The sequence below is a fragment of the Sorex araneus genome, chromosome 3 (genome assembly GCF_027595985.1).
Source record: "Sorex araneus isolate mSorAra2 chromosome 3, mSorAra2.pri, whole genome shotgun sequence".
In the NCBI taxonomy this organism is placed as follows: Eukaryota; Metazoa; Chordata; class Mammalia; order Eulipotyphla; family Soricidae; genus Sorex; species Sorex araneus.
Genome location: NC_073304.1, coordinates 202605452 through 202668469, shown reverse-complemented (window position 1 = coordinate 202668469; position 63018 = coordinate 202605452). Strand labels below are relative to the sequence as shown.

Sequence of the window (63018 nt, the reverse complement as noted above, 5' to 3'; positions counted from 1 at the left end):
TGAAAAGTCTAGGAAGATAACAGATGGACAAAAATGGCACTTTTCCTTTAAATTTAGGTGATCTGGAGGAACAGTCATATCTCATTCATTGCTGGGTTTTGCTATCTAGGAAAAAAAAGAATGATATTTTGCTGATAATCACATCTCCATCACTCCATTTTTTATTTCTCCACCTCTTCCCCACAAGATTCCATCACTCCATTTCTTATTAGATGCCAGCAAAATATCTTCTGATTTTGACTGTTTTGTCTTCTGGTCTTTTAAGTTTCAGGAATTTTTTTTTTTCTTTTTGGGTCACACCCAGCAATGCACAGGGGTCACTCCTGGCTCATGCACTCAGGAATCCCCCTGGCAGTGCTCAGGGGACCATATGGGATGTTGGGATTTGAACTTGTGTTGGCCACGTGCACGGCAAACGCCCTACCCGCTGTGCTATCATTCCAGCCCCTGGTTTTTTAATCTTTTAACCCTGCACTTCTCAATGATAATACATAGGTTTGAAAACAGGCAATGTCTTTTTTATGTTATTATCTAGTCAATTAGAGGTGAGCTTTCTAAAAACTACTCAGCTGGGAAATATTTGCTGCACCTCTAGTTAATTATTATTCTTAATAATCACTAACAATATATTTTTTAAATTTTTGTAGGTCTTTTCAAAAATCTGTCACTGTTGGGGCTGGAGCAATAGCACAGCAGGTAGGGCATTTGCCTTGCACTCAGCCAACCCAGGTTCGATTCCCAGCATCCCATATGGTTCCCTGAGCACTGCCAGGGGTAATTCCTGAGTGCAGAGCCAGGAGTAACCGGTACAAAATTTCTTGCTTTGCTATGATTTTTCAATTTTTTTGGTTTTTCAGCCACTCCCTGGGTTGTTCAAGGCCTACTTTTAGCTCTGCACACCCAGATCACTAATGATAATGCTGGGGACCATAAGGAGTGTGGGGGATCGAACCCAAGTCAGCTGCATGTATGGGAAACACCTTATCTGCTGCACTATTTCTCTGGTGCAAACTGATATTCTAAGTATTTTTCCTCCATTATTGATATTATCATATTTGTCGCACACCAAATGTCTACTTCCCTGGGCAACTTACCTAGCACAATAACTACTATTTTTCTCTTATTGAATACTTGTTGTATGTAAAATATTGTCCAAAGTTACTAAGCAGTGTACTTACCAGACCTAAGACAAATTCAACATTAGGGAAAATATTCTCATATGGTGGTATTACCATGTTTTTTTTTTTAATCTTATTATCTCTTACATGCAGGTCTTGGTGACTTTTCTAAGAGATTTAAACCCCCAGAGTGAATATTCTTTTTGCTAACAGCCAGTATGTACTCAGTAATTAAAGTTATAAAATTAGCACCTATAAATTTAGTTTGTCATTTTCAAGGTGCTTCATCACCAACTATAATCCAAAGCCAGTTTAAAAGGCATAGATAGGTATGTACATTAATTGACGAGCCTTTATGGGAGCACCATTAGATCTTAAAAGCCACAGCAGTCTTTTCTTTCCTTAGGAGTGGTTTTACATTTAAAAAAAAAAAAAGTCTCTAAACATGTCCACACTTGAGCTCTGTAAAATGACCTGTCAGAAGCAGCATGCACATCCTCTACGTGAACTGGATTGAAGCTAAAGATCACAGCATCCTGCTCCAACTGCCTGAAAAACAAATTCTGGATAATCACACCTTTGGGACTGAATAATGGTTCTTTCAGTTTATTATGTCACCTACCTTCACAGTGACCACACAATGTCATAAGTCAACATGGCTAAGGATGCACTATGGGGTCTTTTGTTGTTGTGACTCTAAGACTTCATGTGATGACCAAAATACTTTTTAAAGGTCAGTATCACAGCTCTTAGCCTTGGGAGGAGAGGGGCAGTGAGTTCTAAGGGCAACAAATGGATGGGTTCCTTAAAACCATGAAGCCTAAGTAAAACTTCCCCGCTATTATCTTGGCTTTCTTACAGGCCTGCAGAGCCTTCAGCGCAGGAACTGAGCTCCCGGTGGCACGGAGAGTGTAGAAGGCTTTCCTTTGCAGCAGCTGCTTCTTAGGAGCCACAGAAGGGCAGGGCCTTTGGCCGGTGTCAGTACTTTGCCCAAGGGAACCGGTGTCCAGCCTAAGTCTCGTGGTTAATATTAACCCGGGACAAGAAATTTCTCCGGCCTGTCTCTATAGTCTTCTTTTTTTTTTTTGCCTCCGGTGTAACATCGACACGAGTCCAAACCGGTCAGCACTTTCTGTCGGGTTCCCTGGGCGGGAGCTGCTCGCAGTTTGGGCAGCAGCAAAGCAACTGGTTCCCTCCCGAGAAACCGGGGTGTCGGGGAAGGCAGCGTCAAGGCTCCGGAAACCTCGTCCCGAGTCGGTCTCACCCCGCGGGAGCCTCGCCTTTCCCGTCTTTCCCTCCCACTCGCTCCAAGTCCTCACCCGCGCTCCCGGGGGCCCCGACTCTCAAGCCGGCTCCCACGCCCGCACGGCGGCGCCCCAAGCCCCGGCGCGCCTCGCCCTCGCTAGCGGCCCCATGTGGGCTTTACTCCAGGGGGGCCCCAGACGCGCGGGAAGGAGGGCACCGGGGGCCGGCGCCGGAGCGGGCGGGCCGGCCGGGCCGGGCCGGGCCGCCGGCCCCCGAGCCCCGAGCCCCCGGCGCCGCCAGTCTCGCGAGAGGAGGCGGGCCCCGCCGGGCGCGCTCGGCCCCTCCCTGCCCCACCCTCCCCACGTCCCCCGCCCTCCCTCCCCCACTCCCCGTGGCGCGAGCGGCTGACTTGAGCTGGGCCAGGAAACGGCATTCGGAGCCGCGCTCCCGCTCAGGCCGGCCCTGACGCGGGCCTCGTCAGCCGGTAACGGGGAGCAGAGCTGGGGGTCAGGGAGGCGGACCACGACAAACGGTGAAGGTCAGAACCGGGAGGCCTCCTCCAAGAAGGGTGAGAAGAGGGGTCTGGATCTTGCCCCTACCCCACCCCACCTCGCTTCACCCTGACCCCACCAACACCCCCCGCCCCAGGCGGACTGCAGAACCAAGGCGGGGTCGACCCCTCCCAGGGGCGGGGTCGTGCTGGGCAACTGAGCCCCGGAGACTGATGGGGCGGGGCACGCCCGGGAAGGGGGGGGTTGGAGAGCGGGTCAGCAGCCCGAGGGCCGTGGGGGTAAACCCCCCCGCATCCCCACCACTCCGCTTTGAGGCGGCGAGGAGTGGGCGCTGTGCAACCGAGGGCGGGGCCCCGGGGGGGGGTTCCCGGAGCCGGGACGCCGCGGGGCGGGCTGGGGAAGCCCCCCGGGCCGGCGGGTCCCTTCCGCCTCGCCTTTGGACCCGGAGTGGAGGCCGGAGGCGGTGGGGGTGGGGCGGGAGCGCGGCGCGAGGGGGCGGGTCCCGGCGCCGCCCGGCGCTGATTGGCCGCGCGCGTGTGGAATCGGGTGATGGGAAACGCCGCCCGGCGCAGCCTGCCCCGCCGGCGCGTCTCCCTCCCCCCGTGGCGAATGTGCGGCGCGGCGGCGGGTGCTTACGCTCGCGGGGTTTGGCTGTTGCAGGCAGGAGCAGGGAGGAGGCGGCGGCGGCGGCAGCAGCGGCGGCAGCAGCAGCAGCAGCGGCGGCGGCGGCGGCGGCGGCAGCTGGGAGGAGGTGGTGACGGTGGCAACGGCAGCGTCGGGGACGATGGCGCGACTGGTGGCGGTGTGCAGGGACGGGGAGGAGGAGTTCCCCTTCGAGCGGAGGCAGATCCCCCTCTACATAGACGACACCCTCACGGTGAGCGGGGCCGGGCCGGGCTCGCCGCTCCCCTGGCAGCTGTTTCCCCTCCTCCCCCCGCTCCCCCGGGCCGAGCGCTGCGCACTGGAGACAAGAGTGTGTTGCAACTCCGAGGCGAGGCCTGCTCCCCGGCAGGCCCCACAAACTCGCCTCTGCAGTGGGGCGCCCGGGAAGCTCCGCGGGCCCCGAGCCGGGCGCCTCCGCCCGCGGCTTGCTCCCTTCCCGGGCGCACCTTCCTGCCTCTCCACTCGGCCCTGCCCCGACGCCGCTCGGGCCCCGAGCGTGCGCCGCGGAGAGGGGTTGAAGGGCGCTGGGGCGTGTGGGACCTCTCCCTTCCCGAAACCACCTACCCTCGGGGAGGCTTAATTATCTGGAAATGTCGCAGCTGCACGGCTCCCTCGCTCCCTTTCCTCCCGGCTCGCCCGAGCCCTGGCGCAGCGCACGTAGTTAGCGAGGGCAGAAGGACACGCTCTCGCGCACAGTCAAGATGCCCCTGAAGTGGGTGGCTTTCATTGTAGCCTGTTAGCTGGTGGATGAAAACTCTTGAAAGTGACGTGCTTGCTATAGGCCATGACTCTTCAAAACGGGCTTGCTCGGCCGACTCTTTTATTTCACAGGGAGCCTTTCCGTCAACCCTCACCCCCACCCCCCCCACCCCCTTCCTTTGGAGGGAAGCAGAATTCGTGAATGTCTAAGAGGATCATAAGCGGCAGCTTGCTCCTCTGGAGTGTCAAGACCCAGAGCTGGCTGGCTTTGCATTCTATAGCGGGTGTCAGGTCGTGTGTGCAGGGACCTGGAGGAGTATCGCCGACTCTGCACGGTTTTGCTCTGCGATTTCCTTTAAAAGGAAATGGCAGAAATTTGAATTGAATCTGAACAGGAAATGAGTGCACTACTTGCCACTGTTTATTTAAATGAGTATCTTTTGGAATCTGAATTTTGTGACTGCTGAAGCTTTGGGCTATACGTGTATTTGCCTATTTTGAAAAGATGTATCTGAATCTACTGAATACTTTTTTTTTTTTTTTGGCTTTTCAAAGGCCGTTGAGGTGTTTTTTGTTTCTGAATTTTTATCGCAAATATTTACTTGTTTTTTTTCTCAAATTTTATGTAAAATGCAAGTCATTGTAGAACTGCCACTCTTACATGCCTTTCTGTGTGCCAGGTTTAATTAAGACTTGATTGAGTTGCAGTATTTTTAAAACGATTAGAAGAGCTACTGAATGACTTAATTTGTTGGAACTTTTTAAGTGAATATATCTATAATTACACAGTGTTTTTCTCCCCCCCCTTCCTGGATAAAGGTGGAATAATTTGACCCTAATAAAAGGCAAATAGATTTTCTGTCAGTGCCTTAGCATTAATTTTAAGCTTTTGTTCTGATTTCATTTTTTGCATTTGTGGAAAAACTGTGGACTTCTAAGTAATTTTCAAGAAATTAATGCAGAACAAATTAAATAATGCATTTCTCAGTTTGAAAACTTAGTTCATTTGCTGGTAATTTTTTATTTCCTTCCTCCACAAATGCTTTATGTCCCTTTCTACATAAACAACACTTCCATAGTATGGAGTTATTATCAGCCTTTTTAAGTTTATTGTTCCAGGATGTTTGAAAATAAAATCCTAAAGGGCTGGATATACAATTGCTATTGAGTGTACAATAGCAAAACATAGGAAAATTAACATAAATTTGAGCATTTACAAACTTCTAAAAGGCTGTTGATTCTCCCACATAACCCTTCTCTAATGTAATAGAGCTTTGAAGCATTTTCTCAGCACAGCGTAGTTCTTTTTGGGATGCCAGGGATCAAACCCAGAGCCTCATATATATACAGCAAGTGCTGTTCCCGAGCCACAACCTGGCCCCTCTTACACATAGCATCTTCAGATATCCAACTTGCAGGTGTTCTTATGCTCTGTACAGTAATTTTTTTTTTTTTTTTTTGCTTTTTGGGTCACACCTGGCAATGCACAGGGGTTACTCCTGGCTCTTCACTCAGGAATTACTACTGGTGGTGCTCAGGGGACCATATGGGATGCCGGGATTTGAACCCGGGTCAGCCTCGTGCAAGGCAAATGCCCTACCCGCTGTGCTATCGCTCCAGCCCCTGTACAGTGATCTTACAAAAGTTATATAGAGGGGCTAAAGAGATAGTGCAGTGGGTAAGTTGCTTTCCTTGTACGTTCCCAGTCTGGCTTCTATCCTCAGCATCCCTTACTCTACCCCTCCGTCTCATCCCTTCCCCCCAGCACTGCTGTCAGTAATTCCTGAGTGCAGAGCTTGGAGTCATCCCAGAGTATGGCTGGATGTCACCAAAAAAAGTTAGGTAGAAAAGATGTCATCTTGCATTGTGATTATTGTACTAATTTAATCTTAATTAAATTTAAACTTTTGGGATTTGGCTAAACCTGTTTTGAATTTTGCTTATGTTGATTTATGGATCAGTCAACCAAGTAAATATATCAAAATAGCTTCTTAATTTGGAAAAAGGTGTAATTTTTCTTTGCTCGGTGGATTATTACTTAGGGAATTAGCAGAATTTGGCTTTGTCTTGGAACCACTACAAAGTAATTGCTGGGTATTCAGTCAGATTTTTTTTTTTTTTTTTTTTTGCCACACTGGGCAGGTGCTCAGGGGTTATTCCTGGCTCTGTGCTCAGGGATCATTCCTGGCAGGCTTGGAAAACCATATGTGGTGCCAGGGATTGAACCTGGATAGGCTGTGTACATAGCAAGAGACCTACCCACTGGAGTTAGAATTCTAAGAATGAATCATGTTAAGAGAAATAAGTTTCTTTGAGAGTCTTTTTACCGAATAACTAAAAGGAAGAATACAGAACAAACACCTGTTGGAAGGGAAGATTCCTCTGGCAGAGGGTTTATGCTCTACATTGGTTCCATGATAGTTGAATGGCATCTGGCTGAAGTCAATATTTGATTTATTTCCAAAGTTTGTAGGTAAGGCATTGAGGAAACATAGTGTTAAGTTTGTTTCCAGTTAGCTTAGAAAATTGTTAGGTTCTAAATGGTTACAGTACTTGGAATCAGTTACAAATGTTTATCATTTTGATAACAAGGTGAAATTGTTGGACTTAGTTATAACGGGGATTTTAAATTGGATTTATAAAATGACATTTAGAGGCTTATGTATGAAGAAGTAGATACCTTTTATGTGTTATGTTGTATCCCTGTGTCCCTGTTTAAAACACTATTGGTAATTTAATAACTTTGAGTACTTGAGTCTAGTACTAAGGTAGGTATATTAGAGAAAATCCCCAACCAGTATACTGATGGCATGTTAGAAAGGTCATGTGACAGTCAGAATACTTTTAACTATTAATATAATTGTAAGATACCATATGAATGAAATACAGATTTTATTTTAGGACATTTTTGGAAAAATAATATAAAATAATATTTTTGTGTGCTGCTGGGACTCAAGTTCAAGTCTCATCCATGCAGGGCATGCACTTTATTACCATGTGGATCTGGGAATGAATCTGCTCCTCTCTCATGCTAAGCATTCTAGCCTTTGAGCTCACTAGTCTTTCTGCTTTGGGAGTTACACATCTTGGTGCTGGTAGGGGGCTGAACTTGGAAATCTTTTGTCCGTGGTGCTAGGGGCAACATGTAATGCTGGGTACTAACCTGAGCCTCCTAAAAAGTAATTTTTAAGAGAGTTTATTTGCAGGGCAGAAGGTGGTCTTAGGCCACCCTTGGGAGGGCTGCTTAGAGATCATTCCTGGTGGTTCTCAGGGGACTTTATACTAGGGATTGAATAAACCAGAGTTGGCCTTAAACGAGGCAAGCTCCTTAAAAAATGGCAAAGTGTGTTCTCTCTAAAACAGTCTTGAAAAATAACCCAAACAGTTATTTAATTTTGTTGTCCAGGCATCACAAAATTATTTTAAATATTTTAAAATATTAAAAATTTTAAAATATTAAGAATATAGCAGCATTTGATCTAATGTTGGTCATAGACACATAGATGCAGAATTGAGATATGTTAATACTCTCATATGACATGTCATATTTTCACTTGCTGGATGCAAGAGAATAGTATTGCTATGAAAAGAATAGTAATGTAAAATATATACTTCATGGCATAAATGTTTGCATTAAAAGTTTTTTCTGGGGGCTGGAGCGATAGCACAGCGGGTAGGGTGTTTGCCTTGCACGTAGCCAACCTGGGTTCGATTCCCAACATTCCATATGGTCCCCTGAGCACTGCCAGGGTAACTCCTGAGTGCAGAGCCAGGAGTAACCCCTGTGCATCACTGGGTGTGACCCAAAAAAGAAAAAAAAAAGGTTTTTTTTTGGTCACACCAGTAATGCTCAGGACTTACTCCTGGCTTTGTGCTAAAGAGTTTTTGGCAGTGTTTGGGGGACCGTATGTTGGGCTGGGAGTTGAAATAGGGTTTTCTACATGCTAGACAAGTTCTAACCCCCTATACTCTATCTGACCTTAAAATCAGTCCTTTGGAAATATAGTTAACTAGATTAAAGATAAGAACCCTTTAATAAAATTCCTCTCTCCTTCCTTTCTCTCTTTCTCTCTTTCTCTCTTTCTTTCTCTTTCTTTCTTTCTTTCTTTTTTTTTTTTTTTTTTTTTTGGTTTTTGGGTCACACCCAGCAATGCACAGGGGTTACTCCTGGCTCTGCACTCAGGAATCACTCCTGGCGGTGCTCAGGGGACCATATGGGATGCTGGGATTCAAACCCAGGTCGGCTGCATGCAAGGCAAACGCCCTACCTGTTGTGCTATCACTCCAGCCCCTCTTTCTTTCTTTCTTTCTTTCTTTCTTTCTTTCTTTCTTTCTTTCTTTCTTTCTTTCTTTCTTTCTTTCTTTCTTTCTTTCTTTCTTTCTTTCTTTCTTTCTTTTTCTTTCTTCCCCAGTGGTTCAGTGTTTATTCCTGACTATGCTCAGGGATCACTCCTGCTGGGCTTGGGAGCTATCTGGGGTGCTGAGGATTGAACTTGGGTTGGTCAATGCATAGCAAGTGTCCTGTCCATAGTATTATCTCCTATGCCCCCCCCCCCCAGTTTATTTTTTGTTGTTGTTGTTGTTTTTTTTTTTTTGACCACACACAAGTGATGCTCAGGGTGTACTCCTGGCTCTGTGCTCTTGGATCACTCCTTGCAGTGCTCAGGGAACCTTAATGGAGTGTCAGGGCTGTAACCCAGGTCGACTGAGTGCAAGGCAAAAGCTCTACCTGCTGTGGTGGGTAGGTACTCTATGGAAATTACAAAGTTACTCATTTGGTTTCAAGCATACAATGTTTCAATGTGAATTGCTTCACTAGTATCCACTTCCCTCCACCAGTGCGCCCCTCCCTCTCCCTCCATTTGTTTTCTATCTACCAAGTTTGCTTCTAGAAGAGGCATTTCTATTTTCATTTTTATATGTTTTTACACTGTAGTTTACAGTGCTGTTGCTAATAGGGTTTCCTACATAACACTTTACCACCTTTCAGCACCTCCTCCTCCTGGTTGAACACTTCTGTCTGCCATAGCTTTGCCCTCTCCCTGTCCTATCCCCCAGCCCCTCCAGTGGTATGTTCTCTACTGAATACCAGTTCTTACCTTTGTTTCCATTATCTTTGGGTATTCTTAACCACTTTTCTTTCAACTCTTGACTTAATATTTAGTTTTATCAAATGAGATGTTGCAAATACAAATAGAATAAAAAAGTAACACATTGGGAGTTCAGTGGACTGAGCTTATGCTCTGCATGTGGGCGCCATCACCCCCCCCCCCCCCAACCCCAAGCACAGAGGCAGTCCCCTTGCCCACAACAGCACCACCAGCTGTGCCTCCCCCCCAGGTTGCCAGTGAGTGACAAAAACAAATAGAAAAGTTAACACTGAAGTGTTAGTGTCTTTTTGGGATTTGGGGCCAAGGTGTGGAATAACCTTGACTTGAGAGTTGACTGCTAAGGGGTCCCCTTGGGGGACTGCTGCAGGACTGGGAGTGGAACCCAGGGCTGGAACTCACCTCCTGCATGCAATGTACACATTGCAGCCCTTTTTGGTTATCTCCATGACTTGACATATATGTGTGTGTGTGTGTGTATTTTTTTTAAGGGGAACATTGGGACACACACAGCTGTGTTTACTCTTGGTTCTGTGCTCAGGACTTAATCCTGGCAGGGATCAGGGACCATTATAATGTTGGTTTTCAATCTCTGAGTGGCTGTGTGCATGACACTCACCCTATCCACTATATTATAATCCCACTCCCAGTGATTTTAATTAATGTAAATGATATTGGCTAACTTGTGAAAATGCCCTGAAATGTTATTTGTGGTCAGAGAAACCCAAGACAGTATACTTTTAAGAGTGGAAGTAGACAGTGTATTCAGTAAACTTTATGAAGTGTAAAAACTACAGGACAGTGACTCACTCTATTTTTTAGGTGGTTACAGAAAGGTAGCCTCAACTTCAAGCCAAACACTAATGATTCCTCTTTGAAAATGCTCCTAAAATATTTTACATGACTGTATTCTAGGTAACCTAGACTTGGAGGAGGAAGTCCAGAAAGTGTTTTTAAAGAATGATGGTAAAATGATGCTGCAGTCCTCTTTGCTTTTCCGTTTTCCTTTATCTACCTTTTCTTGTCATCATTCACCATCAAAGAGTATATAATTATTGACCAGAAAATAACAAAGTTAAAAAAATACTGAAGTATTTTAAAGGTAGGGGTTGAGTATTGTAAGTAGATCTTCTAACTAGGTTAGTAGATAGTAAGTGAGAGGTAGTTTGGTTGTTGGTTTTGGTTTTCTTTCTTTCTTTCTTTTTCTTTTTCTTTTTTTTTTTTTTTTGCTTTTTGGCTTTTTGGGTCACACCTGATGACGTTCAGGGGTTATACCTGGCTCTGCACTCCTGGCTGAGCTCGGGAACCATACATGATGCTGGGGATTGAACCCAGGTCAGCCATATGCAAGGCAAATACTCTACTTGCTGTATTATTACTCCGGCCTATAAGTGAGAGAATTATCCAAGCATGGGGTCAGGGATTTGTATAGCATTTACCTACACACGACTGACCCACATTCGATCCGTCTTTACCATACATGGAACCGCTAAAAGTGATTCCCTAAGCATAAAGCCAGGAGTAAGTCCTGAGCACTGCTTCTCTTGCCAAAAATAAACCAAACTGAAACAGCACCCAAAAGACATATTGTAGTAGATCTGATCTTGGCGTATTTATTAGGTAAAATTGAAATCTGTGTCCAGAGAAATAGTAAAGGGGTTATTAAGGTGTTTGCCTTGTATATGGCCAATTCTATTATGATTATTGGCATCATATGGTTCCTGAACACTGCCATGTGTGGCCCTCTTGTCCCCTTGAACATCAAGGGGCCCATGTCATCTGTAGACCGCAGGGCCTGAGAAACACTGCATCTTTGGACCCTTGCACTGAACTATCAGCCTGGTTGGAATCTCTTGGAAGACTCACCGGTCTTCAGAGTAAGGTTTGTGAGATACCCCCTTCCCCCAAAGAAATGATCTGGTAAGAGGGCTGGAGTGCTAGCACAGCGGGTAGGGCATTTGCCTTGCACACAGCTGACCTAGGCCCTGAGCACCGCCAGGAATAATTCCTGAGTGCAGAGTTAGAAGTAACCCCTGTGCATCGCTGGGTGTAATCCAAAAAAGCAAAAAAAAAAAAAAATCTGGTGAGTTTTTAAAAATAGTATCATTATTAAATTTTAAACCCTGTTCCTTAGTGCCTTTTGTGAGGGGAGAGGGTGTGTTTAGGCCACACCTGGTGGTCCTCAGGGCTTACTCTTGATTCTATGCTCGGAGATCACTCCAGGTGGTGCTCAAGGGACCATAAGCAGTGCCAGGGATTGAACCTGGAATGATTGTGTGCAGGCAAGCGTCATAGTCCCTCCTACTTCCTGTATTTAGGACTTAAAAAGGGAATTCTAGGGTCTGGAGAGATAGCAAGATAGCAGAGTAAGGGAACATGCATTATGTGTTCCTGACTCAGTTTCATCTTTGGTACTTCATGGAACCCTGAGCTCACGTGGCCCTGGTTGCTTTCAAGCATGGCCTGGGTTATCCTGGTCTTCCTCGGAACCTCGGGGTCTTAGTAGCACTGCAGCCCTGGTCCCTTGGCCCAGTTGACTGAGTACTGCTACATGTAGGTTCTCTTGTCCCTAACCCTTCCAATGAACAGCATTTCTGAAGCAGGTGTTACTAGATTTTGTACATATATTAAAAGGTCAATTTGTAGACCTCAAGATAAGCATTCTTTGATTTCTACTTTATAAAAACAAAATACTGGATTGGAGCAATAACACAGCGAGTAGGGCGTTTGCCTTGCATGTGGCCGACCCGGGTTTGATTCTTCCATCCCTGTTGGAGAGCCCAGCAAGCTTCTGAGAGTATCCACCCACACGGCAGAGACTGGCAAGCTACCCCTGGCATATTCGATATGCCAAAAACAGTAACAAGTCTCACAATGGAGACGTTACTGGTGCCCGCTCGAGCAAATCGATGAACAATGGGAGGACAGTGTTACAGTGCATAATAGCTTAATATTTGTATACCGTCAGAACTTGTGATTTTTGCCTATTAGCCACGCTAGTTTAAACTTTTTTTAAATTTTATTTTGATGTTTGGGACATACCTGGCAGTACTCAGGATTTGTTCCTTGCTCGCAGGGATCATTCCTGGCAGTGCTTGGGGACTAAGTATTGTGCTGGGAGGCAAACCCTGCTCAGATGTATGCACCTTACCTACTGTACTTTATCTTTAGCCCCTTGGAATGTTTTTTTTTTTAATTGATTGCTTCTGGGACTGGAGACATAGTACAGAGGTTAAGGTGCTTGCCTTGTATCCTGCTGACCCAAGTTTGAATCCTCAGTAGCACATATGGTCTTCAGAGCACTGTCAGGAGTGATCCTGAGTGCAGAACCCAGGAGTAATCTCTGAGCATTACAAGGGTGACACCTCCTATCCCCCCGACCCCAAACAGATGCAAAATGTGGCCAGAGTGCAGTAAGATACAGTGCAGTAAGAATACTTGCCTTTCATGCTGCCAACTCATGTTCCGTCCTTGGCACCACATACGGTCCCCCAAGCCTGCCAGGAGTAATTCCTGAGCAGTCAGGAGTAAGCCCCTAGCACTGCTGGGTGTGTCCCCAAGCTCAAAATAGATAAAAATTAAACTCCAAAGAAATTTAACTATTAAGTCATTAATTAGGAAGGTACAGGACAAGGAACCGAAAAGATAGTACAGGGGTTAAAACGTTCGCCTTGCACGTGGCCAAGTACCACATATGGTCCCTCCCACCCCCAGCACTGCTCAGGAGTCATCCAAGAGTACAGATCCAGAAGAGTAAGCCCAGAGTACCCCGAGGTGTTACTAATACAGCCGCTCTCTAAGATACCTAGAGAATTTGAACATCAAAGCTATCAATTTTGGGGGGTCGGAAAGATAGTCCAGTGGGTAGGGCATTTGTCTTGTACTTGGCTGAACCTGGGTTCAATCCCTGGCAGCCTGGTCCCCCATCAATGCATGGTCCCCCAGCACCTACCCAGGAGTAATTTACCCAGGAGTAATCCCTGAGAACAGAGCTAGGAGTAATCCCTGAGCAGTGCTGGGTGGGAGTTACTAAAGTGGCCTTGTAGGTGGTAACTCAGGTTCAATCCACAGTACCCAGATGGTCCTTTGAGCTCCGCTGGGAGTAATCCTTGGGCACAAAGCCAGGTGACCTTAAAACCAAAAAGTAATATATATATGGAGGGTCTAAATAATTGTATTTTTTATTTCTTTCTGTCATCTTTACCATTTCTTTTACGTTATTAAAGGAGGTTAAAGGCCAGTTAAAACTTGTTAATTTGGAGGGGGGATGTTTAGTGGTTATTTCTGGTCAATTTTAATTGGTATTGGTAAAATTAGTATGCTGTAGTACTGATAGAAGTACCTATCATAGTGAAACAAAGATAAGATTTTTTTGTTTGTTTGGGAGGGTCTTAACTCCTGTTTGGTTCTATCTAGTGACGTCAGGGTCACTCCTGGCAGACTTTGTGTCATGGAACCAGGTCCCCTTGCCTGCGAAGCATGTGCTCAGCCCCTTGAGCTATCTTTTCAGCGTTCCACTGTCATTATTATTGCTGTTAACCACTAAAAGGAAGATGGAATATGAAATTCAAAAAAACTAGAGGGAAAATAAATGTGAAAATTAGATAATGGATCTTTGAAACTGTGGAAGCATGTCTCTAAACTTGGTATCATGAATGCATATAGTATTAAAAACAAGGATTGTGAACTGTTCCCCATACTAAATTGTGTATGTTCAATATAATACATTTGGAATGATATAATAGATAAAGAAAAACTGGGCCAGAGTGATAGTATACTGTGGATAGGGTGCTTGCTTGCATGTGACCAACCTGACTTCGATCCCTAGCACATCATATGGTCCCCCAAGCCTCATCAGGAGAGCAGGAGTAATACCTGAGTGTAGAACCGGGAGTAAGCCCTGAACACTGTTGGGTGTAGCCCCAAAACCAAAGAAAAGAAAAAACTAATCCTCTATCACCTAGAGATAATAACATCTAATTTATGGGGAGGGGTTTGTTTATTTTTTTGGTCACACCCAGCTGTGCTCAGGGCTTACTCCTGGTTCTGCATTCAGGAACCACTCATGACTATCTGGGGTGCAAGGAACTCGGGTTGACTGCATGTAAGTCAAGTGCCCTGTCAGCTGTACTATCTTTCCAGCCCCTAGTAAACTTGTGTTTTAAGCTGCTCAATTCTAAGATGAAGGTAATGAACGGTCACCTTCATTAAAGAAGCAGTTTACTGGATGAAGGTTGATTTCTTTTTATGATACATTAATCTGACTGGAGTATTTTGTTTATTGTTTGCCTCATGTAGGTCTCTTTATGCTGTGTTCACTCTGTGTAGGAGTGTAGGGTCCTTGTAATCTGGAAATAGAAGTTTGTCCTAGCACAGTGTGTTTGAAACCTGTTAACAGTGTTCTAATTAAGATACAAATGTGTTACATTTTATATATACATAAGATAAAGCTGCATTTCACTGTTTTGGAAACATACTCTCTTTTTACATTTGATCATTTCTGAAATTGGGATTCTTCCACTTGGTGACTTTTTTGAGGTGCAGGGGCATTTTGAGTTTTGGGGCCACACCCAGTGATGCTTAGTGCTACTCCTGGCTGTGCACTTAGAACTTACAGCTGGCAGTGCTCGGGGGACCATATGGAATGGCCAGCTGCATGCAAGGCAAAAGCTCCCCCACCCCTCCCAGCACGCTGGGTGACCAAATGAGGTCCTGCCCTCATCTGGTGACTTTTTGCAGTTGTAGCTCTTCCCTGGTTATACATATTTTGCAATCAGTAGTGTCACAGATTAGTGAAATGTGTTATTATACCCTCTTATTTCACACTTGAAACGTCCTTAAGCCCTTAAGCTTCATATTCCTTTTCCTCTCACGATGAATTTTGGTAATTTAATAAATATTTTCGTTTATCCAGTTTGTTAATAATTAGGGCAAGTAATTACTGTCTGAGTACCTCACATAGTGCAGTGCTGAGTACCTTACATAAGTGCAGTGCTGAGATTTGAACTAATGTGTGCTTAACTTCTGCCTTCAGTTCTTTTTCATCTTTTTAAAAACTTGTATAACTTGGATTAAAAAAAAAAAAATGGGGGCATCCAGAACGGATGACTGGTTGAGGAAACTTTGGTACATCTATACAATGGAATACTATGCAGCTGTTAGAAAAAAGGAGGTCAAGAATTTTGTAGTTAAGTGGATGGGCATGAAAAGTTTCATGCTGAGTGAAATGAGTCAGAAAGAGAGAGACAGACATAGAAAGATTGCACTCATCTATGGTATTTAGAATAACAGAGTGGGAGACTAACACCCAAGAACTGTAGAAATAAGTACCAGGAGGTTGACTCCATGGCTTCGAGGCTGCCCTCACGTTCCGGGGAAAGGTCAACACAGAGAATCGATCACCAACTACATTGTAGTCGAAGGCCATGTGGGGGAAGGGAGTTGCGGGCTGAATGAGGGCTAGAGACTGAGCACAGCGGCCACTCAACACCTTTATTGCAAACCACAACAGCTAATTAGAGAGAGAAAACAGAAGGGAATGCCTTGCCACAGTGGCAGGGTGGGGTGGGGGGGAGATGGGATTGGGGAGGGTGGGAGGGACACTGGGTTTACAGGTGGTGGAGAATGGGCACTGGTGAAGGGAGGGGTTCCCAAACTTTGTATGAGGGAAGTATAAGCACAAAAGTGTATAAATCTGTAACTGTACCCTCACGGTGATTCTCTAATTAAAAATAAATAAAAAAAAAAAAAAAAAAATGGGGGCATGCAGAGAATGGGGTGAAGTAGGGGGGCAAATCTGGCTTTTTTTGTAATCTATTTCTGTTGTAGGAGTTTATAAAATAGGCTGTTTTGTGTGTTCAAATAAGATAAAATAATTGACTTTTTGAGTATTCTTTTGCATATTTAGATGGTGATGGAATTTCCTGACAATGTGTTAAATCTCGATGGGCATCAAAATAATGGTTCACAGCTAAAGCAGTTCATTCAGGTAATAGTCTTAGAAATTAATGTTTTAAATGGTGTCTGTGTCTGTGTGTCTATGTTTTAAACAATAATGGAAAATTTAACATATTACTCATGCAATGAATAATGGATTTATTTTTGTTTTGTTTTGTTTTTATGCTTTTGGGTCACACCCGGCAATGCTCAGGGGTTACTCCTGGCTCGTGCACTCAGGAATTACCTCTGGTGGTGCTCGGGGGGACCATATGGGATGCTGGGAATCAAACCTGGGTCGGCTGCGTGCAAGGCAAACGCACTACCCGCTGTGCTATCGCTCCAGCCCCTTGATTTATTTTTGTTTTACATAAAGCTCTCAAGGTCTTTTCATTGAAATTGCTTCCTTTTACTTTTGCTGGAGTGAATATATTTTCTGTACCTGTCAGATTAAAAGGTGATAGCATTGTGTTTTTGCATGTCCATAAACTTCACTCCATCAGGCCATCTTTTCATCTTTTTGGAGAGAGAGGTCATATGTACAATTTTGTTTTGCTTTATTTTTGTCACAGCCAACAGTGCTCAGGGAGCACACCAGGGGACCATATGGTATGCCAGGGATGGAATCCGGGTTTGCCGTGTACAAAGCAAGCAGCTTACCTGCTGTACTATCTCGCCAACCCCTATATGTACAGTGTTTCATTCAAAACTTGTTGGTTTTCTGTAGTAGTTTTTCAAGTAAAATTAGATACTGTGAACTTTTATTCCTAAGTAATACAATACTTTAGTAGTCAGGTGATGGATGATAAATTGAAGGTAATGGATGATAAATTGTTACTTAGATCCTGCATCTACTTTTGAAGAAAAGTTAAAAGGTTACTATTAGGAGTGATAGTACAGCAGGTAGGTCATACGTGGCCAACTCTTTCAGTCCCCAGCATCCCATTTGGTCCCCTAGCACTGCCAGGAGTAATCTTTGAGCATTGCTGGATGTGATTTCCCGCCCCCTCCCCAAGAAAAACAAAAGGAAAAAGGAAGAGAGAGACAGAGACAGAGAGAGAGAGAAAATCCTTCTTGGGAAGTAAATTTTTCATCTTTTTATTTTCAAGTTGGAACTCTTACTTTGTAGTGTTATCTATGTCAAGTCTACGTAGAAGTTTCTTGTTAGAGTTTTGCCCATTTCTCTTCAGTTGTTTCTAAGTTATTTTTCTGCCTGTCATCACAGATAATATTATTACCAGCGTTAGTTACTACAGGTTCCTTCATAGGTAAGATAGGCCTTGTTGTCTCCCACTAATTCATAATACACCTGTCCATACCTCTAGGTTGAGAATTGCAGCTTTACATGATCACCATCCTAACTTCTGTAACTAAACATATATTGTGTTGTTTAAAAGTTGAGAAAAAACACGGTAAAGCTGCATTGTGTCTTCCTCTTTTGTCTATTTTTAATAATTTCTATTTTAAGTGAGAATACTAAGTTTAATACCACTGACCAGGCACTAAATATCTGGGTTCAGGGTTTTTTAATATGCTGGGCACATATAAAGCCCTGACATCCTAAGCAGAGTTTTTTATATCCTAGATTTTGGAACATGGAGTTTTGGGAGCGAAATCAGTACACCATGGACAAGGCTGCCTCAGTTGCAGATAGAGCTGTTATGCCCGACCCAGATTGTACTTAATGTGCAAGGATAGGAACAGGAGAAATGCCGAGAATGAATTTATGTCTTTTGTAAGGACTTGTTATTTTCCTTTTTCTCTCAGAGACACAGTATGCTTAAACAGCAAGATCTAAGTATCGCCATGGTGGTGACATCACGTGAAGTCTTGAGTGCACTTTCTCAGCTCGTCCCATGCGTTGGTTGTCGTCGCAGTGTAGAACGCCTCTTTTCCCAGCTTGTAGAGTCTGGAAATCCAGCCCTTGAACCCCTGACAGTAGGGCCCAAGGGAGTCCTATCTGTAACTCGAAGCTGCATGACTGATGCAAAGAAACTTTATACGCTATTTTATGTACATGGGTAAGTATAATAACTTTTTAGGGGGGAAATGGGTCTTGAGTTCACTTTTGAGGTTTGTTTTGGACCTCACCTGGCACTGCTTGGGCTGCTACTCCCCGACTATGTGCTGGAGGTAGGTTGAACCTAGCAGCATTCATGAACTTAGAACCTGGAACATGTGTGTGAGCTCTGAGCTATCTCCCTGCCTTGGTAATTGTCATTTTAAATATTTGTTTTCATTTTGGGGTCACACCCAGTGGCATTTAGGATTAGCCTGCTAGAGCTCTGGGCTCACTCTTGGCAGGCCTGTGTGGGCAGGGACCTTGTGGTCTAGGGATTGAACCAGGCCTCTCAGATGCAAGCCATGTGCTCCAGCCCATTGAGCTTGCTCTCTGGTTCTCTGTTAAATTTTTTTCTTGGTGACAGTAGCAGTGTTGTGCTCCCCCACCCCTACCCCCGTTCCATATTTGGCCACTTTGAATCTGGAATGAGTCTAATTCAAACTTACTGAGTAATTGTTATGTGCTGTTGACTTACAGTTTCTGCTCTTCTAGAGAGGCAGGCACTAAGCAAATAAGATTTTTCAGGTATGGTAAGTTAGAGGAAAAACTAGTAATGAGTATGGTTAGGTAGAACTTGTATGGAGGGTAGTCTAGGGATGGGGTGGAGTAGGGACTGGGGATTCGGGCCATACTTGGCTGTGTTCTGCTTACTCCTGGCTCTCTGCTTAGCATATATGGTCCCCATTCACTCCTGGTGCTGCTGGGGGACCATATGTGGTGCCGGGGGTTAAACCCAGGTAAGGGTGCATGCAGGGCAAGCTCTGTCTCACTGTACTATCTCTCCAGCCACTTTTCTATGACAGGGTTGGGTGGGAGGGGGTGATTTGGGTGGCCAGTGCCCAGGATTTGAACCTATGCAGCTTACTCTCAAATTTCTACATCTCTGACTGGCCAAGGTAGGTTTTTTATTTGTTTATTTTGATTTGGGGCTGAGAGGCCACTCCCATCTCGACCCTCAGTAAACACTCCTGGTAGTGTTAGGTGCTGGGGACCATGTGGGATGCTGGGGATCAAACTTGGGCTTGCAAGGCAGGTGTCCTACCCACTGTACTATTTCTCCAGCCCCTACGTGGGTTTGTTTATTTACTTTGTTAGTTGGGAAGATTCCATCGTGTATTATTTGATAGCGGTATCCTTTATTTGTCTTGAAGTTTGGCTTTGACAAGCTAGTTAGTAATCCTTGTCAGTGATGATGGTGACCAGTTTGGTGACCACAAAAATAATGAAAAATGATTGGGTCCTGGATATATTTTGAGGATCAGGGATGTACTCATCAATAGAGCACAATACCTCAAATGTATGAGGCACCTCTGGGTTTGATTTCTAGAAATCAAATCAACTACAAATAAATTTTATAACCTGGATGTATTTGAGGAATGAACCAATAGCAATTTTAGGTCAGTCGCAAATAGAGGGATGGATTTCAGGTCTAATGAATTAGAAAGGGGATTGGAGAGATGTGAGCCACCCCTGGTCTGTCGCTGGCACCATATATGGGTCCCGTCTTCCCCAGCTTTGCCAGGAGTGATCGGAGAGCCAGGAGTAAGGTCAGCACTGGGTGTGGCCCAAGCCTTCCCGCCCACCTACCACTGTCCTCCCCTCCACCAAAAAAGACAGGTGGTTTACTTTGGGTTTTGGTGGGGGTGTAGGGAATACCACCTTATCAGTAGGGACTATTCTTTGCTCAGTAGTGACCCCTGATGGTGGTCAGGGCACCATAGCTGCTGCCAGGGCTTGAACCCAGGTTGGCCACATGCAAGATAAACACTTTACCCTCTGTACCTGAGACTCAGTGTGTATATGAACCAAGGGAGTTTTTTATTAAAACTTAGAAAGATGTGAGGAGAGACAAAACAGAAATACATGTTTGAGAGAGAACACAGGCTTCTCCAGAACGGAAGTAAGTAAGCAAGCAAGCGAGGTTCATGTTCAAGGGAGAACATGGGCTTGAAGTGCAGGCTGAGAAAGAAATGATTTGATCCATTAAAAGTTAGATGGACACTTTACTGATTGGATTATAGTTACATACAGAGTGGTGATACATATTTGTGCAAAAGTTGTATTGGTGGCTTCTGATTAAGGAGTATTTAATATTTGGATAAGGGAAGGTACTGCGGGATTAGGCATTAGTTATAAAATACTTGAATATTATTATTATTATTATTATTATTATTTTTGCTTTTTGGGTCACACCCAGCGATGCACTGGGGTTAGTCCTGGCTCTGCACTCAGGAATTACTCCTCGCGGTGCTCAGGGGACCATATGGGATGCTGGGAATCGAACTCGGTTCGGCCACATGCAAGGCAAATGCCCTACCCGATGTGCTATCGCTCCAGCCCTTTGAATATTATTATTATTATTATTATTATTATTATTATTATTATTTTCTTTTTGCTTTTTGGGTCACACCCGCGATACTCAGGGCTGACTCCTGGCTTTGCACTCAGGAATCACTCCTGGCATTGCTCTGGGAACCATATGGGGTGCTGGGAATTGAACCTGGGTCGGTCGCGTGCAAGGCAAACGTCCTACCCGCTGTGCTATCACTCCAGCCCCGAATATTATTTTCAAGGAGCATGGAGGCATAGAGTGATCCTTGAGATCTGAGTGAAAGAATACATTTAAGAAAGTTGCTTTCTTTCAGTTTTTTTTTCCCCTTGTATTGGGATTGAAGTTGGGTGTCAAATTTGCAAGTTTTTCAACATTTTGGCAATTAGAAATGAAATGGGAAGACAAATAGATTTTGGGATTAGAATTTGATGAGAGAACTAAAGAGATAGGACAGGGGTAGAAGCCTCCTTGCATGGGCCAACCCCCAGTTACATTCTTGCACGACAGATGGTCCCCTGAGCATCCTGGATATGTACGGGAAAAGAATTTGACAAAAAATACTCGAAGGGTTGCATTTGTAACTGAGTTAGGTATTTACTGTCTAACTAAACAAGTAGTAAATAGACATTTAAAAAAAATCAATGGCTTATTTTTACTTATTTTTTAGGTCCAAACTAAATGATATGATAGATGCTATTCCAAAAAGTAAAAAGAACAAGAGATGTCAGTTGCACTCCTTAGATACACACAAACCAAAACCTCTGGGGTAAGTATAATTGAATACTGAGACCCTTTGTCATTGTTAAGGTTGTAAGAGTTGATCATATTTAGTAAAAAGAAAAAATAGATTGCTAGTTTTGTTGCATCAATAGGCTATACTGTAACATAGGTCAAAATAAATGTTTCTGGTTTAATAGGCCTTTTTGCATTGAAACTAGAGTCTGTAGGTTTGATTTTTAAAGAAAATTTTTTTTTCTTTCCCTCATATATGTTTAAGAGGAAGGAACTTTATATCTTTGGAGATTTATGTAGCCAGTATTGTTTTTAGAATACTATGTCATGCAGTAATCATAAAGACTTTTTTTCTGTCTTTCCCTTGATTTTTCCCTAATAATTTATCAAAGAACTAAACAAAAAGATCCATGCATTAGTTATAGCAATGTGTATTTCTACAGCCAGCATTCAGTTTTCTTTTTAAGTCGGTTCAATAATACCTACAGTATCTTTTTGCCCCCTTAAGGCACAGTGTCACAGTTCCTTACTACAAAATTGCTAGGGTTGGGGCCATAAACTAAATGATAGAATTTGAGGGAGTTTCAAATATGTGACTTGTTTTGCTGAGAATGACATGTAAAATTGTACTTCTGAATTATTTTAAAAAAAAAGTATACCTTATTAGAAGTCTGACACTATTTCCTGAAAAAAAAAACAAAAACTTGTATGATCAGGTGGTGGTATATTAATAATAGCTGGGTTTCTTCACCCAAACTCAGGAACAATTAAAATTTATTATCAAAATTGTCAAAAACATTGAAAAGTAGGTTGAACTCTATGTGCTGTGAATTTATTATACAAACATGCAAAAAATAGAACTAGATTATATATACTATGAATTTAGTATGCATGAACACACATGCATGCACACCCCCACACACATATATACACACGCATACAGCCTTCATCCAGATTCTGTTGTTGCCATATTTTTGTTTTAAGTGCCATACCTGGTGGTACTCAGTGCTTACTCCTGGCACTGAGCTCAGGATCACTCTTAGGGTGCTTGGGGTCCAGATAGGGGTACTGGGGCCAGAGCGATAGCACAGCGAGTAGGGCGTTTGCCTTGCACTTGGCCAACCTGGGTTCGATCCCCGGCACCCCAAGCACTGCCAGGAGCAATTCCTGAGTGCAAAGTGAGGAGTAACCCCTGAGCATCGCTGGGTGTGAGCCAGAAAGCAAAAAAAAAAAAGGATAGGGGTGCTGGGAATCAAATTGGGGTTGGCTATGTGTAAGGCAAAAGCCCTGCCTGCTGTACTGCCTCTCCAGTCCAGTGGTTTTTTCCTTTCTTCCTTTGCAGAAGTATGTATTTGTTTTTTTGTCCCTATCCAGCCAGCAGTTCTCCTGACTCTGCTCAGGGGAAGGGACCGTATGTGGTGTTTGGGATTGAACCAGGGCCAGCCATATGCAAGGCAGGTGCCAACTCCCTGAACTACATCTCTCTAGCCCTGAAGTATTTTGAAGCAAGTCTCAGACATGTTATTTTATACCCGAGTAGTTTCTTTAACTCTGATTTTTTTTCTTCCCTTTTTGGGTCACACCTGACGATGCACAGGGGTTATTCCTGGCTCTGCACTCAGGAATTACTCCTGGCGGTGCTCAGGGGACAGATGGGGTGCTGGGAATCGAACCTGGGTTGGCTGCATGCAAGGCAAACACCCTACCCGCTGTGCTATCACTCCAACCCCTGATTTTTTTTTTCTGTTTATGTGGTGTCAGCACTTTACTACTGAACTGTACATCCCTGGCCCTACATATTTTCTTACGTGTCTCTAAATATATGAGTATCTTCTTTCATAATATTGTCATTTTGACACTTAACCTTATAATCTAATACCCACTTGAAATTCAGATTTCTCCAAATGCCTCTAAAAATACCTCTTACATTAATTTCTTTGAATCCAAATAAGAACCACACTCTGTGATATCTAAAGTGAGAATTTTGTGAACCCAGTGAAGTGTTCATTATCTGGCCAGGGAAACAACTTAGGGTCAGGGGCACATGACCTGTATGTGTAAGGACCCAAGCTCAATACTTAGCCCTGTATCGCCCTCCAGGCATCTCTAGGTGAGCCCTGAAAGTGCTCTGGCACTACTCGGGTGCCTGTGGTGACCTCCAGTTCTGCTGGGCCCTAGTATTGACCTTCTGATCTGATTGGCCAAGTATATTCTGGAGTACTCTCCTCCCAGCAGTAAAGGGGTTATTATCAAAGTCTAGACTACCTAAAGAGGCTAACAATAATTGCTTCATACATTGTAAATTTAGAGAAATATGGCATTTTGAATGCAAAATTTAGTTTCTCTTCAGACAGAATAATGTCCTTAAATGAATGATTAACTAAAACCACATAGAACACTGCATAATAAAAAGCTTGTCTTCTCTTTTGTTTTTGAATATTCTTCGTTGAGGAACTTAGAAGCAGCACATATACCAGTATTTTGTACATAGGTGCTCATTACCCCCTTCATTCAAATATCAGTCCTGATTAATCTCTTGATTCCATTTCCTCTAATTCTCAGTGATATTTTTTCTTCACTGGTTGCCTGCTTTTATTGACATGAGCTGTGTTTCTTAACTTTTTAACTTAAATTTTTTTTTTGTTTTTTTTTGGGCACACCCAGCGATGCACAGGGGTTACTCCTGGCTCTTCACTCAGGAATTACCCCTGGCGGTGCTCAAGGGACCATATGGGATGCTGGGATTAGAACCCGGGTCGGTCGCGTGCAAGGCAAACGCCCTACCCACTGTGCTATCGCTCCAGCCCCAGCTTTTTAACTTAAAAGCAAAATATAAAGCTTCACAAACTTCCCATTTCAACTTCAGCCCAATCATGGGGGAGCCTAGAGTTTAGGAAGTTGTTTGTTCAATGATGAAGTAAGTATGGAATTAGTAAATAAGCAGTATCTAAGTTAGCTTCATTTATTTACACATGCATATAGATAGTAGTCCAAAGAATCTCCATTGCTGATTCATCTTGACTACAAATGTTCAACATCATTGTGTGCTGTTGTTACTGTCTTTTTCTATTCATACTTTAAACAGGGAGAGACTAAGTTTTAACCTATCAATAGGAACAATGCAGCTCAGCCTTCTTGAGATTGTTCTCTTATCAAGTGATGCCAGGTTACTGTTTCTGGGAGTAAGTTTGAGATCTGAAAGAGAAGTCTAGGCTGGAGTTATAGACCTATAGATGATGATTTCTTAGGAAATGGTACTTAAGATCACTTCGAGGAAGAGAAGAGTGTTGAGGATTGCAGTTTAAAACAGATTTCAGTTTAAAACAAGAACTCAGTAAAGAAAGAAGAAAGTTTGGGGCTGGAGCAATAACACAGCGGGTAGGGTGTTTGCCTTGCATGCAGCCAACTGGGTTCGATTCCCAGCATCCCATGTGGTCCCCCTGAGCACCGCCAGGAGTAATTGCTGAGTGCAAAGACAGGAGTAGCCCCTGTGCATCACCGGGTGTGACCCAAAAAGCAAAAAAAAAAAAAGAAGAAAGTTGACGAGACGTAGGAGGAGGCAAGGAAAAATGTGTTCCCGCCGGAGTGTTGATCAACCATCAGGACTCAAAAGTGTCCCTTGAATACAGCCCTGATGAGGTCATTGGTGATCTTGATGAGCAGATCCATGCTTGGATGAAAGCAGAATTCACGTCAGAATATGTTGGGGGAAAAATAGGCCAATGACATGTAGGGCTATAATAAATTAAGCTTTGAATGGGGTAAGTGTGACATTAGAATAGAGTAAGAAGAAAATCTTTTCCAGAAAATTTGATTTTGAAATAGTAATAATGAAGATGTTTTGTTTAAAAGATTTTGAATAAAATAACTGATTTTGAACTGTAGAATTTTTCTCACTTTTATTTTTTTTTTTATTTTTTTTTTTTTTGCTTTTTGGGTCACACCCGGCGATGCACAGGGGTCACTCCTGGCTCATGCACTCAGGAATCACCCCTGGCGGTGCTCAGGGGACCATATGGGATGCTGGGATTCGAACCGGGGTCGGCCACGTGCAAGGCAAATGCCCTACCCGCTGTGCTATCGCTCCAGCCCCTTTTCTCACTTTTAGAAAACAATTGTTTTTTGGAGGGGGGTGCAAATCTAGCAGTTTAACCCCCTGGCCTCTGAACTCAGGGATCACTCCTGGTGGCCTGGGGACTGCATGTGGTGCCAGGCTGGGCACAAGCAAGGCAAGGATTGAATTGTAGAAAATGTGTACATGTATGCTATATATACACATATGTGTGTAGTATATATGTGTGTATATATTACTTTTTTCTTTCGGGATTCAGAAAAAAAATTTTAAGATAGACGTTTAAAAAATACTGGCTTCCTCTATGGTGTTTAGGGTCTGGGGCCAAGTTGGCAGTAACTCCTAGTGGTGCGAGCCTTCTGACTTGGTTGCAGTACTGGGGACCACCAGAACTACTTTATTAGAGGACATACTTTTTTTTTTTTTTTTTTTGCTTTTTGGGTCACACTCGGCGATGCACAGGGGTTATTCCTGGCTCTTCACTCAGGAATTTCCTCTGTCGGTGCTCAGGGGACAATATGGGATGCTGGGAATCGAACCCAGGTCGGTCCCGTGCAAGGCAGGCGCCCTACCTGCTGTGCTATATTGCTCCAGCCTAAAATATTCTTTTTTTTTCATAAATGTAAAAAATAGTGCTGAAATCCTCAACACTCTTTTGTTGTTCTTTTGGTGTTCGGGCTGCACCCGGCGATGCTCAGGAGTAACTGCTGGCTCTGCGCTCAGGAATTACTCCTGGCACCACATGGGGGACTATATGGGATGCCAAGGATGGAAGCCAGGTTGGCTGCGTGCACGGCAAGCGTCTTTCCTGTCCACTGTACTACTCTCCAGCTCCATATAAAAATAGTTTTACAGAGAGAAATACGAGAGGAGAGAGCTATGAAAACTTGAGTTTGAGAGTTACTAAGTTTTATGAGATTATGGCTTAATTTTAAAAAGGAAATAAAGGAGAATAGAAGGATGATACAAAATGAAAAGTAGAAAGCAAGTGTTAACCTTTTTTTGTTGATGTTGCTTTTCTTCAAGACCACTGACTGAATTTCGGCTATGTAGCCTTGAAGGAGGGGAGTAAGGAAATATTATCTTGTATGGTGGGCAGGAGGATGAGAATACATTTCTGGCTATATCAACTAGGTTAAGTTGACTCAGAGGTTTTTCTGTCTCAAGCATCCAAGGTATTGAATTTCTAGGACTATAGTGAGACCTACAGAAGATCAGGCAGGAGCCAATAGTTCAGAATCATGAAAAATCAAGATGTTGAATGGAATACAGGTACACATTTCTCTTGGAAAACACATCTACAGCAAAGCAGAATGCATGGCTAGCACCACATAGAAACCTGTCGGGGAGGGATAGCCTAGGAGGTTTGTTAAAGTATATTTATATAATATTTAATATTAATTTAGGCTGTGTAAAGTATTTATTTTAGTATGGCGTATTTACTTTAGTAAATATAAATTTAAATTTATTAGATTAATGGATAATGCCCCACTGGTAAATGTGAAGGTGGATGGGCTAACTCTAAAACCACATTAAATAGATGAAAACTTGTTTGTATTTTCTGTTTGTGGGTTTTTAAGTGATAATGTAGTTAATTTTTTCAGCTCTTTTAACATGAAAATATTTCCCATTAGATTTGCTCATTTAAAATATTACCCAATTGCTATCTTGATAAATGTAAATATTGTATTAAGTACATGTAATAGTAGAGAGGACATTTTTAATATATGAGCACATTTAGCATCTTAATATGGTTAAAGTAAGTAAGTAATGATGTACAAATTTGCTAACTTAACCTAATTTTAATGTGGTAAGGAATATTATTTTAACTTAGAGCATAGAAATTACTCCTTCAGATGATCTCAGTGTCACTAAGCTTTGTACTGTACTACAGTGAAGGGAGCAGTAGCAGTGTCAGTTCAGAGAAGTTAAGTACAGATAAGAGAAGTAGTGAAGACCACAGGAAGGACAGCAAGTGTAGGATCATTTTCCATTATGGACCTTTCCAGGGAACAGCCAGGTAAACTCTAGCACTCCTTTACTCTGCTTTTAAAAAATGTTTTATCCTTATATATTCCTCCTGTTTGCTAATATTTGTTTCTTTCTGCAGAGGTTGTTGGATGGATGTGTGGGAACTAATGTCCCAAGAATGCAGAGATGAAGTAGTTTTAATTGACTCTAGCTGTCTTTTAGAAACACTAGAAACATACCTGCGAAAACACAGGTGAGTGTACAGGTCATTGCCCTGCTTCTTAGAATGGCACTCCAGCTCTCCTCGCAGTACCTGGTCCTAAGCGGGATTAATGAGAAGGTAGGCAGGTTATTTATGGGTGACTCGGTATTAGTTTTCTTGTGGTGAGCTAGCATTTCCTTTTTAATTTTTTTGCTTGATAGTTTCAGGCCAGCCTTTCAGGAACAAACTGAATCAAGTAATGTGCATTTAATCACTTTGGGAATTATATTATTGTTTTTGATAGAAGCGTGTCATGTCACTTTCAGAATTAAATTGGCTTTTAATTATATCCTATAATTGTAGGGCCCTAAAATAAATGGAATTTGCATACTTCGTATAAAAGTAAAAGTAAAATTACTTCTAAAAGTGACTTTAGATTTTTTTTTTCTATAATACTACTTTGCAAAGTAATTTTCTTTTCCTTTTTTTGGTGGGGATGGTGGGTGGTGGGTGGGGGCACACCCAACAGTGCTCAGGACTTAATCCTGGCTCTGCACTCAGAAATCATTCCTGGTGTGGCTTGGGACCACATAGGATGCCAATGATTGATCTTGTGTGTGCAAGGAAAATGCCCTATTCATTTCCCCAACTCTTCAGACCCCCACAGGAGTTTTCTAAGTGTCATTAACATTTGGAAATTCATAATGGAGGGCTCGTGCAGTAGGACAGGAACTGGAAAGGGAGCCTTGTAGAGATGGTATTCATGGGAGGAGAGTTGTACTAATTTGAACTTACACAAATTTGTCACGTGTTAAATTTGTGTTTGTATGTTCTTTGACCAGGGGACAAATTATTATATTCACACCTCCAGAAAAAGCCTTATATGAATGATAAAAAACTGACAGTATGAAGACTGGTGTTAGTTTTATATGACAGTGTGCTAATAACTTGACTTAATGATAGATTTATTAGGAAATTTTCTTTTTACAGTTACAAACCTTGTTGCTTGCCTATTTTGATTGATTACACTTGAGCAGGAATGTTGACTATTGGAGTTATGAGAGGAAGACTGTAGATGTGAAACAGAAATGTACAGGTGTTTTCTTACTTATTCCAAGAGGAGCGAGTCCACCCAGTTTGCTCAGTTGATAGAGCATGAAACTGCTTATTTCAAAAGGAATTGATCCTTCTACTCAACATCAGTTGGGCAACATAAAATAAAATCAATTATATTTATCATTAAATGACTAATTATAAAGCTGACGTACTGGATTTTCTTATAATGAATGGTTGTAGATATTTTTGTCTTTTGGGGGACTATGTTTCATATTTACACATAGATTTCATTTTATAAGTCAAGATTGGAAGACTACAATTTAAAAAATTAAAATTTTAAAAAATTCATATGTTAAACTATTGTTACACTATTGAAATTTTTTTAGAAATCATTTATTATGGTTTTAATGTAATTTTTTTTTTTTTTTTTTTTTTTTTTTGCTTTTTGGGTCACACCCAGCGATGCACAGGGGTTACTCCTGGCTTTGCACTCAGGAATTACTCCTGGCGGTGCTCAGGGGACCATATGGGATGCCGGGGATCGAACCCGGGTCGGCCGCGTGCAAGGCAAACGCCCTACCCGCTGTGCTATCGCTCCGGCCCCTTTTTTTTTTGCTTGTTTATAATTCTGTAAACTTATTAAACTACTTTTTATTACTGGTATTCTATAACATTCAACCTTTTTATTTTTTGGGTGGGGCACACTGGAGCTGGCATAATGCAGGGCAAATACCGTACCCCCAGACTGTCTCACTAGCCTCAACATTTGGCTTGTATTGAAGTTAATTTCTTGGGGCCCGTGTTTTAGTAAAGTGGGTAGAGTGCTTGCTTTGCATGCAGATTACCCAGGTTGATCCCTGATATCCCATATGATCCCTGTGTACCCCTGGGAGTAAAAATTCTGAGTACAGAGCTAGGAGTAACCCTGAGCATTGCTGAGTGTGACCCCAAAATCTGGTGGTGCTCAGGGGGCCACCATACGGGATGCCAGGGATCGAACCTGGGTCAGCTTCATGCAAGTGCACCTGCTGTACTATCACTCCAGCCCCAACAAATTAACTTCAATACAAGTTAAATGTTAATGCTAGTGTGACAGTATGGGGGTAAGACAGAGGCAAATCATGTCCTTTTATTTATTTTTTCTTTCAAATTAATAACTGTTTGATTTCTGAAATAAATTTTTTATCCTCTGTCTGCTCTTTTGTCACATTATGCACATTTAAATTTAAGCCATACATCTTTGTTTATGTTAGGTCTTTATGTTGAGATGTAATTTTTTTAAGAAATTAATTGACACTTTTAAAATTCAATAAGCCCATTTTTCATTTTTGCTACCACCTTAACCCAGTAGCTAATGGTGTATTGAAATTTTGTAATAAAATATGTTTCAAGGTTGTGAGCTGAAGATTTCAGTTCTTTTGGACACTGAAATGAGGATTCTGAGTCATTCATTAGTTTATAGCCTTTTTGTTTCTAATCTGAACAAATGAGTCTCAGAGTGAAGATGTTTGCATCCTTATGCTTTGTGAAAAAAATGTCTTCATTTACCTCATTATCTAGGACTTTGTGCTTCTCTAGTTTGAAAATTGCTTGTAGGTAAAAGTCTAGCTACGCATGTATTCCCTTAGGCTGTGTTTCCTTTCTTACGAGTGTCTGTTTTCTGTGTGTGATGGAAGGGGCTTTGGGGCCTCTACAGAAATATGGGAGCCACCAGGGCTACCCTGCACAATTCCAGGGAGGTGTAAAGTGTTGGGTGTTGAGTCCAGGGCCTTGAGCAAGAGGCATACGTGCCAGCCCTTTGAGTTAATCCGCCTTTATTTTAAAATACTTCAGAATTTTTATAAGACAAGAGGAGAGTGTAATTTTTCTAGTAGTGTTACATTGCACAGTCCTTACTTTTGAAGTTTTTCTTTTCAACAGGTTTTGCACTGATTGCAAAAACAAAGTGCTCCGAGCGTACAATATCCTTATTGGTGAGCTCGACTGCAGCAAAGAGAAGGGCTACTGTGCTGCGCTCTATGAAGGCTTACGCTGCTGTCCCCACGAGCGGCACATCCACGTCTGCTGTGAGACGGACTTCATTGCACATCTTTTGGGTCGTGCTGAGCCAGAGTTCGCAGGAGGGTATGAGTATGTAATTTGCTAGAATGGGCGATCTAGCGCTTTGCTTCATTTTATTACTGAAAATTTATTTTCATCACCTTTTGCCTTAAAACATACAAGTATAAGTCGGAATGTACGTATATAGAAAGCATTGCTTTAAGATCCGCGTTATCTGAGCAATAAAGGGAAACGACTCCATGGGGTTGATTTCATTCAGCTCTTTGCTCCTGTTGCTCTTGTTGCTTGAAGGCAGGCTTTTTTTTTTTTTTTTTGGCTTGCATTATAGATTTTCTTTTTCTTTTTTCATTTTCTTTCTGGGTTCCACCTGCCAGTGCTCAGGACTCCTCCCAGCTTGGTTCTCCGAGATCACTCCCCTGGTGGTGTTTGTGGGACCAAATGGTGCCGGGGATCAAACTTGGGGCTCCAGCATGAAAAACTTGTGTACCAGCTCTTTGAGCTGTCTCCTTGATTCAAATGATCATTTTCATTTGAAAATTAATTGTACTCTCTTCCATCCATCCATTTCCATGTTTAAATTTTGTTCCTGATTTTAGTTTTAGCTTGGAAAGTGTGACCATTGCAGCAGAGATTAAGCAATCTTATGAGCTGTGTATATTGTTGAATGATATAGAAATTTAAATAAGTTTCTCTGTGGGGCTAGGTCAAGTGGTAGAGCCCGTGCTGAGTGTTTGTTTGTAAAGCCCCAAGTTCCATTCTCACTGCTGGCAATTGGCCCTATTAGAAAGATATTACTTCTGATTTCTTTGGGGGGGGTCGGGGGAGTGGGGGGACACATTGATTACAACCTACTGGAATTCTGGGTTACTCCTGGTTCTGTGCTTATGAGTCATTCCTGGCAGGCTTGAGGGACCAAATGGGATTTCCAGGGATCAAATCCAGGTTGGCCTCCTGCAAGGCAAGCACCCTATCCACTGTACTATCACTCCACACCACCCCCACTCCTTTATTTTACTTTATTTTGTTTTTTGACCACACCCAATAGTACTCCAGAGTGACTCGTGGCTCTGCACTCGGGAATTACTCCTGGCAGTGCTCAGGGGACCATATGGGATGCTGGACTATATGCAAGGCAAGGGTTGTACCCACTGTGCTATGGCTCCAGTCCCCTCTATCTTCAATTTTTTTTTCTTTAGTTCTTTTTTTTGGGCGGGGGGGGTGTTGTTACTGGAGAAGAGCATGAGGCCACCTCCCAGGTGTGTTCAGGGGACAGGGACCACTCGTGTTGCCATTCAGTATTAGGGCCCAGTGTAGTGCGGTGTGGGCCTGCAGTGCTGTGCCCCTCCGAAACCACACCTAGTCACTTGGTGCTAGGGATTAAACCCAGATCTGGCACATGGAAAGAATGTGCCCTAATTCCTCTACTATTTCCCTGGCTCTTGGCTTCATTTTGAAAATAAAATCACAAAAAGGTAGTCCTCAAAGAAATTGGCGTTTTTCACATAAATTATTTGATGTACCAACTCTAACTTGAGTGCCTGCTTTCTCCTAGATACTTAGAGCACAGAGACTGTTACTCCCTGTTGGGCTAGGAACCCAGTCCAGCACACACATGCGTGTGCTCTGCTGGAGAGCTGCAGCCCCGCCCCCAGACTTCCTTTATCATGGACATTCTGTGAACACTTCAAGTAGAGGTTAGCCTAGAGGGCCTCTCCCACGACGGAATCACTCTTCTATTAATTTTCCCTCTCTATTTCTCCTCAAAAAAGGAGGAAAAACAGGGATATATCTCAATGGTAAAATATTTGCCTGAATTCAATAATTGACACTTAAGAAAAATCGAGGAAAAATAGAAACATTTACTATTATTGGAAAGTGAAGGCAAGTGTCGTATTTACTATGAACTGGAATACCTCCCCCCACCCTTCATTCCCCCAGTGGAAACATGGGACTGAAGATTTTTCCTTGCTATGAACTGGGGTGTTAGTCTGTCTCTGTCTCTGTCTTCCTCTCTGTCTCTCTGTCTCTCTCTCTCTCTCTCTCTCTCTCTCTTCTCTCCCTCCCTCTCTCTCTCCTCTCTCCCCCTCTCCCCCCATCTATAACCTCCCCTGTCTCCCCCGCAACCCTTTATTCGCTCCTTCCTTCCTTGCCTCCCTCCCAGACACTTAAGACTTCTTCTTGCCAAGGAAATCAACATGTTCCTGAATTACCTTCTTCTTATTTACTTGTTTTGTTCAGCTGACAATGCTCAGGGATTCCTCCTGGCTCTGTGCTGAGGAATTAGACCTCATGGTACTTGATGGTGCCAGGGATATTGGCTGTGTGCAAGGCAAATGCTGTACCGTCTCCAGCCCTGAATTACCTTATTTTTGACAAAATAGGACCATGTTCTACTATTATGTCTCATTGTTTATGTTGGTTATATACCTATATACATGTATGTTTTTTATATATATGCATATAAACAGTTTACATTCAATCTCAATGTATGTATGCCCATATTGAGTTTGAATGTTTCTCTCTCATGATTAATTTCTTATGTAAAAAACAATTATGCCAGATTGTGTTTTAAACCTAAATTCGTAGGTGTTATCCATATTTTACTGTTGTAGTTAAGAGCACTAGAAATATGATTTATTCTTTTTAGGCGAAGAGAAAGGCATGCTAAGACAATAGATATAGCTCAAGAAGAAGTTCTGACCTGTTTGGGGATTCATCTTTATGAAAGACTGCATCGAATCTGGCAAAAACTACGAGCAGAAGAACAGACATGGCAGATGCTCTTCTATCTTGGTGTTGATGCTTTACGCAAGAGTTTTGAGGTAAGGGGAGTGCCCTGCTTTGGTCAAAGTATGGTACAGAATGCTTTGTTTTGGTATTGGGGGCTCCCAAGTGGGGCACAGGAGATCTGAGGGTCCTTCTTGGTTATTCTCATCCACCCAGGTTGGCAGTTCAATGGGAGGGCCCGAGGATCTGACGCTTCTGGGCCCTGTGGTGCTTGACATTATCTGAGCCATTCCCGCAGTGCTTAGGGAACCTCTGGAACTATTCTCAGTGATGCCCAGGGAATTCTCTATTGCTGGCACTGAAGCAGTTTGCTATTTGCAAGACGTGTGCCTAAATCTTGTTCTATTCCTCCACTCCTTCTTAATATAAGCTGTAATTCTAACCTTTCAGTACCAGGAAAGACAAAAAAAAAAAACAAAACACAACAACAACCCAGAAGCTTAAATCATTTAGTTAGGTTAAATAGTGTTCTTGTTGAGGGAATAAATTGATATTTACATTGCTGTGTTAATATTTTGAAATTTCAGACTAGAATATTGTTGGTTTGGAATAGAAGTGTCTATAAGTATATCTTTCTGTTTTGTCTTGTTTGACTTTTATTTTTGAGCTACATGCAACAATGCACCAGGCTTACTCCTTGCTTTTTGTCCAGGGATTATTCCTGGTGTGTTTGGGGACCATATGGGTTGCTGGGGATTGAACCCAGGCTGGCTACTTGCAAGGCAAGCATCCTACCTGATGTACTTACTATCTCTTCAGCTCCAGTTTAAAAAAATTAAAAAAATAGGCCATACCCTGCTGTGCTCAGGTCTTGCTTCTGGCTCAGCCCACACTCAGCAATCACTCCTGGTGATTGCTGAACAGTATGTGGTGCTGGGGTTGACCCGTATTGACCGTCCAAGGCAAGGCAAGGTCTTACCTGCTGAATTATTGCTCCAGCCCTCTTAGATGGATTTGTAACACATCTTTTGTGGAGTTGAAATTTTAAGCATTTTTTTCTTTGTGTGTGTGTCTGATTTTTTTCAAAACCAGTTTCTGTGTGTGGTATTATTTGGAGTAAACATGAGACATGAGAATTTTCATAGAAAATACAGACATTTTTAACTAGCGTTGACTGAATTTTGCTTTTATGATAGATGACTGTGGAAAAAGTACAGGGTATTAGCCGATTGGAACAACTTTGTGAAGAATTTTCAGAGGAGGAACGAGTAAGAGAACTCAAGCAAGAAAAGAAACGCCAAAAGCGGAAGAATAGACGAAAAAATAAATGTGTATGTGATATTCCTACTCCCTTACAAACAGCAGATGAAAAGGAAGTAAGCCAAAAGAAGGTAGTACTCATTAATACTGACTATAAATGCCTACATTTTATTATTTTGGGGAGAAATATTGGGTTACTTGTTTTTTTTTTTTTTGTCTGGATCTGTGTACTTTCCTATGCTCCCGCTGTGGTTTATATAAGCCACTTATTTGTGTTATTTTTGTTATGTTTTTGGGCCACACTATGCTGTGTGCAGGGCTTCCTCCTGGCTCTGCATTTAGGGATCAGTCCTGGTGGTGCTCAGGGGACCACATGGGGTGTTGGAGATCAAACCTGGGTTTGCTGTATGCAAGGCAAGCACCTTACCTGCTGTATTATTGCTTCAGCCCCAGTTTTTTAAAGATCAGTTTCATCGTGGAAGCTGACGTCCTGTAGATGTCCTTAAAGTACTCTGTTAAAGTCTGTCTGTCTCGCATTTTGAGTATATCCTTTACTCATGCATGGTTCTGTAACATCATATATTTGTCACATGGTTTACTGACTTGTAGATCTACCCAGATGTTGACATTTTATTTTATAAGAGCAGATGATAATGTAAAACTACTACTAATGACATCTGGGAGGCCTTTCATTTTGTTTTGTTTTCTGTTTTGATTAAATTGTTTGAAACACTGGTTGGTGCTCAGGGGCTACTTCTACTGGGTGCACTGGAGTCAAGCCACGCCATGCCTGTATACAGATTTTCAGGGTTTTGGTTGTAGTTTAGGAATTTTGAGTTTCTTCCTTGACAGAACCCATAGGGTTTAGGAGAGGGCAGGGTGGGTGGCCGTACCTGACTATGCTCAGGGCTGCTCTTGGTTCTGCCTTCAGGGATCACTCGGCATGGTTTGGCTGTGGTAGGAATCAAACCCATGCAAAGCACATATGTATGTACTTAAGCTTTTGGAGCTCTCTCATGGCCCTTTAATTTTTTTTTTAACCTATTTTTTTTCTTCTTTGTTGCTGTGATGCCTGGTTGCAGCTGCCTGAAGACCACACCCTGTAGTGCACCAGGGAACACAAAAGTGCCAGGGGCTCACACTGGGGTGTGGGGAGGTACTCATGGCTTCTCACCTGCAGTTCAGGCACCTTGACACTAACCACAGTCTGGACCCTGGGAAGGGCCTGAGGTTCAGGGAAGCTTCAGGCTCACTGTGCTGGTGTATACAGATTTTCAGAGTTTTACTAGTTATTTAGGAATTTTGAGTTTCTTCCTTGACAGAACATTGGGGTTTAGGAGAGGGCAGGGTGGGTGGCCATACCTGACTGTGCTCAGGGCTGCTCTTGGTTCTGCCCTCAGGGATCACTCCTGGCATGGTTTGGGAACCATGTATGGTGCCGGGATCACACAGGTTGACTGTGTGCAAGGCCTGTCGTCTCTAGCCCCATTAACCAGTATTTGAAAGGATTTTTTCATGGCGTTAGGATTGCATTCGGGGCCGTGCCATGAGAAGCATGCTTCCTCCACCAAGTGACATCCTCATTCTTCCCCTAGAGCTGGCAGGCTGACTTTATTTTTAACTTAATTTAACTTTTTTGGGTCACACCTGGGTGGTTCTTAGGGGCTGTGTACTCATTATATACTCAGGTGTCACTACCTTCATTTTTGTGAAAACATCTTAAATACGCAAGTTTAAATAATGATAGTGTGTCTTATTAACTTATTTGGGATTGGGGGCCACACCTGACAGTACTCAGGGCTTACTCTGGCTCTGCACTCAGGCATCATTCCTGGCAGGGCTCAGAGGACTATATGGAGTGCCAAGGATCGAACATGATTTGGCTTGATGCAAGGCAAGTGTAATTGCCCTGCCTGCTGTACTATATCTCTCCAGACCTCTCTCATTTATATGAAATGGATATTTCAGGATGAAGACAATTAGGTGGCTTTGAAATTGAAATAGTTTTGGGACCTGGAGAGACAATACAGGGTTAAGGCACTTGCCTTCATATAGCTGGTAACTGGTTCAGTTCCTGGCACCACCAACAGTGGCCGCTGAGCACTGTGAAACCCAAGGACTAAACAAATGAAAAAGCAATTTAAATAGTTGCACTAGCACTTTTCTCTAAAGACAAGACTTGTGCTTTGGTTTGCAGCAAAAGGCCTACACATACTTCTCAAAAAGCCATCTGCTCTGGGCTGGAGAGATAGCACAGCGGGTAGGGCGTTTGCCTTGCACGCGGCCGACCCGGGTTCAAATCCCAGCATCCCATATGGTCCTCTGAGCATGGCCAGTGGTAATTCCTGAGTGCAGAGCCAGGAGTAACCCCTGTGCATCCCCAGGTGTGACTTCCTGGATGGCCCAGGTTTGATCCCGGGCATCACATGATTCCCAGATCACTACTAGGGGTGACTCCTGAGCATTGAGCCAGGAGTAAGTCCTGAACACTGCCAGGTGTGGTCCAAACTCCTCCCCCCAAATAAATGAGACCTGATTTATCTTGGATTTGTCTGATACCATTAACTTTCATGTAATTATTTGCAAAGGGATATTTCATATATTATATGAGTTAAAATAGGTATTTTAAAATACAAAATATTTTTTTCTTTTAAAAAGTTCCCTCCCTCCCTTTTTCTTTTGCTGTTGTAATGATTGGGGTCTCATGCATGCCTGGCTGTGGCACTGACAGATTTTTTTGCTATAATGCTGACCCAACTTTGCATATCAGTTTGTGGTACTTGTGCATATACTCTCCAGGATAAGCACTTTGTTACCAGTCACTCTTTTTTATGCACAGGGGTTACTTCTGGCTCTGCACTCAGGAATTACTCCTTGCCAGGAGTAAAGGTGCTCAGGGGACCATGTGGATACTGAGAATCAAACCCGGGTCGGCTGCATGCAAGGCAAATGCCCTGCCCTGCTGTGCTATTGCTCCAGTCCCACCAGTTACTCTTTTTTGTCTTGATTTTGACTATGTCCTTTGGGTCTTGGTAGTATCTCCTGGTTGTGCTGCAGAACTTGTGCTCCAGCCACTAGAACCATCTTTGTGACCGTATACTCTTCTTTTTTTTTTTTGATTTGGGACCTCGACTAGAGGCACTCAGGGATCACTCCTGATGGTGCTGGGGGATGGGGGTCGGCCGCACGCAAGACAAAATGTTTTTCAGGGGGCTTTAGAGATACCTCTCACTGATTAATATTGGGAAAAATAAAATATCACCATTATGGGCTGGAGAGAATGTTTTTTTTTTTACCATCTATTAATATTGTTCCTTAAAGGAAACAGACTTCATTGAAAACAGCTGCAAAGCCTGTGGCAACTCTGAAGATGGTACTAGTTGTGTAGAAGTAATTGTTACCAATGAAAACACATCATGTACCTGTCCTAGCAGTGGCAATCTTTTGGGGTCCCCTAAAATAAAAAAAGGTAAGTACATAGTTAAATTATTTCTTATTGAAGCTTTATTAACAATATTAGCCTCAGACATACGATGTAATGATTTCACATGTGCTGGAGCAATAGCACAGTGGCAAGGCGTTTGCCTTGCACGTGGCCGACCCGGGTTCGATTCCTCTGCCCCTCTCAGAGAGCCCGGCATGCTACCGAGAGTATCTTGCCCACACAGCAGAGCCTGGCAAGCTACCCATGGCGTATTCGATATGCCAGAAACAGTAACAACAAGTCTCAAAATGGAGACGTTACTGGTGCCTGCTGAGCAAATCGATGAGCAATGGTATGACAGCGATACAATGATACTATTATTTAATGTAAAAATTTTTATAACGTCTCTTAACATAGAATTCTGGGGGCATTTTGAGAGGGAGGAAACATCTAGAGGTGCTCAAGGCTTATTCCTAACTCTACAATTAGGGATCACTTCTGACAGGGGTAAAGGGACCAGTGGGGGTGCTGGAGACATTGAACCTGGACCAGCCACATGCAAGGTAGTGCCTTACCCACAGTACTATGGCTTGGACCCAGAATTTTGCATTTTATTTCTTTTTGGTGACATAGAAGTTTAGAACTGTTTCATTTCACCAAGAATACCTATAACTTGTTAATATACTACTTTTACTTTATGGTGTTTGTTTATTATTTGACAGCATCAACAACAAAACCCTATAAATCCCTAGCCCTATTTTCATTGCCGAATTTACTTTCTACTTTTGATTAAGCTATCAATTTTTAAAGATTTTTGTGGTGAGTTCATCCTTTCAATATATTTATTGGTATATTAATTGTAACTCTTATTTATTCTCAGGCTTATCTCCACACTGTAATGGTAGTGATTGTGGATATTCATCTAGCATGGAAGGGAGTGAAACGGGTTCTCGGGAGGGTTCGGATGTTGCCTGCACTGAAGGCATTTGTAATCATGATGAACATGGTAGGTTCAGATGAAGCTTCCCAATTACTTCTTTTTCATGGCTGATATAAGGCACACGAATAAGAGATGATTGATTTTTGCAGGGGATGACTCCTGTGTTCATCATTGTGAAGATAAAGAGGATGATGGTGATAGTTGTGTTGAATGTTGGGCAAATTCGGAAGAAAACAACACCAAAGGAAAAAATAAAAAGAAGAAAAAGAAAAGCAAGATGTTGAAATGTGATGAACATGTAAGTATTACAACTTGAAACTTCAGTGGGAGGTGTGGCCCTGAGATTTTTTTTTTTTTTGGCTTGTTTTTGTTTTCAGCAGTGCTCAGGGGGTTCAGGGACCCCTCCAGGTGATATTTGACCCGGCTGTGCAAGCCCTAGACAGTGCTGTGGCCCAGCAGTCTGGGACCCACCAGGCCCACTGGGCAGCACCATGAGGGCTAGGGTATGCAGTGTTGGGGACCAAAAGGTGGGTCAGAATTGGGCCTCTAAGCACCCACATGCACAAGTGTATGCTCCATCCCTTGAGCTATCTAACTTGATAATTTGAAATTACTGCATTTTCTTTTTATCTGTGGCATCAGGAATCAACTATAGTCAGCTACATGTGTGAGGAAAGTGCCATAGCTCTGTACTATTTCTCTGACTCCTTGTCCTAATTGTTAAACCTTTGCTATTGAGAAAACAATTGTCTTCCTTGGAGTGGCAAGTGTGCATGTTTACCTGCTAGAATTTATTTGTAGTAATAAGTGCTTTATCCGGTTCCATCAGTTACTCATTACATAGACCTATAACTTATTAATATACTACTTTTACTTCATGGTGTGTGAGAGAGACAGCAAGAAAGAGATGTGATCATTTGTCCTATCAGTTTATGTTTCAAAAATTGGTTCATTATTTTTGGTTTTGGGGCCATACCTGTGGGTACCTAGGGCTTCTCCTGGCTCTGCACTCAAGAGATCATACCTTCTGGACCGTAGTGGGTGCTGAGATTGAACCCAGGTTGGCAGCATGCAAGGCAAGCCCCTTAACCTGCTGACTATTGCTCCAGCCCGCAGTTTAATTCTTTGATAATGCTTTTAAGTTGTATTGTCTGTGATCTTGAAAAGCTGCTTGACATAGTTTTCCCATCTATAAAATGGAAAAACGTCCCTGTCACAATTACTTATGTGGAAATGAAATGATATTGATGACTTAGCATAACCAGCTGCTTTTATTCAGTATTTCCCCTCAGAATATAACATTTTGGTACTAGAGATAGTACAGTGGGTGGGCACTTGCTTTGCACATAGCTGACCAACGTTCAATCCTCAGTTCTCCTGAACACCTCTAGGTGTGCCCCCAAACCAAAGGGAAAAAAAATTTGAACATGCTTTCAGGGTATACTTTGGGAGAAGAGATCTCTGAAGGATAATTGTTCTTACTCTTTGCTTTTATTTTTCTGGGAAATCCTCTAATGTGATTTTAGATCCAAAAGCTTGGAAGCTGTATTACAGATCCAGGTAATCGAGAGACCTCAGGAAATTCCGTGCACACAGTGTTTCACCGAGACAAGACCAAAGATGCACATCCTGAAAGCTGTTGCAGCTCTGAAAAGGGTGGGCAACCTCTGCCGTGGTTTGAGCATAGGAAAACTGTACCACAGTTAGTAGAACCCACAGAAACATCATTTGGTCCTGATTCTGGAAAAGGTGCCAAGAGCTTAGTTGAACTCCTTGTAAGTAAATTGTTATGTTTTGTCGTGTATAGCTGTTTGTTCACCTGGGTAGATATGGGAGGGCACAGTATTTATGAGTTTAAACTTGTGGGTAGGGGAGTGTTTATGAAATTTAGAATAGGGCCAGAGATGTAGCTCAGCAGCAGAGCACTTCCCACTTCCTCTTTCTCAAAGCTAGAAGAAACCAGTTGGGAAGGAAATAGAATTAGTATTGTGTCCAGGAGTCTCCCTTCTTAAAAGAGGGCTCTCATGAGCAAACTGTCTCGCTGATGGCCTTTTTCGATAGCCACCCTTCTAGATTTGCAGAGTGTATAGAATCCGACAGGAGCTCAGGCTCCTCGTTATGAGTTATCCTGTAGGATAAAAGTCTCATTTGATTTGGAAAATCTTCTGTAATTGATACAAATTTTGCTATGTCAGATGAATTATGCCTGTTTCTATGTGGTCTAGTGCATGATTTGAGGATGAATGGGGGTGGGGACAGGAGGAGAAACGTGGTATTTTTGATTTAGTAAATATTGTCCTCATGACCACATCATTTACTGGTTTTTCTCCCTTTTTTTAAATGTGCTTATAAAATCCTATTGGTAATTTTCAGTATTTCATAATTTTGTCTGTTTGGTTTTGTGGCCACATCTAGCAATGCTCCAGGGTCCCAGGTATTCAGCCTGGGTGGGCTGCATGCTGTACTCTCTCTCTGGTCCCTTACTATTTTATTAGTGATTAGTGGAAATATATCTCGATGGGGGCCACATCGAGCTGTGCTCAGGGTTTATTCTTGACTGTGCTCAGAGATCACTCCGGGCAGGGCTTGGGCAGGGGGCGGGGTGTGGCCTTATGTGTCTCAGGCTCTATAACATAAGCTTTTTAAGAGATTTAAGCTATTTAATTTAGAGATTGAATCCATAACTAGGGTTAACTGGAAATAAATCTGGTTATCTAAAATGTAGTAATGAGTTATGTGCATCTTTCCAGTTTTTTGCTTTTTCTTTTTTTTTTTAACAATAAACCTGTTTTCAGGTTTATTGGTTTTCCTTGACTAATTATAGAAGCAAGAGTTTTTAATTCCAAGTTTGGTTGATTTATTACATTATTACTACTGGACTGGAGTGATAGCATAGCGGGTAGGGCATTTACCTTGCATGCAGCCAACCCAGGTTCAATTTTTTCGTCCCTCTCGGAGAGCCTGGCAAGCGCTACTGAGAGTATCCCGCCCGCACGGCAGAGCCTGGCAAGCTCCTTGTGGCATATTCGATATGCCAGAAACAGTAACAAGTCTCACAATGAAGACGTTACTGGTGCCCACTCGAGCAAATCGATGAGCAATGGGATGACAGTGCTACAGTGCTGCTACTGCTACTACTACTACTACTACTACCACTAGGTTTGGGGACCATACCCAGTGGTGCTCAAGGCTTACCCCTGACTCTGCTCAGGGATTCTTTTTGGTGGAGTTTGGGGGATCATAATATGGTGTCATGAATTGAACCTGGGTCTGCCTCGTACAAGGCAAGTACCCTACTTGCTGTACTGTTGCTTCAGACCTTTTATTTATTTTGGTTTTTGAGCCACATCCAGTGCTCAGGGCTTACTCCTGGGTCTCATTCAGGGGCCATACTTGGCAGGGCTTAGGGAACCATATGGGGTGCTCGGGGGTTGGGGAACCATATCTGGATTAAACCTGGGTCTGTTGTATGCCCTACCCACTAGATTATCGTTCTGGCCCTGGGTTGGTTTTTATTCTTTCCAAGAAGGACATAATTATTCTATAAACATTTTGATTAAAAGCTTTATGTGGTTGAATTGATGGGGGGAAAAAAGGTAGATTGCTATCATTTTTAGCTATATTTCATAGTAGCATTTTTTTCTTTTTATATTGGGGTGAGAGTTTCAACATTAGTGTTTGAATTATGATTAAGAGTAGGGTTAAAGGAGCTGGAGCAGTAGCACCGTGGGTAGGGCATTTGCCTTGCACTTGGCTGACCCGGGTTCGATTTCCAGCATCCCATATAGTCCCCCGAGCACTGCCAGGAGTAATTCCTGAGTGCAGAGCCAGGAGTAACCCCTGTGCATCGCCAGGTGACCCAAAAATAGCACACAAAAAAAGAGTAGGGTTAAAATCAGGCTCAGAATTAGGATTAACATTAGGGTTTGGGTTAGGATGAGGGTTGGGGCTAGGGTTCAGCATTTTGTAGTTTTAAACCAGTCTTAACTACTGCTTTAATTTGCAGGATGAATCTGAATGTACTTCAGATGAGGAAATCTTTATCTCACAAGATGAAATACAGTCATTTATGGCTAATAACCAGTCTTTCTACAGCAATAGAGAACAATACCGACAACATCTGAAGGAGAAATTTAATAAGTACTGCCGCTTAAATGATCACAAGAGGCCCATTTGTAGCGGCTGGTTGACAACAGCTGGAGCAAATTAAATAAATAAAATAGCTCTGTCTTTCAATGAAACACTCAAGATGACTACTGCGCCTTCTCTTTAAAAAAACAAAACTCTTAATTTAGTGACTTCTGGCAAATTTTATCTTAAATCAATGTGATTCTTTCTTGTTTTGGGAGACGGTGGAGGTAACCTCATTAGTTCTTTCTTCAGGCTTGTGTCTTTAGTTGTGTGGCTGTGCAGGCCTGCCTATGATTTAAGCCATCTCTTTTCATTAAATGTTTCTCTTTCTGTGAGACTTACTAAAGCAACTTAGTGGCAAAAAGTAATGTTGTACTTATACTTCTGTACAGAAATGACAATGAGCTGAATATATGGTTTTACAAAGTAGACATCCACTTGCAAAATGTTTGGATGTAATGTTAAAAGCGCAATGTGCAAAATTTAAAATAAAGAATATTTATTAATATGCATAGTAAAATTTGGTGTACATGTTTCTGCTTACCGTGTGGCAGTATCTTAATATTTGCCATTTGTGGACTTGATACTTGGTCAGTGTTGATGTTAGAGAGACTGAAGGGCAAATAAGGATAGATACAGATATTTGAAGACAGAAATCTTCCCTGATCACAGTTGACTACTGAGAAAAGTAGTTTCCAGATACTTGTTTTGAAAGAATAAATTTGCTGTGATACCTATATAAGTATTGGCTATCATCTTTCTCATGAGAATTTTAATGACTTTTTTTTTTAATTGAAAACTCCTTGTGGGTAAAGAGAGGCTTCTTAGATCCAGAGGTTTATATTGATGTCAAAGAGTGAAAACCGAAATTGTCAGAATTTCAACCAAGGGTTGCCTGTTAAGTAATTGGTCTGTAGAACTAGGGATCAGAAGTCAGCCCTGAAAGCGAACCACGTTGTGGTCTGTGTAAGTGCATGTTCCTTATCTGGTTTCCAACAATAAAGTCACTGTGGCATGATAATTCACTGCTTTCAGAAGCTCTCTGAGTACTGAAGGAGAGAGTTCCTAAGTAGCATTTGGCTGTCATTTAAGAGGTTCTGTCGATAGTTCATCTAGGATGTTGTGCTTTAGAGCTTTGTGTCTGCATGTTGATAATCCTTGGTGGGCAGCAGACTATGCCACCACCTATATTGACTCAAGGACAGTTAATATCTCTGTGCAGTGGGGGTGGAATTAATTCTATGGACTTTCTGCCAGACCCAAGTCATTGTAAGTGAACAGCATAGAGGTTTGGTGAGATTTAAAATTTGCAGTTATAGGTAGATAGGGAAGGATTGAGCCAGAAGTCCTGATTCCTGTCTGACCCTCCCTTGCTTTTCACCCAGGCATCTGTAAAGAATTCATCCCTGGGCTCTGAGCCCAGCATCCTCTATACCACCTGTTGCTGTCAAGTTGTAATCTCTTGAAGTTTCTTAAAAGCAAAGGCTGGTATTTTGTCTCCATCTTTGCCCTCGGGGCCAACCCCAGTGCTTGCTGGAGCAAATAAACCAGCCTCCCTCACTGCTTGATTCCATTGCTTGCAGTGGAGATATGCTGATAGGCGCTTTTTCTTTGGAAGGTTGCTATATTAAGAATGCAGAAGTGAGGCAGATTTTAGTGCTGTGATGAATGGAAAAACAACCAAAAGTCCAAGAGGAGACAAAAGGGAGAATGCAGGAAAGGCAGTTTAGGAACACATTTCCCATGCTTCATCCCCTTTCAGTAAATACTGTGAAGAAATCACTAAGGTTACATACATATGGCTGCTGCACACATTACTACAAAGTGCTTAAAAGCACCTCTTACACGTTAAGCACTCAGTAGTACTAGTTAACTGCTTTACTCCTTTTTGTCGGAGTCTATAGGCCTTTGGGGGCTACAGTACCCAGAAGATATGTTCTTGCGGGTGGGTGTGTGGTTTGGAGGCCACACCCAGCAGTGCTTTGGGGCAGCTCTGGGCTCTTGTACCCCCTGTGGGGATGGCAGTCAATTAAGGCCGTGCCCGGAGTCTGACCCAGAGCCTGCCACATACAAAGCAGTCCCTCTGAGCACTCGCTCCGGCCCAGTTCTCGCGTTCTAACCACGTGTTGGTTAACCAAGATAGGATCCCTCCCAAGGTGACCCAGCCTGGAGTCGCCTTAAGCGCCCAGTAGTCTCTCCCACCGGGTTCAGGGTCATGAACAGTAAGGGGGACTGACCCAGGGGCCGGTGCTCGAGCGGGCGAGTGCGCGCGCCCCCTGGGGCCCCGGCAGCCCGCGCGCGGGGGGCACGGCGGGACTCCAACTCCCAGGATGCTCGCCCGCGGGCGGGGCCGGAAGGGGCGCGGCTGGCGTCGCGAGGGGCGGGCCGCTCGGGTCCAGGCCGTCCTCGGGCGGGCCATGGCGGAGCAGCCGGGGGTGGAGTCCGGGCCCCAGAGCGGCGGCGCGGCCGGGCCCCGGAGCTCGCCGGTCCACGAGCACTTCTCCCGGACCGAGATGGACGGGCGGGCGGCGGCCAGGCCCGGCATGGAGCGCTGGCGCGACCGGCTGGCCCTGGTGACGGGGGCGTCGGGGGGCATCGGCGCGGCGGTGGCCCGGGCCCTGGTCCAGGAGGGACTGAAGGTGGTGGGCTGTGCCCGCACTGTGAGCAACATCGAGGTAAGGTCCGCGCGGGCCGCGGGCCGGGCCGGGGCCGGGCGTCGTTTCCCCTGGGAGCGGGCCCGGTGGGGGAGGGGAGGGGGTTAAACCAGCCGGCGCTTTTGAAGGGCCTCTCTATCCCCCACCCCACATCCCCCCACCCCACACACCCACACCCACCCTACACCCTTTGTTTTTGTTTTCATTTTCCCGACTTTTGGACCACACCCGGCGGTGCTCAGGGCTTACTTACTCCTGGCTCTGTGCTCGGGAGAGTCACTCCTGGAGGTGCCTGGGCGACCATATGGGGGTGCCGGGGGTCGAACTCGGGACTGCCAGGTGCAAAGCAAGCGCCCCAGCTGCTGTACTATCGCTCCTGCCCTAAAGTTCCAGCTTTGAAGGCACCTTTTTTTCTTCCGACGATCTTCTCCATTGCATCCACTCTGACTCCTCCGCATCTTTCTCCCTGCCCCCACCTGTCCAGCTTAAAATAGAGGGAAGAGGACAGAGGAAGCCTGAGATCGGGGGAGGGGTCCAGCAAGACCACCCAGGAGAAGGACCTTCTGGCCTTGAGGGCTGGACTGCCGGGACCTTGCCCGCCCACCAAGCCCATATGGCCAGGGGCCAGCCTGATGAGCAGGGGCGGATGCTTTGGACGTGATCGAGCTGGGGAGGCCCAGCGCTGGCCCAAGTCGGAGGGTGAACCCCCCTGCCCGCTGGGTAGACGGAGAAACGAGGCCTTTAGTTTCCCTGCAGTCAAAGGGGAGTGGGGAAGGCAAGGGGCCCCTAGAGCTTGTGACCTTTTCCTTAGCTGGTGTGAGCCCCCGGGCCCCACCCTTGACCCGTAGCAACTGAGAGGAAAACGAAGTGGACCTGTCCATATGGGAGCAGGGGGGAAGAGGGAACTTTTCCTCCTCTGCCATCTTTGGACTCAGCCCTGCAAGGTGGCACTCAGGTGGCACTCAGGGTTGGACTGGTGCTTATCTGCTAACTTTATTGCCTGTTGCTCAAAGTCCCCTGGGCAAGCAAAGGATGAAAAACTTGGGCTGGGGCAAGAGGTAGACGGTGGACAGGAAGGACTCTCCCGTGCCTTGTTGCTCCTGAAGGGACACTTTGAAGTTTCCTCGATAGTCCCAAGGTCACCTGGCCCGTCATTGCCTGGCTCTGCCCCTCCTTTTCTAACGAGGCTGGGCTGGGCCCGGAAGATCAGGTCAGGGATTAGACACTGGATTTTTTCTTCCTTTTTAGCTTTGGGGTCATACCTTTCAGTACACATCCACAGGGCTCCTTCGGGCTCTCCCCAGCTTCCTTCCTTTCTCCGTTCTTTCTGTCCTCCTCCCTCCCTCTGTATGTGGTACCAGGGATCAAACCTGAGTTGGCCACCTCAAATGTCTTAACCCCTCTAAAGCCACTCTTGCCTTCCTGCTCTTCTACCCCAAACTGTCAGTCCCAGGATGACTCCATGTCACAAGGAGAGATTTTATGTTTGGTCATTTTTGAGGGTAGGGAAGGTGACAGGTGAGGCAATGAGAAGGGAGTAACCAATTTATCAGCAGTCCCTCCATCCTGGCTGTGGGGGCCGGGGAGGCAGTGGCTTTGTGTCTGGGAGAAGAAAGGAGAAATGCCTTACTAGGAGAGGTGCAAATTCCCAACTTTTTTGCTCATACTTGCTTTCACTGTGTGATTCATTGACTGGGACAGTTTGGGTCCTATCTCTTGAACTCTTCATGAGAAATTAGGTGAAAGGGCATTTCTTTTTTTCAAATTTTATTTTCATAAAGTTGTTCACAATAATTGATGACATTCAGTATTTCAACACCAATCCCACCACCATTACACCTTCCCACCACCATTAGTAGTTTGTACTGCTTGTTATGAATAGTATGAGATGCCTATCTCACAGTGATTCAACAAAACAGAACAAAAAACAAAGAGTATGTGATGTCACGCGGCTGCTTTTGTGGCTGCGTGCTCCTGGAATTCTAAAATTTTAAATAACGGGGGTCTGGAGACATCTCTGCAGCGAGCTGCTCTGTTCCGAGAGTCATTCGTGAGTCTCTGGATCCGGGGAGGGGACATTTCTGAGTCACAAAGAAAGCTACAGTAGGCTCACCTGACCCAGCCTTTTCTTTCCAGGAAGAAAAGACAGCCTAGGAGAGCTGGCCAAGCTGGCCTCCTGCTCGGGCACCCTGTAGCCCCCGTCCCTCTTCCCTTTGTGCATGTACTTAGTCACCTTCACAAGGGCTGCAGCACAGGCTTTATGTGCATCCCTTTCTCCCGTGGTTCTGCAGCACTGTCCGGAGTGATTCCCCAAGCACTGCTGGGGATGACCCAGCTCCCCCCACCCCCACCCCAACCGCTGGAAAAAAATTTTTTCTTTTCTTTTTGGGTCACACCTGGCGATGCACAGGGGTTATTCCTGGCTCTGCACTCAGGAATTACTCCTGGCGGTGCTCAGGGAGACCATATGGGATGCTGGGAATCGAATCCAGGCCCTGCCCGCTGTGCTATTGCTTCAGCCCCCTGGGAAAAAAATTTGTTTTAAACCACAAGTACCTGACCCCCCTGGCCCCCAGCTTCCTGCCTCCTGCATCCCCCCTCCCCCAGCCAGTTCTGTGCTCCCTTGCTCCATGTTGCCTGACTTCACTGAGTCCAGAGGGGCTTTGACTGGGGACTTAGAGATAAGCATCTTTCCTCCCTCCCTGGCCCCTCCCACACAGCTGGGGAGGAGGGGATGGGGCAGGACAAGGTAGGAGGCCCCAAGAAGGTGTCTCTGTGCTGGGGTGGGGGGAGGCGGGAAAGTGCCCCCCACACCAAGTTTACCTAGGAGGTTCCCCCAAAGGGGCTGCTGGGAAGAGGGTCCCAGCGGGGTGACCGCAGAGGGAGGTTGTCGTCGGCCGCTCACTCCAGTTATGGGTTTCCTAGGAGCTGGCTGCTGAATGTAAGAGTGCAGGCTACCCCGGGACTTTGATCCCCTACAGATGCGACCTGGCCAGTGAGGAAGACATCCTGTCCATGTTCTCGGCGGTGCGCGCTCAGCACGGCGGGGTGGACATCTGCATCAACAACGCCGGCCTGGCCCGCCCGGACAGCCTGCTGGCGGGCAGCACCAGCGGCTGGAAGGACATGTTCAACGTAAGGGCCGCACGCCTGAAGGGTGGCGGCGGGGTCCCGGCCAGGGCCTGGGCACCCAGAGGGCTGTGGAGACCCCCCTGAGCGAGCTTCCACTTCCTGCGGGGGCCCCTGGACTGGCCGGCTGCAGCTGCTCCGCTCCCAAGCTTAGTTGCGGATGCCTGGCTGCATCTTGTCTGCCTTGGAGCCTCTGGAGGCTGATTTCAGTCTCTGCTGATGGCTTTCGACTAGAGGAAGAGTGGCGGGGAGAGAGCCGCTGCTCGTGTGTGCTGCGTCCTCGGGTCCCTGGTCCTGCAGGAAGACAAGCACCTCGGGGCGGTGCGTTTTTCTGGCTCTGGCTCTGGCACTGTTGTTCTGGCACAGGCCGTTGGGGGCTCTCTCTCTGAGCTCCGGACTTGTCTCGGACTGGAACGAGCACTCCTGCAGGGCCAGGATGTGGGCTTGCCATGCTCCTGTCACGGCTGAGGTCAGCAACGGGAGGTCCAGCCTCTTTTGCTGTCGGTCAGCGTGGGCCCAGAGTAACCAGGTGTTATGCGTTTGGTTTTTTGCAGAAGTCAGGAGCCTGGGGTTTTGTTTAACTTTGGGTTTGTTTGTTTTTGTCTTTGGGCCACATCTGGTGATGTTGGCCGGGGGGAGGGTTGACTCCTAGCTGTGGACTTGGGGGTCATTCTGAGCTGTGTTCAGGGGACTGTGTGGTCCTGGGGGTTGACCCTGGTGTCCCATATGTAAGACCTGCACTCAGCCCTTTGAGGTCTCTCTAGCACAGAGCCTGGGTCTGTATGTGACCCCCTGTCCCTTCACTAAAGTCTCAGTTCCACAGGGTAGAGGTTTTTTTGGTTGTTTTGTTTTGTTTTTGCCTGTTTCATTTTCTCTTGTGCCCTCAGCCTATACATGATAAATCTTGAATGAGTGAAAACTTCCCATTCATGTTGGAAATGAGTTTAAAAGTCTGAAAAACTGGTCAAAACAACAACCCAAAAAAAAAGAGAAAAGTTTTCAAACTGTCCAGGGATGAGTCTTCTTCAGGACATGAGGTTTCAGCCTCTGGGCTGTTTCTCAGACACAAGAGGTCAGAGGCTGTGTCTGTTCTGTGCATACACCCTCCATCTAGCCCCTTTTGGGGTCTTGGGCCTGGCATGAAGCAGAAACATTGGCCCAGCCCTCAGTCTTCCCAGGGACCCACCGTGGGGTCCTCACTACTCACTTCCAATGGGTCTCTCTGCTTGGCCCCTCTGTGGAAGGAGGGCCTGGTCGTAAATAAGGCCCCTGCAGGCTGCACTCTGTGGTTATTACTGTTATTATTATTATTATTATTATTATTGGGTATTTGAGCCACACCCAGTGATGCTCAGGGCTTACTGCTGGCTCTGCACTCGGGGATCTCTCCTGGCAGGGCTCAGGGAACCATAGCCAGTGGCATGCTGGGCAGAAACTCTGCTCGCTGTGCTGCGGCTCCAGGCCCTGGAGGGGTGTGTGTGGAGGGGGTTGGGGGCCATACCTGGCAGTGCTCAGGGGTCACTCCTGGTTCTGCACTCGGGAATTCCCCCCCCCCTATAGGAAGGGTAGGCAGCCCCTTATCGGGCATCTGTCTGTCCTGTGAGCTAACTTCTATTAGCACCTTCCTATCAGGTATCTTTCAACACCCAGCCCTGCCCCCCTCCCCCAACCCTAGAAGAGTCACTTCTCTGTCCCTCCTCAGGAGCTGAGCTCCCTGCCCGGCCAGGGAGGCTGTGAGGCGGCTCTGACACCCAGCTGCCTCCTCTCCACCGCCCTCCCCGCCCTCTCCCCGGCAGGCTGAGAGAGGAGCCTCCCAGGCTGAGAGAGGAGCCTCCGGAGGCTTTATCTCTGCCCGCCCTCTGGCAGAGGCTAAGGGCGGGCCCTCGCCCTCTTTAGATAATTCTTCAGGCGTGTGTTCGGTGATGGGGACTTAGAGGTTACCTCTGCCAGCAGGAGTAGGTGATGGGGGAAGCTGGAAATCCCCATGGTCTTGGAGGTTCCCTTCCATCCTATGACAAGTTACCCAACCCTAGTCTTGCAGATAGGACAAAGGTTAAAGGAAGGCTGGGGCCCGCGCCATTCTGGTGCCGAGGGAGGGGAGTGGGGGGGAGTGTGTGTGTGTGTGTGTGTGTGTGTGTGTGTGTGTGTGTGTGTGTGTGTGTGTGTGTGTGTGTGTGTGTGTGTGTGGAGCATGGGGGGGACCCTTGGGGAGACGCTGCACAATCTGTGCTGGAGGAGGTGGCTTTGGAGCCTGGGCAGGTGACCGTCCCCCGCCAAGTGAGGAGTCAGGGGTCTGGTGAAGGAAGGGAAGAAGAGCAGACACCCGAGGTTGGGCGTCTCCTGGATTCGGACTTTGGGGGGCGCAGTCTCTATGCCCACTTGGCAGGCTCTCGGGCCAGGGGCACCCAGGGACAGGACCCGCCTCTGCTGCCATCCGGGCGGGGATGGTGTCTCGAGAGGAGGGACCCCTAAGGCGAGGTGCCCCGGACCTGTTGTTGGTCTCTGGTAGGATCCGAACGCGGGTTTGGAATGCCGCTCGCCACCCACCGCCAGCACCTCTGGCACCGCCAGCACCCCGGGGTGGCCTCTGTGGCTCCCCCACCTGCGGAGCTGGGCCCGAGCTGGAGACATGCCCTTGCCCCCCCTGGCTGCAGGTGAACGTGCTGGCCCTCAGCATCTGCACGCGGGAGGCCTACCAGTCCATGCGGGAGCGGAAGGTGGACGACGGGCACATCATCAACATCAACAGGTGAGGCGGGGCCTGGGGAATTGGGAGGGACACCCTGGGAGCGCCCACATGCCTGCCTGGGCGAGCGCCACCACCGGGCTCAGAGAGAACCGGTGTCTCGGGAAGGGGGCGGGGTTCATCCCAGTCTGAGGGGGGAGACGTAGCTGCTCTCTCCAGAGATCTCTCAGTAGAACCGGGTCAAGGCCCCAACGATGCACTCAGTGGCGGCCATTCCAGCCTCCGACTGCCAGCCTGCTGGGGGCCGGGCACTGTGGTCAGCGCCGGGAGGAGGCCTTGAGGGAAAGTGGACCTCTGAGCCTCTGCCAGTGCGCCCGAGGGTGGCCTCTCGAGGGCTCAGCGCCGCTTCCCTCTAGCTTGCAGTTGGGGTGGGTGAGCAGGCGCCACGGCTTCATTCTCTCCCCTCTCCCCTCCCCTCTCTGCCCCCAGCATGTCCGGCCACCGCGTGGCACCGCAGTCCATGACCCATTTCTATAGCGCCACCAAGTACGCCGTCACCGCGCTGACTGAGGGTCTGAGGCAAGAGCTGCGGGACGCCCAGACCCACATCCGAGCCACGGTGAGGGCCGGGGGAGGCCCGTGCTTTCCTGGTGATGCCACGCCCAGGTCTAGGGGTGCTGCTGGGGCTCCCGGGGCACGGCCCCCGCTTGCGTCTCCTCGTGGCACTGGCTCTGAGGTGGGGAGAGGTGGGCCCGAAGTGTTCCCCAGCCGCCTCCTGCCCCCCGGAGGCTGTCGAGCTGGGGTCACTCCCTCCACCTCTCAGGCCTCAGCATTCTCGTGTGTAAAGGGGCACGATAGACCCTCTCAGAGAGGCACTCTGTGGGCCCTTGGCCCGGCTTGTCAGAAGGCGCCCATAGAAGGCGGGCGTCCTGCGACACTCCCCCGGGCTGCTCAGACCCCTCTCTCGTGGCCCAGTGCATCTCCCCGGGACTGGTGGAGACGCAGTTCGCCTTCAAGCTCCACGACAAGGACCCCGAGAAGGCGGCCGCCACCTACGAGAACATAAAGGTGGGCTCTCCTCTGGTTGGTGAGCTCCAGGTTTGGGCAGAGGGCACCCTGGCATTTAGAAACAACCCCCCCTTTCCCCCCCATAAAAAAAAAGCTGCTAGTTACTCTGTCCCTCCTGGAAGTTTGGGGTGGGATGGTGGACACCTTAGAGCCCCTCAGTGGTGGGAGGCCCCAGGCTCCATTCTCACCCACCCTCCCCTTCCTCTGTGCTCAGTGTCTCAAACCTGAAGATGTGGCCGAGGCCGTCATCTACGTCCTCAGTGCCCCCCCCCACGTCCAGGTGAGTCTGACCCCGATCGTCCGCCCCCCTCCCCCCCTGGGGGAGCCCGGCATCCCAAAGGAGGAGGCGAGCAGGGGCTCTCAGGGGTGGGCAGCGCGGGCGCCTCAGCCTCATGCCTCCCGCAGATCGGAGACGTCCAGATGAGGCCCACGGAGCAGGTGATCTAGACGCCTGTGGGCAGCTCCTCCACGCCCCTCCCGGCCGGGCAACTGCCTCTGAGTGTAGTGTGGGCTCGGGGGCCCCTGCGTTTCACTTCTCCTGCCCCCAGGGAGGGTCGGGGAATTTGAGGTTTTTACATCTTGTTGATTTTTTTTCCCACTGCGAATGTGAAGAAAATGGGGTGGGGAGAGGAGGTGGGTGTCCCTGAGCTGGCCGGAACCTGTTCTTGGTCCCCTTCTTGGTGTCTTCCTTGTGACCTAGGGAGGGAACTGTGGCCCAAAGGTGGGGGGGGGGCTTCCCCTATTTCTTGCACACACACCCCGCCCCATTCATTCCTGAGGGATGCGGGGGCCCAGAGCTCTGTGTGTGTGTGTGTGAGTGCCGCCCCAGGCCTCCAGCCGGCCCTCTCCCCCTGCCTGCTGCCCAGGTGCCCCTCCCCTTCCCTGCGCTGGCTCCTCACCTCAGCGGGATGGTCTCTGCCCCGTGGCAGCAGAGTATCGGGCCTGCCTCCGCAGTGGATTTCCCTGGATCATTAAAAGAAAAATTGCCACCAACTTTGGCCTCCGGTGTGTCTTTCACTGCTCTCCGCTTCTCTGTAGCTGGGAAGATGCGTGTTTCTGAGTTTGGTCGTGGTTGGTTGGGGCATCGGTCCTGGGGTGTGGACTCGCCTAGGTAGCAGAAGTGTTCTTCCGTTGGGTTTTGAAACTCTGTAGAAGTTTGCCAGCTAGAAGAGAGTGCCCAGGGCTGGGGCTCAGCGGTAGAGCACTTGCTTTGCATGCTTGCAAAAGATACAGAAGAAAAGAAAACGACAGTGTGCAGACTAGAGTGTGTCGTGTGCAAATGGCATCGAATGTAGTGCTGGAGTGAGATGGATGAAAAAGTGGCCCCCGCCCAGATCTCCAGGGCTCAGTGCTGAGTACCACAGGCCCGGCTGGAGCATGGGCTGGCTTGTCAGCTGGTATAACAGCTGTCACTTGGGACATCAGCGGCCAGGGCATGGTGAGTTACCGCAGGGAAGCTGCTGACAGAGGCTGAGGGTTGGTGTGACAGGGCGGTGGAGGCGCACACAGGGCTAGAGGCAGCAGAAACCAGCCCTGGCCGGCCAGCACGTTGGAGAGGACTGTGGGAAGGGAGGCAGCTGGACCCATGTGGCTGGACAGCAAAGCCAACTCTCCCCCGTCGGTGCCCTCTGCTGGAAGCGGGGTGAACGCGGTCCTCCGGCTTCCGGGCCCCCGGAAGGACGCGGGGCGCGGGCACGTGGGTGGGCTCCGCCTACGCCCGCCGAGGGCGCCTTCCAGCCTGCCCTGCAGGGGGCGCTGTGGGGACGGCCCGGCGGGCGGGGCCGGCGAACGCGGAAGCGGAGCCGCTCACGTGGGCTGCGGGTCGGGGGCGCTCGGTGCCGGGGCCCGGGGGCAGCGGCGTGAAAGCGGGGTTCCCGGCGCCCGTGCCGGGGGTGACGTCACGGCCACGGCGCTGTTCGGGGCGGCGGGGAGCTGGCGTCGCTCGGGGGTTCTGCTCGCGCGTCCCTGCTCGCAGTGGGCACGCGGCGGCCAGCGGCCCGGCGGCCACGAACTGCGCCGCCTGCTCGGGGATGAGCTGGCGCCGGCCCCGGGGGTGGCCGGGCGGCTGGAGCTGCTGTACGGCCTGTCCCCGTGTCTGCTGGCGCTGCGGGCCGCCCGCCGCCGCGTGGCCCGGCTCCTGCTCCTGGCCGGCCGCTCGGGGCTGCAGGGCGAGCGGGCCGAGCTGCTGCGGGAGGCCGAGGCGCGGGACATCCCGGTTCTGCGGCCCCGGAGGCAGAGGCTGGACGCCCTGTGTCGCCACCAGGTGCACCAGGGCGTGTGCATGGAGGTGAGCCCGCTGCGGCCTGAGCCCTGGACCGAGGTCGGGGACGCGAGACCCCAGGACGCCTCCCAGCAGTTGTGGCTCGTCCTCGAGGGACTCCAGGATCCCCGAAATCTGGGGGCCGTGCTGCGCTCCGCTCACTTCCTGGGAGTCGATAAGATCATCACCAGCCGGAAAAACAGGCACGAACGCCCCCCTAGGCCCCTTTCGGAGGCACACCGAGTCCCCAAGCACCCGGGGTCCCCTTCAGCCAGGGCTTGGCGCTTGCTCGCACGCTCACCCCTAACCCTCGGGTGCCCCGGGAGGGCAGGGGATCAGGGATTTCCCAACCTCACGTAGGACTCGGGTAAACTTCGCAGCTGCCCGCTCACTCCCGTGGTCAGCAAGGCCAGCGCAGGGGCTATGGAGGTGATGACGGTGTTCTCCACCGACGACCTGGCCGGCTTCTTACAGGTAATGTGGGTGCAACGGGGGCTCAAGGAGCAAACCCAGCCCCCCCCCCCCCCCGGGGCGCTCAGCCCGCTGTAGGGCGATCTGGGCACTGCTCCTTGCTTCCTTTTAAGTCCCCCTTACAAACGAGGGGCCCTGGAGTTTTAAGAACCTCAGGTGGAGCTCTCCCTTTCCTAGTCTCTTTCCCCAGGCGCATCTCTGCCCCTCCTGCGTGTTGCTTATTAAATGTGTGGAATGTAAATGCAGTTAGCCTGAGGTGGGCAGGGATTTTGGGTTCCTCCAGTATTGTTCAGCATTGCTCTTGGAGTTGTCTCCCCCGCCCCGCCTGCCCCCTCACCCTTCTGCAAGCAAAGAAACTTGCTTGTCCAAGAAGCCCAAATGACCTTGTGATAGATACCTAGGAAGCCTTGCTCCGGAACCCCAGCCTTGCCTCCAGCTGTGCTTCCTCTGCTGGACGCGAGGGGGCAGTATTGCCCTGTATTTGGCTGCTCCTCTGACCATCACCCCCAGACTCCCCCAGTCACTCAGCACTGCCTCTTTTATGTTTATATAAACTTACACCCGTTGCTCGGGGATGGGCTTTCCCAGTTGCATGGATTTGAAAACCAGCTGTATTCGAGTGCCTTCCAAACATAGCTCCTTACCCAGTCTTGCTTCTGGACCCCAGATTCACATATCTGATGGCTCATCGTGTGGTCTGAAGGGTATCTCAAACATTTCCAAAGCCAGGCACCAGTTCCTGCCGCAGATGACTCAGCTCACAGCCTCAGATGCTTAAACACCATGGCATCATTCTCCCCGCTGTCCCACCCAGGTCCTCTCCTTTCCCTTGATGTTTTGTCTAGTCTTACCCTCGCTCCCCTTGGTCTCGGCCACCAGCAGCCCTCTGCCTGCACCCATTACTACAGAAACTCCCTACTTTGTCTTGCTTCGGTGATTTGATGGCAGCACAGCTTGGAGAGTGGGTCTACTGAAATGTGAGTTAGACCATGTGACCTCTGCTAAGAGCCTTTGCAGAGTAAAAGCCAAAGTCCTTCCAATGGCCTCTGAGGTCCTGATTTGTCTGGCCTCTCTTCCCTCTCCCTTCCCCCACCTCACTTCCCTCTAGTTGTGTCAGGGAAACCCCTTTCCTGTCTCTTTCTGATCCTCCCTGGAATATTGCCCCCTCCCCCACACCTAGATGTCCTCACAGTGCTCCCAATCTCCTTTCTATACTAAAGACTCACCTCAGTGCTCCTTTTGAGAGCATATACTGATGGTACAGAGATTAGCATCCTTAGCCCCTTCATAAGGATACTGTGCAAATGGGTGAGCATTTATTTTGCTTGATTTCTTTTTTCTGGTTCAGGGATTGAACCCAGGACCTTGAGTATACTAGGCATGCTGACTAGTCAGCCACATTCCTGGGTCCACATTTCTTAATTTTTTTGTGGGGGATGGTCTCTCTTAAGCAATATAAGTGGGCCCTTAGGGCCTCTCCCAGTGGTCCTTGACAAATCAGGCCACTGGTTCAGTGCACGGGCATGAGGATATGGTGTAGCTGGGATTATCTGGGCCATCCCGACAGTGTTGGGGAGCCTTTTGAGCCATACCTGGGATGCTGGGTGTGGTGGTGGTGGAAATTGAACCTGGGCCAGTTACATGCAACACATGTGTCTAAACTTGCTTGTATATCTCTCCAGCCCCCTTGTTTCATGTGTAGGGATCAGCCACAAAGGACAATACTGAACTTTCAGTACTGAGGGGTTTTTTTTGGGGGGGATTTCTTTTTTCTTTTTGGGTCACACCCGGCAATACACAGGTGTTACTCCTGGCTCTGCACTCAGGAATTACTCATGATGGTGCTCAGGGGACTATATGGGATGCTGGGAATTGAACCTGGGTTGGCCGAATGGAAGGCAAACACCCTACCCACTGTGCTATCACTCCAGCCCTCAGTACTGAGTTTAATTTAATACCTTCATATATCAGTTTGAAATTATACACACCTGAAAGGTTTATAATACTTAAAGCAATAGTACCTCTATAAAATAAAAACTCTGTAGCACTGTAGCACTGTTGTCCCATTGTTCATTGATTTGTTTGAGTGGGCACCATTAAAAGAAAAAAATATGTTCACCTCAGTGGCTGGAGAGACTGTACAGGAGACAAGGTCAATTTCAGGTGTTTGTTTTGTTTTTTAGATTTTGAGGGCCACACCTGGGGGCTCAAGCCTTACTCCTGGCTGTTCAGGAATCACGCCTGGTGGGGATTGGGGGACCATATGGATGTGGGGGTTGAATCCAGGACAGCAGCATGTAAGGCAAGCTCCCTACTTGCTGTACTGTCTCCACGGCCTGGCTGATCTCACTTTGATCCCTGGCACCAGTGGTCCCGGTGCCTACCCAGCACTGCCAGGAATAGCCCCTTGGCACCACCTGGTGTGGTCCAAAACTAGAAAGTAAAACAAAAAGTCACTCAGTGAGGCCTTCCCTGGCACTGGAATCAGCCGTGTTGTTCTGATGCTCCTTTTCCTCGGAACCACCTTCTGCTCTGGTCTGTTCTGAACAAACATATCTCCCAGGGCTCGAATCTCTGCCATCAGGCCAAAATTTCTCCCGTTACCCCGCCCCCCCCCCCACCTGTGCACCCCAGGACGGTTTGACGATCTCTTTCCTTTCAGGCCAAAGCGCGGCAGGGCTGGCTCGTGGCTGGCACAGTGGGCTGCACCCCAGCCACCTCCCACCGCCCCGAGATCCCTGTCACCAGCTGCTTGGAGTTCCGGTGGGACCGGCCAACCCTCCTGGTGCTGGGTGTGTAGAGCTGCTGTCCCCGTGGGCTGGGCTGAGCTGTGCGTGCACACACGGGGGCACCCCCAGACCGCCCCCCCTCCACTCTGCAGGGAACGAGGGCGCCGGGCTGTCCCCAGAGGCACAGGCTTCCTGCCAGCTGCTCCTCACCGTCCTGCCAGGCCGCCAGCTGACCCCTGGTCTCGAGTCCCTGAACGTCTCTGTGGCGGCTGGTGAGTCCCTTTCCCTCCTGTCTAAAGGGGGCCTGATCGGCTGCTGCCGCCGAGCCCAGCTTCTCTGTCTGTGGGGCCCCATGCAGGCCCCAGGCCTGGCCCTCCTCTTAGACCTGTCCCCCCTTTGTCCCCCTGTCTCCCATCTGTGCAGGAATTCTGCTTCACTCCATCTGTAGCCAGAGAAAGGAGCAGAGAGGGAGACCGGCCCAAGACTCCCCTGAATCCTCGGCCACTCTGAAGAGCCCCGAGTAGCCTGGCCCGGGGGCAGCAGAAGCGGGGTGGGGGTGAGTGTAGGGGTAGCTGCGTGCCTACACCGGGACTGTGAGTCTCTAGCCCCTCTGAGTTACCACTGTCCTGGCAGGAGAGGCTGCAGGAAATGGAGCCTCCTGTGCTGACGGCGCAGGGGGCTGCTCTTTGCTTCCCAGAATGCACTGGGGCGGGGCCCTGCTCTCTAGTCCCAGGGTGCTGTCCCCCGGGGGTCTGCTCCTCTGCAAGGAGCATGAGCACCTAGAGGGAGGCCGCTGCCCACGGTCGGACAGACAGGTGCCATCCCAGGCTCCTTCCGGCCTCGCTGCCCTGTGGCCTTGAGCCTGGGGCTTTGTCTTGCTGTACTCCCTGGTGTCCAGTGCTGTCCTTGGTTGGCCCCTTGGGGTGGGCACGAACCCAACCTAAGGCTCGTCCTTGCCTGTCGTGTCCCAGTCGTCCACTAGGTGGCAGCCGCGCTCTTCCGTCCACAGGCCCTTCAGTCCTAGGCAGCCCCCCTGGAGGGCGGGGTGGATTTGGGCTCTCCACGCTAGACCCACAAATACCTCCCACCCCCTTGTGTCCCCTGAGCCCCCTGCCAGTGACTCATCAGTCAGTTCACCCCCACAGAAGGAACCCTCGAGCCTTTGATTCCGTGTGGCGGTGAGCAGAGTTGCTCTTGCGCTGCAGACTGGGTCCTCCTCCCCCAAACCCACCAAGACGCAGAAGCCACCTTAGAGGTAGTTTACGGCGGTGGAGCCACGCGGAAACCTTTAAGAGGAGAACTGACAGGCCGGAGAGATGGTCATAGGGTAAAGCGCTTGCCCTGCGTGCCCCTGACCCAGGCTAGGGCCCCTCCAGCGTCACTGGGCACAGCTGCCGGGGTCGCCCTGGCGTCCCCAGCACTGCAGGGCTGGAGCATTGAACCCCAGCTGGGTTGACTGAGAATCGCTTCAAGGGGTAGCGGGGGGAAGAGCTTCTAGCCCTCTACTTGGGAGCACCCCCCAAAAGAGGGGTGTGTGAAAAGGGTTCAGGTTTCACTCCTGCTCTCTGTGTGGCTGGCGTGTTGGTCTCTGCTGTGTCACATACAGAGGGAGGCACCTTCAGGACCTGTTTCAGCTCACACGGTGTCCTGTTAGGCTGTCCAGGCTGCAGTGCAGAGAGCTGCAGGGCTGGGGCACACACCTGGCCTACACGAGGCCCCGCGGTCAGTGTCCAGCCCTGTGTGGCCCCCGAGCAGGGCTGAGGGCAGCTGGTCTCCCCTTCACCACGCCCCACGCATCACAGCATCACTGGACCGAGCACAGAACCACGGACCAGACAGACATCCCTGGGAGTGGCTTCAGGTTCCCCCCTTGCACCTCTGGAGAGCAACTTGCCCCCCCCCCCACAATTAAAGCAAAATAAAACAAAGGACTGTGCTCTCGGACTTAGTACAAACCTGTGTTCTGGGAGTTTCTGTCTCGACGATTGGGACCGAGACCAAGGCTGATGCAGGTGGCCCTGGTCAGCAGGGGGCCCAGGTCAATGAAGGTGCCCCTGGGCTATGGCAGCATCATCCCTGGGTGCTGGGATTTTGGGGCACCTGGACTTTGCTTCCCAACCACATGCACAGCTAGGGGCTTGCCAGCGTGTGTGTCGCCTGCACCAAGTCAGCATGGTCATGGGAAACATGTATGTGTGTGGTGGTGGTTTTAATTTTTTGGTCACATCGGGAGGGGGGTGCTCAATGGCCACTCCCAGTTCAGTGCTCTGGAAAAATTTTTTTCTTTTTTCTTTTTTTTTTGCTGGGAATTGAATCCAGGCCCTGCCACTGAGCCACAACCCTGACCCCCCACCCCCAGGTATTTTTCTTTCTTTTATTTTTTTTGGAGGGGCATACCTGGCAATGCTCAGAGCTTACCCCTAGTTCTACACTCAGAAATCACTCCTGGTGGTGCTTGGGGGACCCTGTGGGGTGCCAGGGATCGGACTTTGGGTCTCGCCGCAAGGCAGGAGCCCGCCCCACTGTACTATCGCTCTGGCCCCACCATGCAGGTGTTTTTCTGGAGCCCCCCAGACTCGATGCAAATGAACTTGGAATTGCAGGGTCCTGCTGCTCCTTCTTGTCGGAGATTGGCTTCCCACTCTGCCTCCATGGGACCCCCAAGGAATCGGGGCATTCAGGTTTAGGGCCACCTCTCCGCCCAGAGATGCTCTGTGCTGGCAGAACCCCACTTTAAGCTTGCTGTTTCGCTTTCTGGGTCTTCTTGGGGTCCGGGGTCTCACTGGTCCACAAAAGAAAATGCCAGGACTTAATCCGGCCATGCCTGCACCATATTGTCCCTGAATAGTAACTTCTTTTGAGAATGGGCTGGAAATTTCTGCAGACCAGCGTGGGTCCTTGGAACACAGTCAAAATGGGAGGTGCCACTGTCCTGGGTCCACAGTCACCTCTGCTCTCCCACTGGGCAGCAGGCTGGCTGGTTTCTGGAAAGGCACATGGGGCTGCGATGTCCAGTGAGGGCCAAACCGGCCTCTCTCCATCAGGCCTTCTCAGCCGTTTCTGATTATGATTACCAGCTGGGCCCTTACTCTCACGACATGAACCCCCATTTCTGCTGTTATCCACTGTGGTGGCTGGTTGAGGACGCTCATGTAGAAATGAAGTTTTCTCTGGGGGAGCTGGAGCACACCGGGTAGCACAGCAGGGAAGGCACTTGCCTTGCACGTGGCCGACCCAGGTTTGATTCCTGACAGCCCATATGGTCCCCTGAGCCTGCCAGGGGTGACCCCTGGGTGCAGACTCAGGAGTAAGCAAGCCCTGAGTACTGCTGGGTGTGGCCCCCAAACAAACAAAGGTTTCACTGGGCCTTGTTCTTCTTGGAGTCACCACTGGTGCCCAACATGTCCCCGCTCTGCCCCCACCCCACCCCCACCCCCACCCTGCCAGCAAGTTGCCAGTTGCTATGGTGCTGGGTGTGAGGGGTGGGGTGCTTCCCCTTGCAGGCAGGGGCCAGCTGATGCCGAAGCAGGTGCAGCCATGGGTAAGAGGGGGCCCCCGGCTGCAGACAGTGCTGCCCAGAGCTCCACACCCCTTGGTTCTTCCTCCTGGGGAGAGCATGGGGGTGTGGTCAGCGGGGTCATGGGTGGGAAGCCCTCAGCCTGTGTCCAGTGCCAAGAGGAGGACACCCTCTGTGCCTCGGGGTACCTGGGCCAGAGCCAGGGTGGACAGCACCCCCAGCCCCAGCTTTGAGTCCCTCGGTGGGTTCCACAGGCTCCATTGCATTGAGCCCTGCAGGTGCAGATTGCAATGTGCAGCTTCCCTCCAGAGGCTGGAGGGAGGGGGATGGCATGGAGGGGACCCTGCTTTGTCAGCCATGAGGGGGTGGCGGCTGATCCCAGAGCTCCCACCTGCCCTCCTCCGGGGCCTGCTCATTGCTTTTCTTCTGTAGGAGGCTAAATTGCCAACTCCTTTCCCCAGGCTGGGGTCCTAAACTAGACACCCCCCCTTCCTCCTGCGGTGCCAGGCGCCAGGGAGCCCCACAGTTTGTAAATGTAATCAACCTTGAGGTCTCAGCTTCCACAGGTGCAATTAGCATGCCCATCTGCTAATCCCTGATTAATGATGTTTACAAACACGAGCTCCCCCTCCCCTGCACCCCTGCCCTGCGCCCAATCCAAGCGCCCGCCTCGCACGCAGGGCATGGGGGCTGGGCTGGGGTTCCCGTGCTGCTTCCTTTTTGGCTCCAGAGCCTTTGAGGTGGTGGGGGTGTGTGTGGGGGGGTGCTTGCTGGCCCTGCCTCACCAGAGCCCTGCTTACACCCCTCCTTGTCAGAGGCAAACCTTAGCTTGGCTTTAGATCAGTAGTTTAAGTTGATGGGGCCTCAGTTTCCCTGGCTGTCAGTGGGGATCATGGCAGGCTCCAGCCTAGCTGTCCCCCAAGGACGCAGCACTGAGCCTGGGCACAGTAGGTGCTCAATAAACTCGAGCTCTGGGCTGCGGTGACACTAACCAAGGACGAAGGAACAATGACACAGGAGCCTTCGTCTGGGCTTGGGAGCCCCAGTGAGGCTAAGGCCTGTCCTCCCGCCCCCCTCTCTGGGGAGAAGGGCAGGTCCCAGCTCATTACTGGAGGGGGCTGGGGCGAGGTGTCAGATTGGAATCGCTCCCCGCTCCCCAGGCTGTTCACAGCTTCCGTGTTTCATTAACACCTCCCCGGTGGTCTCTGGCTCATCCTGCTGGGGGAGGCTCCCCAAAGTCCTGCCCACCCCCT

At 47.6% G+C, this 63018-nt stretch overlaps 3 protein-coding genes across 6 annotated transcripts; all 3 read left to right on the top strand.

The window, feature by feature from the left end:
- Positions 1 to 2704: 2704 nt before the first annotated feature.
- GGNBP2 (gametogenetin binding protein 2) lies at positions 2705 to 43771 on the top strand. Of its 3 annotated transcripts, none has more exons than XM_055132937.1 (14): positions 2705 to 2931; positions 3536 to 3752; positions 16253 to 16333; positions 18049 to 18302; positions 21343 to 21441; positions 27590 to 27703; positions 30629 to 30838; positions 33417 to 33591; positions 34693 to 34872; positions 38078 to 38225; positions 39061 to 39186; positions 39270 to 39418; positions 40647 to 40895; positions 43127 to 43771. In XM_055132937.1, exons 2-14 carry the CDS (start codon positions 3660 to 3662, stop codon positions 43328 to 43330), a joined length of 2082 nt encoding a protein of 693 aa, XP_054988912.1. In that variant the 5' UTR covers positions 2705 to 2931; positions 3536 to 3659; the 3' UTR covers positions 43331 to 43771. The 3 variants fall into 3 exon arrangements, with proteins under 3 accessions (XP_054988912.1, XP_054988910.1, XP_054988911.1); XM_055132935.1 differs by having other exon boundaries at positions 2713 to 2931; positions 34693 to 34887; XM_055132936.1 differs by having other exon boundaries at positions 2715 to 2931; positions 30629 to 30832; positions 34693 to 34887.
- A 1850-nt stretch (positions 43772 to 45621) lies between these two features.
- DHRS11 (dehydrogenase/reductase 11) lies at positions 45622 to 53775 on the top strand. 2 transcript variants are annotated; one of them, XM_004608598.2, is made up of 7 exons: positions 45622 to 45926; positions 48831 to 49040; positions 51689 to 51783; positions 52210 to 52339; positions 52696 to 52788; positions 53003 to 53068; positions 53194 to 53775. In XM_004608598.2, exons 1-7 carry the CDS (start codon positions 45669 to 45671, stop codon positions 53233 to 53235), a joined length of 894 nt encoding a protein of 297 aa, XP_004608655.2. In that variant the 5' UTR covers positions 45622 to 45668; the 3' UTR covers positions 53236 to 53775. The 2 variants fall into 2 exon arrangements, with proteins under 2 accessions (XP_004608655.2, XP_054989535.1); XM_055133560.1 differs by having other exon boundaries at positions 53003 to 53775.
- A 598-nt stretch (positions 53776 to 54373) lies between these two features.
- MRM1 (mitochondrial rRNA methyltransferase 1) lies at positions 54374 to 60186 on the top strand. Its single transcript, XM_004608861.2, has 5 exons — positions 54374 to 55251; positions 55429 to 55522; positions 58182 to 58311; positions 58401 to 58520; positions 58672 to 60186. Exons 1-5 carry the CDS (start codon positions 54374 to 54376, stop codon positions 58770 to 58772), a joined length of 1323 nt encoding a protein of 440 aa, XP_004608918.2. The 3' UTR covers positions 58773 to 60186.
- Positions 60187 to 63018: the final 2832 nt, after the last annotated feature.

What these genes read in the sequence shown, in the direction of transcription:
- DHRS11 (XM_055133560.1), top strand. Translation starts at nt 45,669, where the DNA reads ATGGCGGAGCAGCCGGGGGTGGAGTCCGGGCCCCAGAGCGGCGGCGCG. An exon ending in AGACCCACATCCGAGCCACG is followed by an intron (nt 52,340 to 52,695) that starts GTGAGGGCCGGG and finishes CTCGTGGCCCAG; the next exon opens with TGCATCTCCCCGGGACTGGT. An exon ending in CCACCTACGAGAACATAAAG is followed by an intron (nt 52,789 to 53,002) that starts GTGGGCTCTCCT and finishes CTCTGTGCTCAG; the next exon opens with TGTCTCAAACCTGAAGATGT.
- GGNBP2 (XM_055132935.1), top strand. Translation starts at nt 3,660, where the DNA reads ATGGCGCGACTGGTGGCGGTGTGCAGGGACGGGGAGGAGGAGTTCCCC. An exon ending in CACAAACCAAAACCTCTGGG is followed by an intron (nt 21,442 to 27,589) that starts GTAAGTATAATT and finishes TTCTTTCTGCAG; the next exon opens with AGGTTGTTGGATGGATGTGT. An exon ending in GAGTTCGCAGGAGGGTATGA is followed by an intron (nt 30,839 to 33,416) that starts GTATGTAATTTG and finishes TATTCTTTTTAG; the next exon opens with GCGAAGAGAAAGGCATGCTA.
- MRM1 (XM_004608861.2), top strand. Translation starts at nt 54,374, where the DNA reads ATGTGGCTGGACAGCAAAGCCAACTCTCCCCCGTCGGTGCCCTCTGCT. An exon ending in ACCTGGCCGGCTTCTTACAG is followed by an intron (nt 55,523 to 58,181) that starts GTAATGTGGGTG and finishes CTTTCCTTTCAG; the next exon opens with GCCAAAGCGCGGCAGGGCTG. An exon ending in GAACGTCTCTGTGGCGGCTG is followed by an intron (nt 58,521 to 58,671) that starts GTGAGTCCCTTT and finishes CCATCTGTGCAG; the next exon opens with GAATTCTGCTTCACTCCATC.